The sequence below is a fragment of the Pipistrellus kuhlii genome, unplaced genomic scaffold (genome assembly GCF_014108245.1).
Source record: "Pipistrellus kuhlii isolate mPipKuh1 unplaced genomic scaffold, mPipKuh1.p scaffold_m20_p_6, whole genome shotgun sequence".
NCBI lineage: Eukaryota > Metazoa > Chordata > Mammalia > Chiroptera > Vespertilionidae > Pipistrellus > Pipistrellus kuhlii.
The window spans coordinates 58,101,398-58,171,690 of NW_023425562.1; the positions used below are offsets into that span (position 1 = coordinate 58,101,398).

Consider the following 70,293-nt stretch of genomic DNA (forward strand, 5'->3'; position numbering starts at 1 on the left):
TCTCTATCAGTCAGATAGAGAAATTTACGTCCTCCAACTAGGAACAACACTCCCTTGGAGATTTGTGACCCATCCCTTCTAGAACTTTATAAACACCCTACGGCAGGGTCTGCTACCTTTTACCCCCAAATCATTCCCTTCCCCCCTTCCCTCCCCCAAAAAATCATTTTTCTACCCTTCCCCAGACTCACAACTGGAATGCATTTCCCAGCTTCCCTTGAGTAAGGTGTGATCATGTGGCTGTTTTGTCCAATAGAATGCATGTAGAAGTAATGCCATTTTTCAGGCTAAGGCTTTCCTCTGCTGCTGCTTTGATGCAGCTAATGGTTGCTGGAGGCACAGGTTGGAATGAACCTTGATTGCTGACTGTACAGGAAAGCCATCATGAGATGAGAACACCTCTTTGTTGTGTGAATAAGTCTTGAATTTCTATTACAATTAAAGCACTGTATTCTTGGATCTCTTTGTTATAGTAACTAACACTTCTTATTTTTAAAAAATATATTTTTATTGATTTCAGAGAGGAAAGGAGAGGGAGAGAGAGATAGAAACATCAATGATGAGAGAGAATCACTGATCAGCTGCCTCCTGTACACACCACACTGAGGATCACAACCTGGGAACTGTGACCTCCTGGTTCATAGGTCAATGCTCAACCACTGAGCCATATCAGCTGGGCTGGAACTAACACTTCTTAAAGTCCTTCTTTGTTACTCTGCCCTCATAGCACAGGGCATCCTGCTCCCTGTGATGGGAGTGCAGAAGTGCTTTGTAAGTTGTGAAGTGCTCTACACGTGAGAAATATGATTGTGATCATATTTGCTAATGTTTCAACACAAGACAGGGTCTAAGTCAGCTGAATCAATATATAGCTAATAATTACTGACATTTCAGAAGGAGCCTGATGGTTTAGAAATCACTTCTTATACCCTTTATTACTTGTAATACCTACCATGATCCTGAGAGACGGGCTTTTATCTTAGGCCCATTTTAAGGATGACAAGAGGGAACATGTTGAACTTACTCAAGGACTCACAGCTGGTCAGGTGCCTGAGCGTGACCTTATCCGCTTTGTTGTTCTGGGAGGAAACAATGAAGAACTGTTTTTGTCTCTAATCCATCCTGCTCCAATTAGGCTCTCCAAAGGCCACCTTGAGAGGATAGAAAAACAGGTAGCCAAGACTGTGGATGCAGGAATTCAAGTAGTGTTTGAATTCAGGTTCATTCTGTCTACCGCAGGAATATGTTCTTAAAAACAAAGGAGAGGTATTATTTTTGAGTTTCTGCTTTGCGGTAGATGATCTACAATGATGGCTACCAAGGAGTCCTTCCATTCCTGTAGGTGCATTTATTATGGGTTGCATCATGTACCACCTTCATAAATTGGTGGAATATATTGGAGTATGTTGGAGTCCTAGCATCCATTACCTTATCTGAAGATTGGGTCTTTACAAAGGTAATCAAATGAAAATGAAGTCATTAGAGTAGACCCTAATCCGATCATGTCTGTATAAGAAGGGGAAATATGGACACAGAGGTAAGGACAAGCACACAAGGGGAACTCATGTGAAGATGAAAGCATGAAGGCAGAGATCAAATTGATGCATCTACAAGCCAGTGGACATAAAAGGTTGCCAGCAAACCACCAGAGTCAGGAGAGAGGAATGGAACAGATTGCCCCTCATGAAAGGAACAACCCTGACTGACAGTTTGACCTTGGACTTCCAGCCTCTAGAACTGTGAGATAGTAAATTTATGCAGAATAAGCCACTCAATTTGTAGGACCTTGTCGTAGAAGCCCGAGCAAACAAATACAACATTCCACACTTCCTAGCAAGATGTGGAGTCAACTTACCCTCTCTTTAAACTTGAGCTGGCTTCATGACTTTTTGTAGCTAATAGTATGTGGCAGAACTTATGAATTGGCCTAGGTCTTAAGATGCTTGGCAGCTTCCATTTTTATCCTCTGAGAAGCCAGGCTGCCATGTTGTAGGAAAGTCGAGGCTATTCTGTTGGAGAGGTCACCTGGAGAGAGAAGCCATTTACATTGTCCTAGGCCAGTGGTTGGCAAACTGGCTAGTGAGCCGCAGTTTGCCACTCTGTAGACTAATGAGTTTGCCAGCCACTGTCCTAGGCCCACCCAAGCTTCCAGCTGATGTCCCTAGTTAACATCACATGCAGCAGAAGAACTGTCTAGTTGAGCCCAGTAAACACAATATGTATATATTTATGGGGGTGGGGGGGAGAGAAAAAGGGGGGGGCAAAAGTAGGTTTACAGTTGTGAATATACAAAACACAGAGTTTATTCTTTACTAGAGGCCTGGTGCATGAAATTTGTGCATGGATAGGGTCCCTAGGCCTGACTGGTGGTCAGGGCTGATCAGAGCCTTCCAGTTGCTTGCTGGAGCCTTCCTTCATTCCACCTCCTTGTGGTCAGTGCACATCATAGTGAGTGATCAAACTTCTGGTCTCCTGGTCAAACTCCTGCAGGGACAATTTGCATATTAGGCTTTTATATATATACTAGAGGCCCAGTGCACAAAAATTTATGCACTGGGGGAGGGTTCCCTCAGCCCAGTCTGCACCCCTCAGGGGATGTCCCCAGGGATCAGGCCTAAAGCAGCAGTTGAACATTTCTCTCATAATTGGGGATTGCTGGCTAGCAACCACTCACCTGTCTGCCTGCCTGATTGCCCCTAACTGATTCTGCCTGCCAGCCTGATCACCCCCTAAACACTCCTCTGTCAGCCTGATTGATGCCTAATTGCTCCCCTGACAGCCTGATTGCCCACAACTGTCCTCCCTGCTGACTTGATTGCCCCCTACTGCCCTTTCCTTATGGCCCAGAAACCCCTAAATGCCCTCCCCTGCCAGCCTGGTCATTCCTAACTGCCCTCTCCTGCTGGCTCGGTTGCCCCTATCTGCTCTCCCCAACATGTTCACTTGCCCCTAACTGCCCTTCTCTGCCAGACAGGTCACCCCCAACTGCCCTTCCCAGCAGGCCTGGTCCCCCCACAACAGCCCTCCCCAACAGGCCTGGTCCTCCCCAACTGCCCTCTTCTGCTGGCCTGGTCCCCCCATAACTGCCCTCCCTCCCCTGCTGACCTGTTCACCCCTAATTGTCCTCCCCTGATGGCCTGATTGCCCACAACAACCCTTCCTTGCTGGCCATCTGTGTCAGCCATCTTTGACCACATGAGGGTGGCCATCTTGTTCAAGGGCATGAGGGTCAATTTGCATATCATCTCTTTATTATATAGGATAGATTTTTTTTTTTAAATCCTCATCCAAGGATATTTTTCCATTGGTTTTTAGAGAGAGAGGGAGAGAGAGGAAAAGACAGAAATATCGATGTGAGAGAAACACATTGATTGGTTGCCTCCTTCACACACCCTGAGCAGGGCCCAGGCCAGGGAGGATCCTGCAACCGAGATATGTGCCCTTGACTAGAACCGAATTCAGGACCCTTCAGTCCACAGGTCCATGCTCTATCCACTTAGCCAATTGGCTAGGGTGAGTTTATTCATGTATTATTATTTATTTTTTGTATGATTTATTTGTATTTCTCTTATTATTACTGTATTTTCCCAAAAATAAGACATCCTCTGAAAATAAGACTTATTTACAGATTTTCTTCTGAGTGAAATATAAGGCATCCTTCGAAAATAAGGCCCCCCATAGGCTCTGTCTCAGAATGCTATTGCTAAACATGAGAAATTTCGTCCACTGATTCTGAAAGAAATGGAGTCACAAGAAATTCACCAGGAAATTCAGGAATTGGATTGTTATGATGATGTTCCAGAAGATGATGACATGATTGTCATTGAATAAACGAGTAAATTCTTGATACTGTAGGATTCACAGTTTGTCTGGTTTGTGTTGACAACTACTGTACTACCGTACCGTATACAGGTAATAAATTTCCTTTATTTTCATTTAACAATAAATGTGTACCGTATACTTCTTCATGGAAAAATAAGACATCCCCTGAAAATAAGACCTAGCGCATCTTTGGGAGCAAAAATTAATATAAGACACTGTCTTATTTTCGGGGAAACAGGGTAGCTACCAGAGATCTGATGCATGAAAATTCGTGCAAGAGTAAGGCTTTCCTTCCCCTGGCTGCCAGCACTGGCTTCCCTCGGCACCTGGGACATGGGCTGCCTCACCAGCTTCCCCCTGACATCTGGGATCATGTCTTCCCTCCTCCAGCAGCCTGCAGGCACCTAGGACCTGGGCTGGCTTCCCTGTGGCCCCGACTTCATCAGGAAGGACATCCAGAATTATGTCCTGTCTAATTAGCATCTTACCCTTTTATTATTATAGATTATTTTGTATCCTTATTTATGATTTATCTTTTAGGTAATGATGATAGTAATTTAACCCACTCTTGCCCATGTGTTTATGTGTGTGTGTGTGTGTGTGTGTGTGTGTGTGTGTACAATTTTTAAAAAAAAGATTTTTAAAATTAATTTTTAGAGAGAGCAGATATGAGAGAAAAATTGATGGGCTGCCTCCTGCATGCCCTTTACCGGATCAAGACCCAAACCCGGGCATGTGCCCTGACCTGAAATTGAACCGGCAACCACTCAGTGCACGGATGATGCCCAACTAACTGAGCCACGCTGGCCAGGGCTAAATTAAAAAATATATATATATTTTATTGATTTTCCACAGAGCGGAAGGGAGAGGGATAGAGAGCTAGAAATGTCGGTGAGAGAGAAACATCGACCAGCTGCCTCCTGCACACACCCCACCGGGGATGTGCCCCCAACCAATGTACATGCCTCTGACCGGAATCGAACCCGGGACCTTTCAGTCTGCAGACTGACGCTCTATCCACTGAGCCAAACCGGTTTCAGCAAGGCTAAATTTTAGTGTGTGTCTGTGTGTGAACTTACTGTGTGCTTGCTTAGCTCACAGTTCCAAGTCCATTTACCTTCTGATTGTAAACAGTACTCTGACATCACCCTTCCTCACTCTCCATCCCTGTGGTGGAGAGTGGTTTGGATGCCAGGGTTGGGCATCTGATTGGATCACATATCACTGGATCACAATGATTTGTGCTCCAATCACGACCAACTTGGTGTAACCTTGCATATTTGGCTGGGACAGTTGAAAAAAGGGAGGTCTTGGGCTGTGAGTATGAAGCCTAGGGCTGCCGGCAGCTATCTTGCTGCTGTAAGAAACAGAGATGAGAGGTGAGGAGAGGAAGGCTAAGTTTTGATATTTTTTGTTCCTCTTGGTGCCCAAGTAAGTTATACCATTGAAGTCTTCTGTTATGTGAACGTATAAATTTCCTATTTGCTTACACCAAGTCAACTTGAGTAGATTCTCATTATTTGTAAACTGTCAAGTCTGTGTGTGTGTATGTTATTTTTTTTTAAATTGAATTAAGAGAGGAAGAGAGAGATAGAAACATCAATGATGAGAAAGAATCATTGATCAGTTATCTCCTGCACAACCCCTACTGGGGATCAAGCCCACAACCCAGGCATGTACCCTGGACTGGAATTGAACCAGGGACCCTTCAGGCCCATGCTTTATCCACTAAGCCAAGCTAGCTAGGACTATATTAATTTTCTCATTGAATATTCGTAACAGATCTTTGGATTAGGTACTATTTATTAACCCCATTTTATAGATGAGGAAACTGACACACACACAGAGGCCACATGAAGGCAGAATTCAAACCCAGGAAATCTAATCCTGAGAGCCCACTCATAAACATTCTGTTCTCCTTGGTGATGGAAAAGGATTCACAGAGCGATGTGTGACTTCTAACCTAACATTTAACTCCAAGAGCACACAGGGGTGTGTCAGGAGCAAGGGGGAAAGATTTCTAGGTGGAGGGGATAGCTTGAACAGTGACAAGACCTTTTCTGCGAAGAAGAAATCTCACCCGAAATTCACCATGTACATGCCCTGCAGCCTGTAACGGAGGACAGATTGTTCCATTATGTGATCACTGCCATCATGGGCTGGGACCAGCTAGATCCTGGCCAGAGCAGGGACTGATTCCTCAAATCTCCCCAGACTGTTTAATCCACCTCTTCCCAACAGCCCAGGTGTGCTGGTTCATGGAACAGGCCCTCACCCTAGCAAGCGTGTAAGGCATTTGCCCACTATTTGGAGTCAGTCACTAACTAGTATCCTTACCCTTCCTGCCGGGTCCTATATAATTCTTTAGGGCCTGCCATGTGGCGAGCAGGTATCCAAGTCTTCTTGTCACCCCGGCAGATCAACCTGGCACAGTGGTCGACAAACTCATTGGTCAACAGAGTCAAATATCAACAGTATAACGATTGAGATTTCTTTTGAGAGCCAAATTTTTAAAAAAATATATTTTATTGATTTTTCACTGACAGGAAGAGAGAGGGATAGAGAGTTAAAAATATCAATGAGAGAGAATCATCGGTCAGCTGCCTCCTGCACACCCCCCACTGGAGATATGCCCACAACCAAGGTACATGCCCTTGACCGGAATCGAACCTGGGACCTTTCAGTCTGCAGGCTGACGCTCTATCCACTGAGCCAATCTGGTTTCGGTGAGAGCCAAATTTTTTAAACTTAAACTTCTTCTAACACCACTTCTTCAAAATAGACTCTCTCAGACGGTGGTATTTTGTGGAAGAGCCACACTCAAGGGGCCAAAGAGCCGCATGTGGCTTGCGAGCCGCGGTTTGCTGACCACTGGCCTGGCATGTATGTTACCTTACTCTCACCTGGGAAATTTTCCCAATGCCTGTACACCCAATCAGTTCCTCCTGCAGAGGAGCATCAAAACCCTTTACTGGGTGGGGGGTGAGAGGGGGATGCTATGCTCGGCATTGGGCCTGGTGGGTTCATTGTGGGGTCTGAGTTAGGTGAGGCACACTCCTCACTCTGAAACAGAGTTCCCTGAAGGCTTGCACCCCTTGGACTGGGTCTCTATCGGCCCTGAAAATGCTTCCAGGGCTAAATAGAATGAAACTGTCAGAGCCCCTGCTCCGCCCCTCCTCCAACTGAGCAAATGAAAATCTGCAAGGAACCAGCATCTCAAACAGAAAACAAATAAATTTCCAAAGAATTCTGACTTAAAAACAAAAGTGACCCTGACATTTGTATTAGAGTTTTTTTTTTTTTTTTTTTAAATAAAATCAAGGATGAGGCAGTGGGCAAAGGATATTTTTCTTAAAGAGGCCACTTCCGCTCACAGTCCTGGGCTGCGAAAGGACAGGCTGTGGCGTTTTGAGTGCCCCATCTCCCACTGCTGTTGCGGGTCTGAGATCGATTCTCGGAGGCTGGGGGATGGGGTGGAGGGGAGAAGATGAGATTCGGGGTGGCTCTCGGGGACGAGCCCTCGGACCCCAGGGGAGTGTCTGCGGGGGTGAAGGCAGCTCCAGGAGGACAGAGGTTCCCTTTTTTTCTGAAAGGTCAACTCCCCGGGTAAACTGAGGTCCGCGTGCCGGCTCTGCGGGTCGCCTCACAGACAGCCTCGGCCCTGGGTTCGGCCCAGCCCCGGGCCGGTCCGGCTGCCTTTCTTTCGGGGCTGGGTGGGGACTTCTGGAGCTCAGCTTGGCCAGGGGACTGATCGTGGGGCCCCGACGGGGTGCGCTGAGCCCGGAATCGGAGGCTGGGGCCCCGGCCTCCCCTCCCCGCGGCCGCCAGGTCCCCGCCCCCGGCGGGCCGGGCCGGGGCGGAGCCGCGCGTCCCCGCCCAGAGGCGGAGCGGGAGCCGGGCCGGAGCGGAGCGGGCGGGGTGGGCCGGGGACGCGAGGCGGAGCGGGGCCCCACACAGGCCGCGGCGGCTGGCTCGGGCCCCTACGGTCCCGGTGGCGGCGGGAGGAGGAAGCCCGGCGGCTGGAGCGGAGGGGAGGCGGAGGAGGACGAGGCTGGCTGGAGCGCCGCTCGCCGCAGACTCACTTCCCCGGCTCCGCAGGGAAAGGTACGGAGAGCCCGCTCCCCGCGCCCGGCCCCCGGCGCCCGGCTCTCGCTCCGGGCGGGCGGGCGGGCAGGGGCTGCGGCCGCCGCGGGCGGGCGGAGGGCCGGGAGCAGCCCCGGGACGCGGTCGGTGCGGGGCTCCGGCGGGCGGGCTGGGGGCGCGGCATCCCCCGAGGCTCGCGGGGAGCGGTGGGCGCCGCGCCCCCTTCGCCCGCGTCGGGGGCGGCGGGGATCGGGGCCGGGGGACAGCGGTTTGGAGCGGGGGCTGCCGGGCCGGGCGAGCGCGCCGGGCTGGAGGGCAGGCCGGCTCTGCGGGCTGCTCGCTGCCGGGGAGCCCGGGGCGCCTGGCGGGCGCGCTTTGTGGGCGCAGACAAAGCCGGGCGCCGACGCTCCGCTCCGCCAACTGGGGCCGCCGGAGGGTGGTCGCTGGGGAGAGCAGCCAAGGCTCTGGGGCGCCGGCCGGGACGAGGGGGGAGGCCGGGCCGCCCTCCCTGCGGGCGCCCGGCTGGTCTGCTCGGGGGCAGGGGCCGCGGGGACCCAGACGGGGTGGGAGCAGCTCTCGGCTGTTCTGGAAGCGGAGTGTGCTGGAGGGCTCGCTCCGGGGGAGGGGCTGAGGGACGGCGCTGTCCTGGGGCGGGGGCTGGGCTTTGGTGGAGCCGGTGACCGGGCCCGTGGACCCCCTCCAAGCTTGCACCTGGAAGGGGAACGGCTTGATAGGATAAGCCCCGTGTCTGACACGTATGGTGAGATATGGCCACAGGTTGTTTGCAGGACCCGCTGGTGGGGGCACATCCGTGCCAGTTCACCGGAGGGCCACTTGTCCTCGCAGTGAAACAAGGCAGGCGCCCCAAGGGCCATTGCGGTGAGCACGAATGGGAGTGTGTGTATGGAGGGGTGTGTAGGCGTGCACCTGAAAGTGAGCACAGGGAAGGTCCCACATCTGTGTTCAGCTGCGTTTCCTCCCCCCTCCCCTCCCCTTCTCTCTCAGAGGCATGAAGCATCCCAATTCCTGCCACAGGCCTATGCCTCCACTTGGGGCTCCAAGGTGCTCTGTCCCTGTCCCCCCATTCTTCAATTACTTCCCCTCTCCACAGTGTTAGAAGTGGCCTCTCCCCCGCTGGGTTATTCATACGGTGTAAGAGCACGCTTTGGCACCCTCTTCCATCACACCCTACATCTCATAGTCCCCTTTTTGCCTTCATCCCTCATTCTCCCTCAGCCACAGACCCGCCTCTCACAGTAAAGTTTCTCCGGGGGAGCTTCTGTCCCACCAATGACTGAAACTGCCCTGGCACCCCCTCCCCCACACCAGTCAATGTCTCCAGTGATTTCCATATTCCCACAAGCAGGTGTTCCTTAACCTCCCTTGGTCTTGTGGATCATTCTTTCCTTCTAGAACCAATGGTCCCTCTTGGCTTCTCTTGGTTTTCTTCTCTTTCCCTGGCTAGCCCTTCCTAAGTCGTCTCTGGGGACAGCGTTTCTCAGCTTTGAATGTTGGAGGATCTCAGGGCTCTGTCCTCAGCCCCCTCCTCTTCCCCAATATCCTTCTATTGACATACACCCACCACCCCCAGCTTTCATTCTTTCTTTTTTATATATATAAATATACTTTATTGATTTTTTTTTTTTACAGAGAGAAGAAGGGAGAGGGATAGAGAGTTAGAAACATCAATGAGAGAGAAACATCCATCAGCTGCCTCCTGCACACCCCTTACTGGGGATGTGCCCACAACCAAGGTACATGCCCTTGACTGGAATTGAACCTGAGACCCTTGAGTCTACAGGCCGACACTCTATCCACTGAGCCAAACAGGTCAGGGCTAGCTCTCATTTTTTCTTGGGATTTTTAAATCAAGCATCGATTTACAAACAAAGATCTTAAATGTACATAATTTTCATTCTCATGCTTTTAAGTAGCAAGTTTTATCTCTAGCCTCTCTATCCAATCACCCATGTGATGATTTATGATATCCTGATTGTGTCACTGGTATGAAAAACTCACATGGATGAGACGGAGCCCTGACTGTACTCCCCAAACATGACCCTCCCCAGGCCGTCCCATCTCAGTAAACCCCTCTTTAAAGACAGGAAACCAGGTGGCATCCACTTCCCCCTTTGCCTCCATCCCCACACCCAATCCAGCAGCATATCCTTTTCGTCCTTTCTTCAAATTCTGTCTCACGCATGCTCTTTAAGCTCTGACGCCACTGCTACCATCCTAGGCTTCTGCCACAGGACTTTTATGTCATACGTGAATGCTGCTCTAATCTATTTTAACAGAGACGTATTTAGGAAAATATTGACTAAGATAATCTTGTTCTCTAAAACCCTCAATAGCTCCCTATTGCACTTAGAATAAAATCTCCAGGTTTTCCCTGGCCCATGAGACCCTTTTTGATCTGGCCATCTCTGACTTCCTCCAGCCTTATCTTGTTCCTGTGTGTTCTTCCTGACATCCACACCTGAATCACTTTGCCTGGAACATCCCAAGCTTTTTTTCTGTCCTGGCGCCTTTGCTTATGCTGTGTTCTCTCTGCCTATAATGTCCTTCCAGGGTTTTCTGGGCTGGCTCCTAATTTTTCAGGCCTCAAACTCAAATGTCTCCCCAGTCTTGGTAGAGGGCCACTCCCCAGCCCATAATTCACCAAAGCTCCTGTTTTACTTTCTTCATCGTGTTTATCACAGTCCATAACTGTTGGTTACAATTATCTTTCTTCTTTGCCTGGCTGGAACCTTGACTGAATGGCCCACTGCTGTATTTGGAGCATCGACACAGTGCCTGGCACACAGCTGCTGCTCAGGAAGTCTTGAGTCAGGTGGGAAGGTGGGGATTGGGCTAGGCAGAAAGAGGAGAGTATTGCAGTCAGCATAGGAGCCCCCTTTAAATCTCAAGGGACTCCTAACACTACTTTCTTTCCATAAAAGCAAATGGCTGTAATGATCTGAGGGGAAAAAGGGAAATGGAAAAGGCCCAGTGTCTCGAAGGTGGGCCTGTGAGCCAGGGGGGCGATTTGTGAGCCTGGGGGATGTGGAGTCAGTGAGGGCCACTGTGGGTTAGGGATAGATGACTTCCCTTGTTCTCTTTGGTGGGCATCCAGGCTAGGTTAACAGGGGTGTGTGTGTGTTCTCTGACTCAGGGGATGGGAAGCTGGGGATTTACTTCAGGCTGCTCTCTGGCTGTTGGGTGCCCATCCTCGGAGGACAGAGGGTTGGAAGAAGGGTGGGACGAATGGGTTGGGGGTCTCACTCTTAGACCTTTGCCTTTCCACTCACAGTCTCCTCTTTGCACAGAGGAGCCAGCTGAGAATTGAATCGTGTGGCTGGTGCTCCCAGATTGCAGGGCCAAGAGCCAGGGGACCTCACATCTAGGAGGGAGGAGAGCAGAGCCCTGGACAGGCAGACTGGTGAGGAATCAAAGTAACACTGTGAGAAGAGCGCTGGAAATAGGGGCTAGAGGACCAGATGTAGAGCTGGGCTGGCATGTCTCAGAAAGGCCTGGACCGGGGATAGCTGGGGGCAAGGAGGGTGTCCTGGGTGTTAAAATCAGGCAGAGGGCAGGAGGCTGGGCCAGGCCCCTGCTGTGCTAGTATCCTCTGGGATGCCTGGCAATTTTTAAGGACTTTGTAAATATTAACTCCTTTAATCCTTTCACTAGCTTATAAGGTAAGTCTTTTTTTAAAAAAAATTGATTTCAGAGAGAAAGGGAGTGGGAGAAAAAGATAGAAACATCAGCCGAAACTGGTTTGGCTCAGTGGATAGTGTCGGCCCACGGACTCAAGGGTCCTGGGTTCGATTCCGGTCAAAGGCATGTACCTTGGTTGCGGGCACATCCCCAGTAGGGGGTGTGCAGGAGGCAGCTGATGGATGTTTCTCTCTCATCAGTGTTTCTAACTATCTGTCCCTCTCCCTCTGTAGAAAAATCAATAAAATATATATTTTTTAAAAAAGATAGAAACATCAATGATGAGAGAGAAGCATTGATGGGCTGCCTTCTGCACGCCCGCTACTGGGGATCGAGTCCGCCACGCAGGCATTGCTCTTGACTGGAATCGAACTCGGGTTCCTTTAGTCTGCAGGCCCACGTTCTATCCAGTGAGCCAAACCAGCTAGGGCATATAAGGTAGATCTTATTGCATTTAACAGATGGGAGGACTGAGGCGCAGTCATACAACACAATAGTGACAGAATAAGGATACGAGCCCAGGCAACCTGGCTCTAGAATCCATGCTATAAACTAGGGGTGTCGAACTCAATCAGAGAAGGGGCCAAAATCTAAAATCCAGCCTAAATCGCGGGCCGAATGGTTTACTGAACAGTCATAAACTGTCATTGTGATGGAAACGCAGCGGAGTGCAGTGATGACAGCGCGGTGCGGGCCACATTGCAAGGCCTGGCGGGACGAATTTGGCCCGCGGGCCTTGTGTTTGACACATGTGCTATAAACCATCCCACTCTAGCAACTTTTCTCAGGCCTCTCAGCTAGGCACCAGCTGAAGGCTTCTTAATAAGCAAATTGTTTTTCCAGACTTCCAGACGTGCAGGATGACATGCAGGCTGCATATCTTAGAGACTGGGGAGGGTGGAAAGGAATCATAACTTCTAAGGGAGAAGAGATCCTTGCTCAGCGAGTTTCTCTGCTTCATGTCCTACCTTTCCTTCCAGGAGAGGCTCAGGCCCAGGCTGAGTGGTTGGCCATCGTACCCACTGTGATATTAGGGTGCTGGGGAGATCAGCTTCTGGCACTAAAACAGCTCCCTGCTTGAGGTGCCACCGTTAGAATGCCACCCCTCTGGGTTCAGCATTGACCTCTTCCTCTGCCTCTGGAGAGCCCATCTGGAGTGTTGTGAGGTAGAGCTTCAGACTTGGCTTTGGAAAGCTGCATGGGGGTCAGAGTAGGGCTGAGTCAAACATGGGAGCTGAGCTGGGGGAACAGAGAAATACGAATGGAAGAGAGCTTAATCCACTTCATGGTTGGGCCTGCCCTTACCTCTTTTTATCTACCTGTAAAATGGGATTAGAGAGTTTTATTCCTCTGCTCCCCAGAGGTTGTGGAAGCCAGGAACTCCTTAAGGTTACACGTTTGAATGCCTTCTTGGGGGCCCAGTGTGAAGGGGGACTTCCCATAGGACCAGCCTTGAGGAACTGGGTCAGGAAGGAGGGAGTCAGGAGGAGGGTGTGGCAGCCCTGTCCTGCAAGGCTTTCCTGTTTGGTCATGAAAAGATGCCTTACCCCTGGCTGGTGTGGCTCAGTGGATAGAGCATTGGCCTGTAGACTGAAGGGTCTTGGGTTCTATTCTGGTCAAGGGCATGTGCCCAGGTTGCAGGCTCAATTCCCAGTAGGGAGCATGCAGGAGGCAGCCGATCAATGATTCTCTCTCACTGATGTTTCTATCTCTCTCTTTTTCTTGCCTTCTCTCTCTGAAGTCAATAAAATTATATATTTAAAAAAAAATGATGCCTCTGGACTGGTGGCTTGGCCTCCCAGGGGCCTGCCTGGCTGGTCGGCTGAGCAGAGGTTTGCTGACCACACAGGGATGGCGTCCCTTTGCTTCAGTTTTTGAGCCCCAGAGTTTAAGGGATCTGCTCATCTATCTTGGCAGATTCTGCCAGCCTACCAGGAAAAGAGGGAGGGAAAGTTGGTGGCATTCTCTTCTGTATTTTGGGAAATTGAGGCACAGGGCAAGCACACTGCTGCTGGGAGCTCCTCAGGCCCATGGTTTTGGGAAGCATCCCTTCTCAGGCAGGGAGTATGCAGGAGGCTCATGCACACTGCCCGAGTCCTTGTCTGCCTGGGTTGAGGTGAAAGCTGAGACAGAGCCAGAGGCTGGCGGACTGGAGCTGAGGGTGGACTTCTTGACAACTGGACATGGGGCCTTGTTACCTTCAGGCGTCATTTGACATCTGTGCCCCAGCCCAGTGTTCACAGCCACTGGGCACACAGGTCAGGATCCTCACTCTCCAGGAAATGAGCGTGAGCCATGCCAGGTGTGATGTAAGGAGGTGCAGCTCAGACCAGCTTCCTCGAGGAGGTGGTGCTTATACAGGGTGCTGGCGTCCTGGGTGACTTGGGCCAACAGAGGAGGAGTTGGCATTCCCAAGGTGGAGGGGGAGCCCAAGCCCGGAGTGGTGGGTGGAAGGCAGGTTGGGGAAGGCCTTGTCTGCCAAGCTGCTGAGTCTGGACTTGATTCATGAGGCCCCTGGGGGCCACTGAAGGTGATAGGTGCAGTGGCTTGATTAGAATAACGCTCGATAAAAGTGCATCTCAAACTTCAACATGCAGATTCTAACTCAGTAGGTCTAGGGCAGGGCCTGAGACTCTGCATTTCTACCAAGCTCCTGGGTGGTGTGAAGTGGCCCATGAGGGGAGGGGGGTTTCCATGGGCCATCTTTGTGCAGTAGGGTTGAGATTATGGACTCGGGCCAGGCAGGTGCAGGGATGAGTGTAGGTAAAAGTGAGACCTAGGACAGGTAAAGGGACCATCCAGGCTCCTGTGGATTGTGTTGGGGGTGTGTGTGGGGACTGCCTCTGTGGGGGTTGAAGGTGATAGGGTAGAGCAGTGGTCAGCAAACTCATTGGTCAATAGAGCGGCATACCGCGGCTCGCGAGCAGCAGTTTGCCGACCACTGGTGTAGAGCGTTCAGGATGCAGGGTGCTGGGAAGTGGGGCTGGGTGAGAGGGAGTGTCTGGGGGCTTGAGTCTCAGGCCAGGAACCAGGACTGGTCTCCAGGGTGTCTGGCAGTGATGAGTTCCCAAGAGTACAATAAGGTGTCTTAGGTGACTGCCCCAGGGCAGGGTGACATGCAGGAGTCACGTAGGCATCTTATCTTTGCCCACAGCTGAGCCCAGCCCTGTGGGTAGCCAATCTGGGGTGAGCATTCTTCCTCCATCCAGGCTGGGCCCAAGGAGATTGGGGAAATAGCTGGCTTCAGCCCCAGACACAGAATCTTCTCCGAGAAACCCCCAGTCTCCCCAGCTTTCCAGCCATTCCCTCCAGCAGGGGCAGCGTCTCTTCTCCTGGCCCGCATTCTTGCAGCCAACACCAATGGTCACATGAGCTGCTGCTGTTGGGGTCTTCTCCCTCCGGGCCCCCTCCCCGGTGCACCTGGACGTGGGGAGGCCTAGATGCTTCTTTCTGCTCCGACCCTGGTGGGGCCGCTAAAGGCAAGTGTCTGCTCCTCCCTGAGGCCTCTGTTTTCTGTAAATTGAGGGATTCCACCCTCTTCCTGGGGAGCAGGGGAGAGGGTCACAGGATTTGTTGGGTGGGGGTACGGCTTCTTCCTAGAATGGCAGCTGAATACATTTTAATTTTGGTTTAATACTAAAATTTGAAGGCTAATGATGGAGTAATTTGCATGAAAGAATTGCCCAGTGTGCTTTGGGGGGGTCTCCCAAGGCCCTTTGCTCACTGGGCTTGGCATGGCCCGGGGTTCGGTGTTTTAGGGCACTGGTCAGGTGAGGTCTCTTTAGACCCTGGCAGGGGGGTAGTTAGTCACCTCACCCAAAGGAAGGTGGGGCGGTTCTGCTGCCCTGGGCAATGCCAAGAGGGGCCGTCAAGCTGAATTCCTCAAATATTTCACACACTTCCTAAAAGGACTGCAGGCTCTCCTGAGGGGGTGGGAGGGGGCTGCATTTTTCAAAGACTGCTTTGGGAAACTTCAAACAAAGGTAGAAACTGGCAAATTCACTCCACCACACAGGGGGAAGATTCACAGAGCTCTTTAAGAGAATTAAAGGCTCTGACAAGTCCTGCAGAGAAGAAGCCATCTGGTGTTTCCCAAAATGATTTGACCACGGAAATATATGTATTTAAACTTTCTAATACCTGCCAACCTGAAAACACCCCGTGGGAGGGGCTGATGTGGAAATGTGCTGCTCCATGAACGACTACACACAGGCAGGGTCCAAGTCCCGAAGTGCCGGGGAGGGAGGGAAGGGTGGATGGATAACTTCCTAGGGGAGGTGGGCTTGGTGAGACGGGCACCATTTGGACAGTCAGTGGAAGAAAAGGGCACTGCAGAGGGAGGGATGGCGTGGAGGGACATGGGGCCAGCTCTGGGTTCTCATGGCAACTGTTCTGCTTCCCTGGGAGGGTGAGGAAGAGCCCTGGGAGGACCTGTCTGGTGCCTACGACCCAACAGTTGCCGGGCCTGGGTCTTTGGGATCCTGGGACTGCCTCCCACCCCACTGCTCCTGCCATCTCTTCGCCCTGTAAGTTCTCTCCCAGCTGTTCATCTCAGAGAGCGGGCTGTGTCCTCTGGGCAAGAAGCTAAACCTCTTGGTGCCTCCGTTTCCTCATTGGTTCTGTGGGACTAACATTATTTCCCTTGTAGGGTTTTGTGATCATTGAATGCATATCTGTTCTTACTGTGGCCTAGGAAAGGGGACAGTGGTCAGGGACGTGAGAAGCACAAAGGCCGGCAGAGCACGGCGAGGCTTGGGGTCCTGATTAGACCAGAGGAGGGGTCTTCTGTAGAGGAGGGGAAGGTGGGGGCGAGGGTAGCCAGGGCTGACTTCCTGGAGGAGTGGCTGGCAAGGTAAGGAGATTTGGGCAGAATGAGGAGAGTTCACAGGCCACGCTGGGCCCCAAGGAACTAGTCTGGGTGTGGTAGTCAGAGGACCTGGTGGGAATGGTGGGTGGGTATAGGGGACAGGGCAGCTGAGGTCAGGGAGGAGATGTCAGGGACATGCCTTCATTCATTCCAGTGTTTTTCAACCTTTTTTGGGCAAAGGCACACTTGTTTCATGAAAAAAATCACGAGGCACACCACCATTAGAAAATGTTAAAAAATTTAACTCTGTGCCTATATTGACTATATATAAAGTAATTCTCTTGAATAGGAATCAAATAAACACAAAGAAAGTATTTTATAATTACTTTATTATGAAATATTAAGTAAACAAAATAGTGAAAAATTATAAAATTCTTGTCTTGTCTGCACCTACGGCACACCAGGCAACATGTGCCGCGGAACAGCGGTTGAAAAACGCTGCGTTAGACCATGGGAACCATTGAAGGTTTGTGTTTGTTTATTTTTTTAGTCCTCACCTGAGGGAGTGCGCGGGTGCGTGTGTGAAAATTATATATATGTAATTGATTTTAGAGAGAGAGGAATGGGTGGGTGGAGAGAGAGAAAATTGATGTGAGAGAGAAACAGCAACCGGTTGCTTCCCATATGCTCCCGTATGAACCCTGACTGGGGAATCAAACCTGCAACCTAGATGTGTGCCCTCACCGGGAATCGAACCAGAAACCTTTGTGTTGTACAAAATGACGACGCTCCAGTCAGCTGAGCCACCTGGCCAGGGCCTGCCATCGAAGGCTTTTGAGCAGGACAGGGGTTTGATCAGAGTAGAGTTTCAGTGAGAGACACGATAGAGGTGTGATGGGTTGAAGGTACAGACAGCCCCCCCCCCCCCCCCCCCCCCCAACATTGGACCTCCTCACGGAGCAGCTATGCCCCTTTACATCTCAGCATGGGGAGGGGTCGGCTTGCTTATATGACCCTTCTCCTCAGATTCTCAGAGCTCTGAGTCATTTTCCCCAAAAGGTTGGGAATCTCATCCTGCTGCCTTCCTGGAAGGGGTGTTGCAAGGACAGGAAAGGGGGAGGGGGAGTCCCGGGGCTCTTCCCCTCCTCCCCTGTGGCTGGTGGGGACCGTCCTGCCTTGCTCCTTGCTACACCTCATTTCCTCTGAAGTGTGAGGACTGTTTGTGCAGCAGCTCAGGGGGTGGGGGGCGGGTGGGGTGTGGCATGTCAAACAGTGACCCAGGAGAAGTTGCTTTCATGGTACAGAGTCGGGCAGACCGAGGGCCCTGCCAGAGGAGGCTCAGTGAGCCTGCCCGCCCAGCCCCGCCACACTCTGCTGTCCTGCTTTGCCCTTCTCTTCCTTCTCAAACAAGCAGAGTCCGGGGCTTTTCTGGCTCTCTCTGAACGTGCTGGGCGGGTGGAGGAGGAGGAAAGCCTCTGGGGGCAGCCAAAGCAGGGTGGCTTGGCAGGGGGAGTGCAGCCCCGCTTTTATCCCAGCCCAGATTCCTGTGCCCTCTAGCTACTTCTTGGAGGAGGGTGTAAAGGAAGGTGTGAGTGTGCCCGGGAGGAGAGGCCTTCGGAAATGAGTTGTAATTTATTAGAAACAGAACAAAGAACCTAGCCATTCCCTGCCAGCTGTGCGCAGGGCCCTGCAGACCCAGCGCGGGGGGCCTGTCCTCCCCGCACGCCGCCACACCGGCAGTGCCGGCAAACGGCATGTCTGGGCCTCTGATCCAGGTTCCTGGACATCCGATCCAGTGTCCATTCTTCCTCTCAGGCCCCTCAGAGCCTGTCCACAAACCTTTAACCATGCCTTCTCACCACACCAGACTCCCCTCCTCACCCCAAGCTAGGCTCCCCCAGCTCCCGACTTCCTGACCCCAGGGTGAGGCTGCTGGATGCTTTCGGGACTGCCTTAAACTAGACCTTGAGTCAGCTGGATTTTGAGATGACTCAGGCAGAGACACTCAGGACCATCCATGAGCAAACATTGTTGAGAAAGCTTTTTGAATGAGGCCTTTACATACAGATCCCGTTTTACTCTCTTTTATTGGGAAAACTAATTTAAAAAAATCATACACAATTAATGGGAAACTTTTGGTTTAATATGAAAAAGTAACGCAAGACAATGAAATCGACTCACTCTTTGGTTTTTAGAAAGGACTAAAACCTGAGCCTTAGTGTCTTACTAAGTGAAGTTTGGAGTTCCTTGTTTTAGATGGCAGGTGTGGGACTTCTCTGGGCCTCAGTTTCCTCTTCTGTAGAACGGGGATATTGATTGAGATTTCACCTATACATCCCATGCGAAATGCTTAGCGCTGCGCTCTGTTCCTCAGATGTGCTTAGTGAAAAATAGCGATAACGGTGACGATCTATAATAAAAAAAAAGTGTAATATGCAGATTGACTGAACGGCTGAATAGCAGAACAACCGTCTATACGGCCTTCCAGACGAAGCAGGGGCTTCGAGGGCTGAGCCCCTTGGAGAATTTCATGCATCGGGCCTCTAGTAGAATTACTAGTATAAGAACAGGTATTTCTGGTTTTTAAAAATGTTTTTTTATTGATTTTTTAGAGAGAGAGAGAGGGAGAGGGAGAGGGAGAAAGAACAGTGGAGGTTTTTTTTTTTTTTTTTTTTTTTTTTTTTTTTTTTAGAGCGAGAGAAAGGGAGAGGGAGAAACATGGAACAGTTACTTCCCACGAAACCCCTCTCCCCAAGGATTAAGCCCTCTACCTGAGCATGTGTCCTGACCGGGAATCCAACTGGTGACCTTTTGGTGCTTGGGATGATGTTCAACCAACTGAGCCACACAGGCCAGGGCAAGCATTTCTTGATTTCAAAAGCTGGTGAGTTATTAAGTCTCTCTTTGAATTCAAGAAAAGGACTTGAAGAATATGTTTAGTATCCAAGCTCAGTGTCTTAACTCCATAGGTGTTTTATGGACTGAATTCTGAGTTAACGGCCAACGTGAGCATTTTGAAATGAACACCATTGTCTTTTCAGACCTGGTTCCAGCTCTTGCTGGGGTCCTGCTTCATTGTTGAACTTAATGGAGAGCCATTTATTGATGATCCTGGGTTAGGACTTGTTGGAAGAGCAAGTTACACCGCCCTGTAGTTACCACGCAAGGAAAATCTCGGGCCGTTGAGAGGAGGGGACTATCTAAAACAGAGGTGGGGGCCACTCGGCCAGTGGGCCGTATAAGGCCCGTAAATCATTTGGCCCCGCCACATCATTAGGGGCGAGTTAATTAAAAGTTTCACCCACGATAGCAGGCTAATTTTTATTTATTATTTTAAAAAAATATATATTTCTTTATTGATTTCAGAGAGGAAGGAAGAGAGAGAGATAGAAACACCAATGGTGAGTGAGAATCATTGATTGGCTGCCTCCTGCATGCTCCCCACTGGGGATTGAACCCGCAACCCAGGCATGTGCCCTTGGCCGGAATCCAACTTGGGACCCTTTAGTCTGCAGGTCTACGCTCTATCCACTGAGCCAAACCGGCTAGGCGAGGCTAATTTTTAAGTTGATAATTTTGTATGGCCTGCAAATGATGTTTAAATATCCAAATGGCTCTTGGCAGAAAAAAAGTCCCCCACCCCTGGTCTAGAGGGTAGCAGGAGTTAGTTGCTCTTAGAATTTTGTGTGTGTGTGTAGGCACAGCAATTAGACCAGCATCCCTGTCCCTGTTTTTGGAGGACAGAACCAAGGGCCAAAGGCTTGTGGGCTAGTGTAGTGCCTGGCAAACCTTGAGCCAGCCCTTGTGGGACAGGGAGACTCAGGTGCCCGGTGACCACTCCACCATCACCCTGGGCGGGAGGCAATGACCTCCCCAGGGCAGCCCTGCTTTCTGGCTGTGCAGCCAGGGTGAGCTGTGAGGCTTGGGGATGCCTCCTGCCAGGCATCCCCGAGGGCCTGGCACAGTGTGTGCAGGGTCAGTCTGTGGGGAGGGGTGAGTCAGGAGAAGTGCCAGGCGGAGGGCTGTCCTCAGACCTGCTGCCTCCGGAGGCCACGGGGGACCTGAGAACTGAGCGAGCGTTGGGCAGAAAGAGATGAGCTCAGTGTTGTCAAGCCCTGCTCTGCCCTCACTTTATCTGCGTGACCCCCGTTCCATCTGTGAACCTCTCTGAGCCTCTTCCCTCATCTGCAACGTGGGCACCCGGGTGTTTGGAAGTATTAAGTGATGCCATGAATGGAGAGTGCCCAGCTCAGGGCCTCATAGTGAGGATTCAGTAAACAGGGGTTTGCTGTGTGGTTCATCCGGTGGCTGGATTTTTGGGGAATGTTTTCCTTTTGTGCTCTTGCATGCCACCCCCACTCTGCGATCTGTGCTGAGTGGGGGCCATAGGAGAGGGAGCTTTGTGGGAAAGGAGTTCACAGTGAAGGGGGACCCCCTCCCTCCTGCAAGCCCTGACACTTAGCTCTGCCCTGTGGGCTGCTGTGTCTCTTCGGGGGCAGAGGGAGGACCCGGTGGCTCTGGAGAGAGGATAGGCTTGCAGGAGACCCCCTTCTCCCCGGGGCTGGAGTTGAAGCACAGTCAGGCTTTGTGCAGAGTCACGAGGGGCCGGCAGGGGGGTACTGTGCCCGGGCTTGGGCTTGTCTCACAAGCCTCAGTTCTTGTCAGTGGTTTTGAAAGAGTCAGTGGAAAGTGCTGACGAGGCAGTCCTCCTTCACCCCAGAACCGTGGGGCTGCGGCTTCTGGCAGAGAGAGGGTAGAAACCTGGCAGGGAAGCCACCTCTTCTGCCAGCTCATACCTCCCAGGCTTCAAGTGCCCCAGGTGCAGAATGGGTGTGTCTCTCTGTGTGGAGACACTGACCCTGGTGAGGAGCTGGGCAGGACAGTGCCCGCCGTGCTGCCTGATGAAGTGTGATTGGCAGAGGGACCCGAGGCTGTGTGTTTTGGGGTGTGCTGGGCCCTGCCTGGGGCAGTGTTCCCAGTGCTGGTGCAGCCTTGGGAAGAGAACTGGGTTCCGGAATGAGACCACGTGGGCTCCCCTCCCACCTGCAGGTCCTGCGCTAAGTTGTTTGGCCTCAGTTTCTGGTCTGTCTTACCCCACAGGCTTGTTGACAAGGGGAGAGGGATGACCAGATGACATAGAACTTGTCACGGTTTGTTCCTGCAGTGTCATGACTGGTTGTCCAAGTCATCCTCGCCATCATCCCCACATCCTGTCATGTAGCAAGTTCCCAGAAGGCCACCGTAGCACTTCTCCCTCTGATCCCCTACGGTCACTTCCTCTGCTCCCGGAGCCGCAGCCCACAGCTCTGGGGTCACCTCTTCAGAGAGGCTTCCCTGGCCTCCCCACACAGAGCAGCTGCGTCTCCCCGCACCCTACTTTGCTTTTCTTGGGGCACCTGTCACCTCTGATTGGTTAGATCCTCGAAGGGGAAGCTGTTGTTGTGGGCGGGTGCCTGGCACAGAGTAGGGCTTGCTAAGCTTTTTGTTGTTCTTGTTTTTATTTTGGTAAAATATACATGATATAAAATTTACCATTTTAACCATTTTTAAGTAGTTCCTCCTTGCCCACAGGGGATATGTTCCAAGACCCCCAGTGTTTGCCTGAAACTGTCATTACACTACATAGACATTATGATTTTTAGTATACATACACACCTATGATAAAGATTATACAGTAGACACAGGAAGATTAACAACAATAACTCACAGTGAAATAGATTATAATATTATACTATGATAAAAGTTATGTGAATGGGGTCTTTCTCCCTGCCAAACATCTTATTGTTCTGTATGTACAGTGTGGACTCACTGGGCAAAGGGGTGTATCACATCCCAGGCAGGATGGACTGGAGCGGTGTGAGATTTATCATGCTACTCGGAAGGGTACACAACTTCAAACTTACAAATAGTTCATTTCTGGAATGTTTCATTCAATATTTTTGGATTGCTGTTGAACGTGGGTCACTGAAACCTGGAAGAGTAAAACTGGGGGTAAGGGGGACCCCCCCAGGATGTCCTGTGCCCAGCCCAGATTTCTCGCTGCAGCATGCATTGGCTCTGCCGCGCCTGTACTGTTGCTGAGTGACCATCCTGCCCCCCCCCCCCCCCCTTCTCTGGATGGTCGGGGCTCAGGTGATGCCTGATGAAGTGGAGGGGTCCGTCTCCACATTCCATTCCCTGTGCAATCCGGGGAGCTGGGGCCATTCTGCCCTTTCTCTGTGTGCCCCCATGGGGTGTGCTTACATGTGTGGGGAAGCTCAGGGCAAGCCCTCCATGCCTGCACTGTGGCTTGGGTAGTGGCTGCTGCAGCTTCGGAGGAAGGCCAGGCGGGTGGCCATGTAGGGCTTGCAGGGTGATTCATGGAGGGAAGGAAGAGCAGTATTGAGAGTTGACCTTAAAAGCAGCACCTCTGAGTCTTTGCACATACAGTTCCCCTTGCCTGGAGCCCATTTCTACTTTCTTTCCTAGAAATCTTCTCTGACCCCTCTCCCTGCCCCGTTAGGCACCCTTTCTCATCGTCTCCCACATTGTTCATTACAGTTCTTATCCAATCCTATCACTGCATGTGATACCTGTGAGTTACCTGGCTGTGTACCTGTCTGTCTAACCCACTGCTGTGTCCTTCCCAGGACTGGGAGCCTAGGACCCTTTAGAGAGCAGAGCAGGGGTGATGTAATTCCCCCCCCCCCCCTTTTTTTTTTCAGATGAAGAAACAAAGTCTTCCCCAAGATCGCTCAGAGCTAGATCCCATCCTGCACCCTGGTCCTCTCGAAGGGAGCGGTCCCTGAGGGCAGAGGTTGGCCCTGTGCACCCTGAGATGCATTATGGACTAGGAATGCACAGGGCTTAGGCAGCTGGGCAACTGTGGGGAGGGGGTAGAGGGAGACCCTCCATTTAAGCTGAGGGTAGAGAAGTGGAGCTTGGACACTGGCTTGCTCTTCTCTCTGTCTCCTCCTGTCCTGCATTGGCAGACACCATATCTCTGGGTGGGCCTGGAATCTGCATTTGGAGCCTGCTATACATTAGCTTCATGTAGGACCTTTAAAAAAATATCCATGCCAGGACCACAGCCTCCAACAGTCTGATTTAGATGATCCAGTGTGTGTGTGTGGGAGGGGGGGGGGTTGGTGGGAGGCTGGGTATCAGTCAGTCTTTTATAAAAATCTCCAGGTGAATCTAATATACTGGCTGGGAAGGAATTCCTGTTTCCTGGGCCTTGTAAATGGTAGAGGCTGGCCAGGCTCTCTGCTCACTCCACCCCAGACTTGAATTTCAGAAAAGAGGGAGCTGGGGCCCTGAGTGAAATGGGGAATTTGCCTAGGGTCCCCACCCTGGGGGCGTTCCCCAGGGAGAGAGATTTGATGACTCTATTAGTTACTTAGTGCTGTGTAACAAACAACCCCAAAGCCTAGTAGCTTAAAACAGCAGTAAACATTTGTTATCCAAACATTTAGTATCCTCACAGCTTCTGTGGGTCAGAAACTTGGGAGTGACTTTATTGTGTGTTTCTGACTCAAGGACTCTCAGGAGGTTGCAGGCAAGATGGTGGCTGGGCTGGCAGTCATCTGGAGGTTTGACTGGGGCTGGAGGGTTTGCTTCTGCGTGGTTCACTCACATGGCAGCATCGTTTGGCTGTTGGTAGGAGGTCTCAGTTCCTTGCCTCATGGGCCTCTCCATAGGGTTGCTTTAGTGGCCTCATGATATGATGGCTGGCGTCCCCTTGAGGAAGCAGTCCAGGAGAGCAAGGAGAAGCTACAATGTGTTTTTTAAATTTTATTTTATTTTATTGAGTTCTTACAGAGAGGAAGAGAGAGGGATAGAAAGCTAGAAACATCAGTCAGTTGCCTCTTACACACACCCTCCTGGGGATGTGCCCGCAAACCAAGGTACATGCCCTTGACCGGAATCAAACCTCGGACTTTTCAGTCCGCAGACCGACGCTCTATCCACTGAGCCAAACCGGTTTCGGCCACAATGTGTTTTTCAATATTTATTTGTTTGTTTGTTTATTTATTTATTTATTTATTTATTTATTTAATTTGTTGAGCTCAGGGTGACATTGGTTAATAAAATTATATGGGTTTCAGGTGTACAATCTATAATACATCACCTGTATATATTGTATTATGTGTTCATCACCCCAAGTCTCCTTCCATCACCATTTATCTCCTCTATACCTTCTACCTTCCTCCTCCCCCCTCAACCCCTTTCCCTCTGGTAATCCTATACTGTTGTCTGTGTCTGAGCTGTCTTTTTTTTTTTTACTCCACCTTTTCTACCTAGCCCCTCATCCCCCTTCTCCTCTGACAGCTGTCAGTCTGTTTTCTATTTGAGTCTGTTTCTAATTTGTTTGCTTATTTTATTCATTAGATTCCACACGAGTGAAATCATATGGTACTTGCACAAGGTGTTTTATGACCAAGTTTCAGAAGTTACACTCATCATTTCTACAGCATCTTATTGGTTATGTATTGATAGGTCAGTTTGGGAGGAGACTATGTTAGGGCACAAGTACTGGGAAGCAAGGATCATTGAGGGCCATCTTGGAGGCTGGTGACCACACAGATGGTCCTGTCACTATACTTGCAGCCTCATAGACCTTGTCCAAGAGGGCCAATCATCCCGAGTAAGTGAGGGGGGTGGCCTTCTCTCCTAAGCCTCTATTTCTCCCCTGTCATCAGATCACAGCAGTGTCACTGCGGAGTGAGGCGGTTTCTCTGAGGCCTGGAGGTCATGAATCATCATACAGTCTAATGGCTGGACTACCCCTGCTCTTAGCACATTTGGTGTCTTGGCCCAGCCCTCCCAGTGTCACCCCACTAGTGTGCACACTCTGGCCTGGAGGAATATAAATATACTATTGCTGTTACATGCCTGGTTGTGGGCTAAGCACTGCATTGTCATACTCAACCCTGTAGGCAGGTATTCTTTATACCCATTCTACTGATGAGGAAACTGAAGCTCAGGTCATTCGTCTAATAAGTTGTAGAGATTCAAACCACCAGTATTAAAAAACAAGTTATTGGGCCTGGCAGGTGTGGCTCAGTGATTGAGCATTGACCTATGAACCAGGAGATCACTATTTGATTTCCAGTCGTGGCACATGCCTGGGTTGCCAGCTTGATCTCCAGTGGGGGGCATGCAGGAGGCAGCCAATCAATGATTCTCTCTCATCATTGATGTTTCTATCTCTCTCTCCCTCTCCCATCCTCTCTGAAAAAAAAAAAAAAAATGTATTAAAGAACAAGTGATCTGATCCCAGACCTGTATGAAAACCATGGTGCTATAAGGTGTCCCCTAAGAAGGGGACTATTTATCAAGTTACATCATCAAGTGAAACACAGTAAAGTATGTTTTTATGATTGTGTTTGTATATATCTGAGATTCCTCCAGGGCCATGGTGACTTGAGGGCTTCAAAATAGAGTTGGTATCCTTTTTTTTTTTTTAAACTTTGCTGGTGGGGGAGGGGGTTGGGGGTGCAGTTAGGGGCTATCAGGCAGGCCAGTAGGTGAGCAGTTAGGAGCCAGCAGTCCTGGGTTGTGAGAGGAATATCTGACTGCCAGTTTAGGTCCTGGGATTGGGCCTAAACCAGCAGTCGGGCGTCCCCTGAAGGGTCCTGGATTGGAGAGGGTAAGACTGGACTGTGGGGAAATGCATGAATTTCATGCACTGGCCTCTAGTAAGTATATACGTTTTTTGGTTTCTCTCTCCCCATCCCCTCTGAGATATGTTGTTCATGCCTCCATGCTTTGGGACTTATTTTGTTGGTCAATTTATTTTGTGCATTAGATTCCACAAAATCCTGTGATCTTTGTCTTTTTCTGACTGGCTTATTTCACTTAGCACAATGATCTCCACATTCATCTATGCTCTCTCAAAGGGTAAGAGATCCTTCTTTTTTTTTTTTTTTTTTTTTTTTTTTAATAGTCCCAGAGTATTTTATTGTGTAGATGTACCACAATTTTTTTTTATCCACTCATCTACCGATGGGTACTTGGGGTGTTTCCAGATCTTAGCTATTGTATGATAAATTGTGCTACTATGAACATAGGGGTGCATATATTCTTTCTGATTGTTTCTTAGGATATATTCCTAGAAGTGGGATCACTGAGTCAAATGGAAGTTCCATATTTAATTTTTTGAGGAAACTCCATACTGTTTTCCTCAGTGACTACACCAGTCTGCATTCCCACTAGCAGTACATCAGAGTTCCTTTTTCTCCACATCCTCATCAGCCCTTGCTGTTTGTTGATTTATTGATAGTAGCTATTCTGACAGATGTGAGGTGATACCTCATTATCGTTTTTATTTGCATCTCTCTAATGATTAATGATCTTGAGCATTTTTTCATAAGTCTATTGGCCATCTGTATGTTCTTTTTGAAGAAATGTCTATTCAGTTCCTTGGCCCAGTTTTTAATTGGGCTTTTCTCTTCCTTTTGTTGAGTTGTATGAGTTCTTTATGTATTTTGGAAATTAACCCCTTATCAGATATATCACTGACAATTATGTTCTTCCATAAGTGGGTTCCCTTTTCATTTTGATGTTGGTTTCTTTTGTTGTGCAGAAGCCTTTTAGTTTGATATAGTTCCAATAACTGGTATTTCTTTTTTCCCTTGTTTCTCTTGCCCAAAGAGATGTATTGGTGAAGATTCTTCTACATGAGCTGTCTGAGATTTTGTTGCCTATGCTTTTTTTTTTTTTTTTTTTTTTTTTTTTTTCTTTTTTTTTTTTTTATTTTTTTTTTTTTTTTTGTTTTTTTTTTTTTTTTTTGATTTTTATAGTTTCTTTCATTATATTTAAGTCTTTTATCCATTTTGAGTTTATTCTTGTGTATGGTGTGAGTTGGTGGTCTAGTTTCATTTTCTTGTCCAATTTTCCCAGCAACATTTGTTGAAGAGACTGCCTTTGTTCCATTGCATACTCTTGCCTCCTTTATCAAATATGAATAGACTAATGGTGTGGCTTGATTTCTGGGGTCTCTGTTCTGTTCCATTGATCTATATGCCTGTTATTGTGCCAGTAACCAGGCTGTTTTTATTACAGTGGCTTTGTAGTATAGTTTGATACTGTGATCCCTCCAACTTTGTTCTTCTTTCTCAAGATCGCTGGGGCTATTTGGGTGGTGCTGTGGATTTGAGCTGGTTTTCTCTCCAGGATCAGCCTTCTAGGAGAACTTCCTCCCAGGAAGTCCTCTTGTGCCCACAGCCTAGTGTGCTTCCCCAGGGGCAGTCTGGCACCAATATAGTTAACCAGGATAGTGACCAACTTTGTGGTTCCTTACAATTCTGTGGGTGCTGACTTCCTGGTTGGGGGAGGGGGGTCCCAAGTTGGGGTGTCAGGTACTGCTTAGAAGGAGGGAACCTAGGCTATGGGTATTTCATCCTCAAGTTTGCTTAAGGGAGCCACAGTGAAACCTGTGCCTTTAGGACTTTTCTCAGAGACACAGGAAGCTGGCTAATAGAGTCTGGGGTCAGGGCCAGCCTTGTTAAGGGTAGGAGTGATTATTCCCACTTTACAGATGGGGAAACCAAGGCTTCAGCCAATGGACTCTCCAAAGGCCACACTGGTTAGGGGCAGAAGTTACTGACTGGACAATTTTGTCTCTTCCCGGCGTGTCCAGAGGTGGTGTAGTCATCATATAAAACTCTGGCCTGTCTCTGGGCTGAGGGGAAATGGGATTTACCTGCTTCTGTGAGGTCTGGAATCCTAGTGGAAGAATGTGGTCCCTGCTGGCAGACAGGTGACTGCCTGCCCTGCCAGACATCTACCGGTAGATACACACAAAGATGGGAAACAAGGGCATGAAGTGTGAGGAGCTGGGGTTGGAGATGGAAGCTGAGCTCACATTTCCAGGGTGTCTGGCCCAGATTTTGAAAGTTCATAGGAGATGTTTAGAAGCCACCAAGACCAGCACTTGATCTGCTCTATTGTCAGAGCGTGATCCATTCACATGCTTTTGCGGAAGGCAGGATCTCCAGGGTGGAGTTTGGGATAAAGCTGTTTGGGGTTGGAATGGGAGCAGGAATTCAGTCTTAGGCTCTGTCCTGGCCCATCCCCACCTTTGTTTCTCTTTCTAGCCATCAAGACTGCCAGCTGAACGTTATGCCCGTCAGAGAACTTACCTGTTCACTGGCTTTTTTTCCATGTTTGCTTCCCCTTCTCTGTCCCCAAGTAGGCTTCTAGCCAGAGGCTGGTGGTCTTCAGGATCTGTCTCTACAAGGCAGCGATAAGCTGAGGTCTTGGAACAATCCACCTGGGTCTCTCGGGCCTTGCAGAGCATCATGGGAAATAGTGACTGGCCAGAGTGCTCACCTCTTCAAGAATAACAATAGTGCTTATAAGGGCCATGCTGGCCCCCCCCCCCCCCAACCCCCCAAATATATAGCTGAAGGCTGCCTCTCTCCATGTAGTACAGGCTTCCCACTTCAGAAAAGGCTTACAAAGACTTTCGAAGTTGTTCTTTTAGGGACTTTACACATCTGGCTGTGGGGAAGAGATGCGGCCCACAAAGACGCTGTGCTTGAGAGAAGTGTGAGTGCCAGGAAGGAAGATGGGCCCTCCCCAGAGCCTCTTCCTCATCGTGGTCTTGAGAGGGCATAGCTGGTGGGAGGGCTCTATGGAATGAGGCACCCACGCCTTGTTCCTTTTATGATCCCATCTCTGATACCGACCCCCAGAACTGGGTAGGTTGAGACAATGTTGAGGGTAGTCTGATTGATGTCAGGATCAAGAGTTGGGGCCAAGGCGGAGGCAGGGGTCTGCGTTCAGGTGAAGGCTGGGGTTCCTTCACTGAAATGGAGCTCTGGGTCCTAGGAGAGTGGCTCCCACCTCTGTACTAGTCTCTTTGGGAGCTTTTTCCTTTCGTCCTCTCTCTGAGTCCCACCAGGTAGCCGAACCTGTCCCCGTTTTATAGATGGAAAAACTTGAAGACTAAAGGAGGCAGGTAAACATCCGATGGGACTTAGACATGTGTGTCCAGGAGGTGGGGTACAGATGCTGTGTCTTTGGGGTGAGTTCAGATGGGCTGGCCAGGCATTTCCCAGAGAAGGTGTCACCTGGCAAGGGAGACACTGAGCTGGGGCCTGGTTCCCTGGGCACCCAGGTCTGTGTTCTCTTCCTCTCCTTGTCTCCTGTGCTCATAGGCTGTCCTTGTCCTGTGTCTGCCCCTCCCACCCCCCATCAGTCGCTGGCCTAGCCTGGCTCAGCTATCCTGCCTCTTTCACTTCCTGGCTGACTGGGCAGGGTGAGGAGGACTGGGGAGGGTCTGGCTAGGAGGAGCTCAGGCCCAGCCCCTTCCTGGGGTTGAGGGGTAGGAGGAGCCTTGCAGGCAGACACAGAGCCCCTTTGTCTGGGCCTCTGTGCAAAGCAGCTGGTCTGGGATTTCTGGGTGTTTTTACATCTGAAGAATAATTGCATTGTCTGGGGGCCCCTCGAGAATCCAAATCCCTCCCAGACCTGCCAGGCCGTCCAAAAAGATTCCCTTAAAAGCCCCCCTCCCCTCCTGTTGGAAGCTGAGGCAGAGGGTTCCCTCGAGGGAAACTGAGGTAGGGCTGCTGCCCTCGAGCACTGAGCACTGGGAGTGTCCGTTGAGAGGAGAGACTTGGACTTCCCCAAGGTTGGTCGGGAGGGTGCAGGTGGCCCCCAGAGCCCTGGGAGGGCAGGGCCCCCAGGAGCTATGGGGCTCAGAGAGGGAAGGAGCCTGCTGGTTGGAGGGGTGGGCCTGTTTGGAGTGCTTCGGGTGGTGGAAGTTGGACCGTGAGGGGTGAGGAACCAGGTGGGCTAACTGCGTTGGCCATGCTCTTCTCCTCGGGGAAATGGGTTTTGCACTTGGGTGACCTTGAGGAAAGGATAGGAGGCAGACACATTTGCGAGTAGCCCGTGTTCAGAAGGGAGCCCAGGAAGGGTAGACATTTTTTTTTTTGTATTTTTGAGGGGCGACCTTGGAAAGGTGTGGGGCACTTGGGAAGATGGCCCTCTGTGGCATCGTCTTTGTTGTCGACGCCACTGATGGGGAGGGAAGTGGATTCCAACGCTAAGGAGAAGGGGCACCTTGTGCTGAGCTGGACCTCGGAACCTCCCTGTAGCTCACCCCCGGGACTGCGGCCCTGCTCAGTGGTTGTGGCCCTGCTCAGCGATCGTGGGGCTCAGCCTCCCTCCAGAATAGCAGGCGACAGACAGCATGTCCCGGGGTGAGATGCCCAGGCTTTGGGAACAGGCAGGGGGCGGGTAGTGGTGGTTGCAGAGCAGAACCAGTGTAAGAAGCTCACATTTCCAGGGTGTCTGTTGCTTTAGGAAACATCAGTGGAGCAGGCCTTGCGCGCGGTTCAAGCGATAGACAATCGTGCAGCTACACAGCTGCACAGCCACAGCGCTCCGCACAAGGGTGCGCCCAGAAGGGAACTGAGAGCCAGGTTCTCTGATGTGTGCAGGAGGGACGTCTCCCACAGGCCTTCAGCTGGGCTGCCCTGGGGATGTTCAACTTCAGTGAAGTTGGGGTATGTGTGTATGTTTGAGGGGGTGGGGTGCACACTGAAGCCACAAAGATCAGCTAGGTCCAGAGGGGTCAAGAGCTAAGGCCTTCCTTATGCCTGGTTCAGGTGGAGGCAGGCCCCCCCCCCGGGGAAGGTGAGTGTAGAGGCAAAGTTATGTGGACTGTGGGGTTGACATGGTTTGACCCGATGGATAAGGGCGGGTCTTCCATGAAGGATGCCTTCAGTTTTGAGCCTGGGAGTGCTTTAACTCCAGAAGCTTTAACTGCCACGGGGAAAGTGTAAGGCGATGTGTGGTAACCCCAGTTCCGAGAGGGGCTGGGCAGGGCCATGTGTGGGAGGCCAGGACTAAGACATGCCTCTGGTATTTGGTGATTGGGAGGCAGTTCCTGGAGGGTAAATCTCAGGGTGACATGAAACCGGTGAGGCTACTGAGAGAAGGTGGGTGGGGAAGTTGACACATGCTTGGCTGCGAGTGCCCATTCCCGTTGGGTGGCCTCTTAGTGTTCCTTCATCCTTGTTTTGTTCCCTGTGTCCTCTCTCCTCCCCCTGCAGCCCTCTTCTCCCCAGTTCGGCTCCTTGGGCAGGTCAGTCAGGGCAGTATGGGCTCCGGGCAGCAGGGGGAGGTGGCGGCTTGCAGGCTGGAATGGGATGGAGGATGGGGGTGGGCAGCAGGGCATCTTGACTGGCGGTGAGACACTCATGCAGTGTCTGGCCTGATTCCTTGAAGCTGCCAGTCTTGGCCTGTTTGTGGACTTGGGGACGCAGGCTCCCACCCCCATTTTGGCATGTAAGCAGGAACAAGAAGGCAAGTGCTATTGTCCTGAGCCCCTGCCCATCCCCTCCTCCTCCTCCTCCTCCTCCTCCTCCTCCTCCTCCTCCCCCCTCCCCCTCCTCCCGCTCCTGTCCTCCTCCTCCCTCTCCCCCTCCTCTTCCCTGCCTGGCTGAGCCAGCACTTTTTTTCTTCTCTCCTTTATCTGCTTGGAAAGTACAGGGTGTTCTGTTTCTCCTGTGCATGCAGATCAAGGAGCGGATGTTATTTATTTATTTAATTCCCCAAATCTAGAGAAGGGCAGGTGGGCATTAAGTGATTCTTCCTCAATAAGGCATTTTCTCTTAAAATTAAAAAAAAAAATTCAAAAGGGAAAGATGACACAAACCAATGGAAAATAAATTGTTTTCCCCACTCCCAACCAGATCACAGAGCACCTGAAAGTCCAGTTCAGCATTTAGCGGGGGCCCAGCACGGAGTAGGTGTCCCTGGACATAATTTTCTCTCTCCCTTTCAGTCTGGACCCCGAGGTGTGTTGGCCACAAAGGCCGATTCGGGGGACACGGGGCACTGACTCCTTATCTGTCTGCCGTCAGTGGGCTGTGTGAGTCGCCTCTCTGGCTTCTTGGGGTGCTCAGGGTTGACTTGGGGGCCCATCTGGGATTAGCTGTGAAGGTCAGGGGTGCAGGTGACCTCTGTGGCCCACTTACCTGCTTCTACTGTGGCACCCCAGGTGTGACGTCTGAGTTCAAGGCCTCTGACACTTGGGAACTCAGGATTCTTTCTGTGTTCATCTTGAAGGCAAGCTGCTGGGACTGTACTTCCCACAATCCATCCCTGAACCTGGTCACAACGACAGTCTGCTCATAATTTCGCTATGGAACTTCACAAGTGATTTTCAACCATGAGGCTCTTGAGGATCTTGTGACATCCACACAGCGCCTTATATGACTGTCACGACAGTGTGGTGGGGGTTCTGTGATGAGACCAGCTTCACCCCAGCCACACCCTGAACTCCACAGGAGCTTTTTGAGAAGGGGTTCCACCAGTAAGATTTGAGAACCACTGTGTTGATCCCATCCCTTTATTGAATAAAAGCATTTTGTTGTTGTTGTTTTTTTTTTGGGGGGTGGCCTAGAGCTGGGGATGGGGGTGGAGGCCAAGAGCAAGCATGTAGGCAGAGCACCCCCAGCCCTGGGGAGCGGGCGTGGGAGCAGGGAGGGCAGCAGAGCCACATCGCATGGTGTCATTGGGTGCCCGGCAGTGGTGACGTACGTCAGTGGCAGCTGGCAGCTAGGAGCCGGTATGTTTACAGACCTGCTGCAGAGCAGGTTCCTTGTCTGCATGGAATCTCTGACCCTTTCTCCCTGCTGGCTGCCCTGGCAGGAGCCATGCCTCACCTCTATCTACATTTACTTCCCTGTTAGGACCTGGAGGGGGGAAGGAAAGGGGAGGAAAGGAGTCCAGGCAGCCCTGACCCCCCATGTGGCTAGATAGAGCACCAGGAGGGGGTGAGGGAGGGGGTGTGGAGGGACAGAAGCAGGAGGAGGGAGGAGGAATGGGAAAACCCGATACAGTCTGAGCTGGGGAGTCCCCTCCCAGGAGCTCTGGGCCATGGCACCACCTTCCGGCCCCCTGAGGAATCATTTCTGCACTGAGCTGGCTGAGCCTGGGAGTTTAGGTGGCATTTGGAGGCAGTCCATGCCCAGGTGTGGTGTGGGCAGGTCGAGTGGGTGGGGGAGGGTGAGGAGCAGTTTCTTAGCCCGAGTAGATTGAGAAAAAGATGACTTTGCTACTCCTTGAGATGTGTGGAGAAGGAAGTCTGTGTGCTGGTATTATTATTTTTTTATAGGGAGCCAGGAATGGATATCTGAATGGTTACCGAGGTGTGCACACACACGTACATTGAATGGCACAAACCTTAAATACCCAACGCTGTGGATTCTTGTATATAATTGTAACCACCATCCACACCAAGGTACACGTTCTTCCACCCCAGAGAGTTCCCTCCTGGCCCTGCTCCCATCCCATCTGGCCTCTGCCATCACAGATTGATTTGACCTCTTTGTGAACTTTGCATGACTGGAGTCATCCAGAATGAACTCTTGGATCTCTGGCGTCTTTCGCTCCATGCAGAGTTGTTGAGATTATCGCTGAGCACTATTTCCTTGTGTGGCTATGCTGTACGCAGCATGATAGAACGGATTTATTCGTTCTCCTGTGGCGGGACCTTTGGGTTGCTCCTGCCTTTCACGAATAAAGCTGCTATGCACACTCTTTAGCATATCTCTTTGGTGGGATATGCCGATCAGGTGCAGGTGGCAGCTTTTTAGATGCCCCCCCCCCCACCCCCCCGTCTGCTGCCCCGCAACCACCTTCCGCCTGTATTTGCACCCTGTTGTTACGTCCCGGACACCATTGGAGTCTGCAACTCCTGCCGCTGAAACCTGCCCCTGGAATCTAAGGTGCTCGGGCCAGGGAAGCACCCCACGGACACCTTCAGACCTTTGTGGTCACTCTGGGAAGAGGGAGGTAGCCGCTCCCAGCCCTCGGGCCAGATTCAGGGACCCCTTCGCCTCCTGGCCGTCAGCTCCCGCGCCTGGCGTCTCCGAGCAAGCTGGCTCAGTGTAACTGTCAATTTGATGTCTGGCCTCTGGTGCCACGGGTCCTCACGGTTCACTGTTTCCTGGGCTCCTTGCTGCTTTGTGGTGACGGAGGGGCTGGATGGCTGGGGGAAAACACCCAGAGGTCTACCCGGAATAGCAGAGGCTCATCCAGGACCGGCCTCGTGGCATTTTTTGGGGGGGAGGCGGGACTAGGTCCTGCCCACCAAATTGCCACCTCCCTGAGGCTGTGAAAAGAGCAACAGAAATCCAGAGAAGAGGAGAAGGGGCAAGAAAGAGAGAGTGCGAGGGAAGAACTAGGAAGGGAGGGAGAGTAGAGGGAGAGAATCTGGGGTTGGTGTGAGCATCCGGAAGTCCATGCGAGCATCCTGGGGTCAGTGTGAGCATCCTCAGTTTGGTGGGGGCTGGACCACAGCAGCTGTGCTGGCCCAGTTGGTCCAGTGCCAGGCAGTTTCTCTTGACTTTGACCTTCTTGGTCATTCTCTCCTCGATGGGCTCTTGTTTCTCAGCTTTGGACAGAGGTCGTGCCTGATAGGTTTTGGATGGGATTGGTGGCTTTCAGGGGCTCCAGGTGGGCCCCCAGCTGTCCTGCTTGCTGGTGAGGGCCCACAATGCACCCCTTCCTTCTTCTTTCCCTCTCCGTGTCTCTTCTTCCCTGTCCACATCCTTTGGAGATGGCTTTTATTTCCAGGTCCTTGAGGAGGACAGGGAGGGCTCGAGGTCTCCCCTTGAGAGCAGAGCCCGTGAATGCCCCTTGGGGCAGGTGGGGAGTGAAGGGATAGTAGGTGACTGTGACATTCCTGTTCCCTGCAGGTTCCTAGGAGGCGAGTGCGGACGGTATGCAAAGTTGTGAATCCAGTGGCGACAGTGCGGATGACCCTCTCAGTCGTGGCCTACGGAGAAGGGGACAGCCTCGCGTGGTAGTGATCGGTGCCGGTTTGGCTGGCCTGGCTGCAACCAAAGCCCTTCTGGAGCAGGGCTTCACGGATGTCACTGTGCTTGAGGCTTCTAGCCGCATTGGGGGCCGTGTGGAGAGTGTGAAACTCGGTGAGTGCCACCTTGGCCCTGCTACCTCCCAAAGTCACTTCTTTTCCCCCAGTGCCTTGGCCTTGCCTGAAATCTCATTCATTTAGCAGCTTCTCCGGGGGGAGTTATTTCACCATGCATGCTGTCCGGATGTTTTCCAAAAGCTCCCTTTGTCCTCCCCGTAGCCCTCTGAGGTAGGCAGGACAGGGTTCTGGCCTCCGTTTTTGGAACAGGACCTAGGATTCAGTGTTTAGGAGGGAGGGATGCCCAGAACCCAGCGCTCTTAGCAGTGGATGGACCAGTTTCTGTTTCACAAAAAAGGAGAATTCTGTGAGCTTCTATTTATTAACTTTTGAGTGTGAATTAGTGTATCAGGACCGAGAGTTAGCTGGGACAACAGAAACTCAGGGCAGTGGAGGTGCAAGGGGATTTTGGACTTCCTTGTGGGTTATGGCAGGTCTCTGGGAAAAGGGTCTGTCCAGGATGCAGAGTGATGAAAACTCTGGAGAAAGCAGCCGGTAAGAGACTTACGCCATGGATTCTAAAAGATGGGGACTTGCCTGAAATGCCATTGGAGGCCAGGGCTTCCCAGCCAGGGGTCTGGCCATGGAGAGACTGAGCAGGTAGGGACCATGCACCCTGGGCTGTATTGACCATAGGATTTTGTGTCTGTGACTGTTCCCTCTTGGGCAGCAAGGCCAAGAAGATTCTGTGTGTCCACTTCTGATGGATGGGCGAGAGAAATAGGTGGTCAGGCATGGAATAAGCAGAGATTGAAGACACCTGGGTACTTTCTTCTTTCGGAGACTCTGACCACCTTAGGAGGCTTTCCCTATAGCATTTACTGGATAGCACACATGAGGTTGCATCCGTTGTCCCCTGGCACACACAGGAGAGGATGTTAGCAGTAAGGATGAAAGTGCATCCAAGGCACTTGTAAATGTGGGGATAGCCAGCAGGGAAGGGTGGGACTTTTTGCTTAACACCTGATTGGCTGGCCTAGAGTCTTAGAGAAGGGGCTGCCACATTTGTGGTTCTTGAGTCCTGATAAGACATTCAGTGTCTGAGATGGAAGCAGAAGAAGGGAGGGCAGACAGCCCAATCTCAGTGGTAGCTGACAGCTGGGAGCAGTGAAATGATGGTACAGCGAGTGAGGAGGAAGAGGTAGGCTTCAGGAGCCTGTGGGCAGGAAGCCTTCCCTGTGAGAGGGAGGTTGGGTGGGTCTCAGGTGTCGGGGGAAGTTGGATAGCAGTGAGAAGGACGAAGTGACACTTGTGGAATGATATATGTGAGGAACACCAAGGCAGACCTGCCAGGAGAGGGGAGCGCGTGTCCAGGCAAGGGCATATGTGCATGTGTTGTGTGTGCTGACTCCCAGGGCGGAAAGCCCAGGCTGCAGTTGGGCTAGCTGCGGTGTGAGACGGTAGCTGTGAATCTCAGTGATAAGAGCGGGGGGTCAAGGACGAGAGGCCCCGGGGACACTGTGTGTAGACCTGGAGATAGTAACTGGAACTCTTTGGATGCAGCGGTGTAGCGAGGATGACACAGGCGGAGAAGCACGTGGGAGAGGATGGGAAATATCCTCAGACTGGGACCTGCTTTGGGCTGCCCCACCTGCTGGCAGAGCCTGGTGGATAGGGCTGTGGCACTGACCTTTCAGCTGACCTCGAGCTACTCCCCTTGTTCCTGTTTTTGCTGAGTGTCTGGAGCCAGGAAGGGTACCATATTCCTGGGCATCACCTCCCAGTGGCTGTGTGACCCGGAGCTCCCTGCTTTGCCCTGAGGAGGGTCCCCAGGTTTAGCGGGATATCCAGGATGCTGGCTCCATTCTGTCCCTATTGGGAGCTAATACCAGGCAAGATTCTTAGGGAGCCTCAAGCCTGAGGCTCTAAAGGTTGATTAGTGAAAAATGCCCTCAGTGCCCACCAGGAACCCATAGAAGCAGGACACTGAGTTTTCAGCTTTTGGTGTCCTCTGGTCTACCCACTTCTAATTAGTCCAGCGTGGTGACTCTGGGGCACATCACTGAGTCATTCAGTAGCAGTTATCTCAGCTATAAAGTGGAATCCATTTTGTGCCACATACAGTTTCACTGGGATATTTTCACTGAAAACTTGGGTTGGTTGCCAGAGGGGGACCCTAATCCCCAACTTGCCTTTTGTGGGGGGGGGGGGGGGGAAGTGATTCTCCTGGAAGAAGGAGGGTGAGGCAGTGTTCTGGCCCTCCCTGAAGAAATCCCTGCCGCTCTGAGGTCTTCCTGTTGTCACCGCCAGGACACGCGACCTTTGAGCTGGGAGCCACCTGGATCCATGGCTCCCAGGGGAACCCCATCTATCATCTAGCAGAAGCCAATGGCCTTCTGGAGGAGACAACGGATGGGGAGCGCAGCGTGGGCCGCATCAGCCTCTACTCCAAGAATGGCGTGGCCTGCTACCTTACCAACCGTGGCCGCAGGGTCCCCAAGGACGTGGTTGAGGAATTCAGCGATTTATACAACGAGGTGAGGTGTTAACAGGCCAGCTAGGCACAGAGTGGGGGGCAGGGAATCCCCTGGCAGTGTGCAGGAAGTCTTTTAAGATCCTGGCCATGTCCTTGCACACTCTCTGGGCCCTGCACTTGGAATATCAGGACAATTTGTGGATAGAATGAAGATGATGAGTGGAGAACTACTAGTTAAGAGATTATTGGTACACCTGATTAAATATTTCTCCAGAAAGGCCTTAAACATCTTTTATTAGATTGTTACTAGGTACTTAGGCAGTGATTGTTGTTATTGCTTTTGGATACTCTTGTAAATGGTAATTTAATTTTATTTTCTAGTTGTTCCTGGCATTTAGAACTATAACTGATTTTACATATTGATTTCAACTGCCTTGGTAAATTATTATTTTCATTCTAATGCTATATCTGTTAATATGCTATATTAATTTGTATTCTAATAATGTTTTGGAATTTTATGTATATAATTCTATACAAAAGTAGATGAGAATTTTATTTTTTCCTTTCTAAGCCTCAGACCCGCATTGCCTAATAGAACTTTCTACAATAATGGAGATGTTTTATACCTGTACTATCCAGTATTGTAGTCACTAGCCACATGTGGCTCTTGGGCTTTTGCAATGTAGTAGTAAAATTGAGTAAGTAAATATTTAACTATTTAGTGGCTACTGTATTGAACAGCACAGACTAAGACTATTTATTTTTCTTGCCATATTGCACTGGCCAGTGTCTCCAGTCTAGTGTTGGATAGAAGTGACACACATCGTTGTCTTATCAGGTTTTTAAAAATATGTCAATATTTTTAGTATCTTTCAGTGGTGCTGTGAACTGCACTGGACAAGCAAGTAACAAGTAGGCCTTGTTTTCTGATACCTTGTGTTTATAGTATAATAACCCTTCACTCTAGGTCCATAAATTGGCCAACAAACACCTATTGTACATTTTCTACGGGCATGGGGAAGGAGATGTGACCTTTGTTTTGGGGTAGTTCCTGCTCAGGGAGGCTGGCTCAGTGTGTGTGCACCCACAAGGTATGTTGTGTGCAATCCCATGGTATTATGTGTTTTCACTCATGTGCAAAGAGACTGAATTATTAACGAGTAGATAAGAACTAGTATTCTTCAAAATGGAACTTCCTGGTCTACCGGGAATCAGTCATGCTCTGATTGTGAGTATTTCAAGCATGGATGCCTTTTGAGAATGACCTTCAGGGTCCGTGACTGACTTGTTCTTTTAAACCCTTAAAAAAATAGATCACCATCCATTTCTGCTGTGGGCTTGATTTTTGAAAATGAAGAGTGTAAGTTGTAGAAAGTAAGGTGGATAAGGTGGGTTATTAGTCTGGGTGGTGCTGCTTTCTGTGAGAAGGAAAGGGTGCTAACCATGAGGTCTGGAGATAGGTTTCCCGGTGTGGTTGTTATCCAGTGCTGGAGGCTGTTCTAGAATAGTGCGCTCTAAGCACGTGAAGCCCTGCCTGAGGGTGGGTTCCTAGCAGACAGGCAGCCTCCCTCCAAAGGTGATGACTTTGAAGGGCTTCTCATTTGAGTGCATTATATTTGTTAACAAATAAGTGAGTTGCAGTAGCAGAGAGCTCACTCTCTGGAGCGAGACTCCCTTGGTTCAAATACCAGTTCAACCGTTTATTAGCTGTATAATCTCAGGCAAGTTAGTGAGCCTCTCTGAGCCTTACTTTCCTCATCTGTAAAATGGACATAGTTATACCTACTTTATAGTGTCATGAGGACTAAATGAGATCCCGATGAAAAGTGCTTAATAAGAATTGGGGTGAGTATTAGCTATTATATGCTTGTCTCATTTCCCTTGGATGACATTTGACCCAGGTCAGGAGACTGTACCCATATGAAAAACCCATATTCAGTTAAGGCCGTCCTCGCTGGAGAAAAGTCATGTAGAGAGACTGAATTTGTTACTCAGCTGGCATTTTGGCCTCTAGTCAACGTAAGGTAAGGCCTGGGTGGGTACCATGTTGGTTATCACCCACAGGACAAACCCAGGGAGGAGGAGGCAAGTTGAGAGCCTGACCCCTTGGCAGTAGTACTGGGTGAGGAATTTGCTGAGAATTCTAGTTAAGGCCAAACACCCAGCATCTTGTGACTGAAGGGAGGAAAAATAAACAATTCAACTCATTTACTTCTTTATATTTTATACTTCAGAGGCATTTAATTCGTGTTTATGTCTCATGTGGAGATACATGGTTGGGAGTGGGCAATGCCACCTTCCTTCCTCCCCCCTGCTGCCCGGAAGTCTAAGCCAGGGCTGCGTTAAAGGGCAGACTCATCCCCATGGATGTGTGTTTGGCCACACTCAGATTCCCTTTAGGAAGGGAAGCACGCCATTAACAGGCATCAGCCCCAGGTGTTTGCCCGGGGAGCCTGCATTTCCAGTGTTCCGGGAGGGAGAGTGGGCATGTGGTTATGCTCACAACCTGTCAGTGATGCCAGGGCCTTGGATAAAGTCCAGAGTCCTGGACAAGCCCCTTAGGCCCTCATGCTGAGCTCCTGCCTGCCTTTCCACAGTGCTCTCTTTCCGTGCTGTTCACTCCGGCAGCACGGAACCACTTTTAGCACCATGCATCTTAAGTTCTCTCCCCCTTCTTCCTCTCTTTCTCTTTGAATATGCTGTTTCTTTGGTCCCGAAGTGCCTTTCCTTTCCCTCCCACTGCCAGCCTGACTCGATCCTGACTGTCCACGGTTGTCTGGGTTGATCTCACAGATCCTGGGCTCTTTCCTGTCACAGCACATTTTATGATGTCTCTCCAGCTTTAGGGCAGGGGTTTAGGACTGTCTGTCTAGTTCACGTTTACAACCTGTGTCTGGCAAAGAGCCCAGTGAATGTTTGCTGGTGAATGTTGGGGCTGAAGCCTTGCCTTTTGGGGGATCCCATGCCTGCTCCAGGACTGGCTTCCTTTCCTCAGAGAGACCTGCCCCGTGTTTGATGGGGGTGATACACCACCAAGGCAGGAAGGCAGAAGACCAGGGTTGTTCATTTCTTTCTTTCTTTTTTTTTTTTTTTAAACATTTTTATTGATTTTGTACAGAGAGGAAGGGAGAGAGAGAGTTAGAAACATCGATGAGAGAGAGAGTCATCGATCAGCTGCCTCTTGCACACCCCCTACTGGGGATATGCCCACAACCAAGGTACATGCCCTTGACCGGAATCGAACCCGGGACCTTTCAGTCCCCAAGCCGACGCTCTATCCATTGAGCCAAACCGGTTTCGGCAGGGGGGTTGTTCATTTCTTTCTGTTGATGAGATGTGGGTTGACGTTCTTGACAAAATATGCCCGTGCAATGCATTTCCATTCCTTGGCACCCTGGGGCCTCCCTGCCCTCCACATGCCCCGCCCCAGCATGGTATCTTCCTTACCTGAGTCTGAGGCCCACAGTAAAGAGAGCACCTTGAGTGGCTCTGAGCAGAGCCAGGCACACTTCAGAGCCCCTTCTGCTCCCTCTCCCTCAAAATACTGGCCAGGCCACTGCCCCAGAGTGCCTGCCCTCTTGGGAGAGAGCGAAGCAGACAAGCTTGGGCAGGGGTGACAGAGAAGCGGTTTGTGCATTTGGTTCTTGGAAAAGAGAAAAGTGTGCAGGTCTAGGTTCTAAAGTGGGTTGTTGGCGTGGCCACGTAGAACCCATGAGGGGTGGGTCCTTTCCCGCACACTGTACAGGCACCAGACATTTCACTGTACTAAGCAGGGGCCCAGCAACAGAGCCTCCGGGGCCCACTCAGCGCCCTCACAAGCCCAGGCGGCCTTAGAGGGCGGCGTCTGGAGGAGGCTGGCTGCCCACGGGAGCTTGCCATCCCTGCACCAGGAGCCTGTTGAGTCTCAGTGCAGTATGAGCACCCCCTTGAGGCATCAAGGGAAGAGGGGTCGTGGGCGTGGCCTATCTGGGGGCATCTGGGCAAGTGTTGGGCCTTTGGGTATGAGATGGAGGGGAGACGAAGGGGTGTGTCTTCAGCCGGGTCGGGTCTCTCCGGCAGGTCTATAACTTGACCCAGGAGTTCTTCCGGAATGGTAAACCAGTCAATGCTGAGAGTCAGAACAGCGTGGGGGTGTTCACCCGGGAGGAGGTGCGCAACCGCATCAGGAATGACCCTGAGGACACGGAGGCCACCAAGCGCCTGAAGCTCGCCATGATCCAGCAGTACCTGAAGGTACCTTTGCCTGGCGGCGGGAGCTCAGGTGCCAAGAGCGAGGAAGACCATTCTGGGGGGAATCTGGGCCCGAGGAGGGCACGCCACCCGGAGCTCCAGCCCTGACCTCCCCTTGCCCAGCCCTGGGAGTCACCTGGCTCCTCTCTGGCTCTTCCCGCAGGTGGAGAGCTGCGAGAGCAGCTCGCACAGCATGGACGAGGTGTCCCTGAGCGCCTTCGGGGAGTGGACGGAGATCCCGGGCGCACACCACATCATCCCCTCGGGCTTCATGCGGGTTGTGGAGCTGCTGGCGGAGGGCATCCCGGCCCACGTCATCCAGCTGGGCAAGGCCGTCCGCTGCGTGCACTGGGACCAGGCCTTGGGCCGCCCCCGGGGCCCCGAGATCGAGCCCCGCGGAGAGGGTGACCACAACCAGGACGCGGGCGAGGGCGGCCCGGGCGGCGGGGAGCCGCAGGGGCGCGGGCCGGACGAGGACGCGCGCTGGCCGGTGCTGGTGGAGTGCGAGGACTGCGAGGTGATCCCGGCGGACCACGTCATCGTGACCGTGTCGCTGGGCGTGCTCAAGAAGCAGCACGCCAGCCTCTTCCGCCCGGCGCTGCCCGCCGAGAAGGTGGCCGCCATCCACCGCCTGGGCATCGGCACCACCGACAAGATCTTCCTGGAGTTCGAGGAGCCCTTCTGGGGCCCCGAGTGCAACAGCCTCCAGTTCGTGTGGGAGGACGAGGCGGAGAGCCGCACCCTCACCTACCCGCCCGAGCTCTGGTACCGCAAGATCTGCGGCTTCGACGTGCTCTACCCGCCCGAGCGCTACGGCCACGTGCTGAGCGGCTGGATCTGCGGGGAGGAGGCCCTCGTCATGGAGAAGTTCGACGACGAGGCGGTGGCCGAGATCTGCACCGAGATGCTGCGGCAGTTCACAGGTGCCGCCCGGGTCCCGCTGCCCCGCTGCCTACCCTCCAGCCCCCACCTGTCCCCCCCGCCTCTCCTCACCCACCCATCCTGCCCCCAGCCACCCATCCTGCCCCAGCCACCCACTTGCCCCTCCAGCCACCCGCCTCCACCCCCAGCCACCCGCCCGTCCCCAGCCACCCGCCCATCCCAAGCCACCCGCCCATCCCAAGCCACTCGCCTCTCCCAAGCCATCTGCCTGTCCCCAGCCATTTGACTGTCCCCAGCCACCCGCCTGTCCCAAGCCATCTGCCTGTCCCAAGCCACCCGCCTGTCCCAGCCATCTACTTTCCCCTCCAGCCACCCGCCATCCCCTGCCAGACCCTCTGCATCCCATGAACCCTGTGGCCGCTCTCCTCTCCACAGATTGTGAAACTGAGGTGGCACGGCCACTGGGAGAGCTGCCACGGCTGCCACGTCTCAGCCTTGGGCTCCTAAATTGTGGGCTCTCTCCCCCTGGCTGGAACCTGAGACACTCAAAACCATAGGCTCTGTGTTTCTTCTAAGGGCTGATGGTAAAAACTGGGATGTCACCGCAAAACCTCAGATTGCCTGCATCCCATCCGTTGCCTTGCTAAGAGGTGGATTTGTGTTTTGCTGTCGGATTCTTTTAGAAGAACATCTTTCAGCCACTGTCCTGGGAAAGCCCCACAAGAACCCCTGCAGCTGGAAGGAAACATGATTTATCTAGAATGTTTCTTGGGTAGGAAAATTAAGGCCTGGGGAGATGAGGTGTTTGCCGGGGTCACAAGGAGGTGAGGGGTGCACAGCTTGAACTCAGCCTCCCTCCTCCATCCCCCAGGCCTCTCCACAGCAGCCCGGCCCGCCTGGCCCCCGAGGGTGGGCGGGAGTGGCCTACTCAGGGTGTCTGTGCGGCCGTTTCTTATCCTCCTTCCTCTCTGCTCTTCTGACTCTCCAACAGGGAACCCCAACATTCCCAAGCCTCGGCGAATCCTGCGCTCTGCCTGGGGCAGCAACCCTTACTTCCGAGGCTCCTATTCGTACACGCAGGTGGGCTCAACTGGCACCGACGTGGAGAAGCTGGCCAAGCCCCTGCCCTACACGGAGAGCTCCAAGACGGCGGTGAGTGCGCGGGGCGGGCCAGGAGGGTCTGGGAGGGCTGGTGGTGTATCCTGCTTATGTGTTTGTCCAGGTGGAGGAGGGGGAAGTGTGTTCACGAAGGGGTGCCAGGTGAGCCAGGGGTGGAACCCCTCGTATAATGGAAGAGAAAACAAGAAATTGTGCACTTAACATCTGGAAGAAAAGATGGAATCAGACGCTTTCTTGAGATTATAAAAATAGCCATTTAAATGCTGCGCTGTCCAATATGGTAGGCATTAGTCACTCCACTTGATTAAAATTTAAATTAGTAAATTAAAATTTTAGGTCCCCAGTTGCATTATCTACATTTCAGGTTCGGTAGCCACTTGTGGCTGGTGGCTACCATGTTAGATTATGCAGCTACAGACTATTTCTATCATCACGGGAAGCTATGAGGGAGGGCACTGATTCAATGAAAGTAGGTTTCCCAGCATGTTTTCCCTCCACCTGCCGAGATGTTTTAGGATATAAAATCGAGAACGCTTCTTCCCCAAATGATATCAACTATATAATAAATAATACATAGAGAAAGATAACAAGTAGGAGAGAAAGAATTATATCTATTTCTGTTCCCATAAAGTATTTCTGAGTCCCTCTCTGCACACACAATAAATGCTAAAACCCCAACAGAATGACATGTAAAACAATTTTTTTTTTGGTGGAATTGGTGCTTCCACTGGCCTCTCTCCATCCGCCAATGTGGAGCCAACCAACCAGCAAGGTGCGTTGTGCCCGCCCTGGCTGTGCTCCCGGGAGGAAGGACAAGGCCCTCACTGCTGCGGCAGCCACCCTCCTAAGAAGCAAAGCAAAACAAAAATAGCTGTGGCTTAACCAAGACAGAAGTTTACTTCCGTCACACAAAAGGAAACCCGAAGTAGGTGTCAGGACCTCAAACCATTAGCAACCTGCCTCCTCCTCAAGGCCTCCTCGTGGTCCGTGGTCCGAGAGGCTGCTTCCCCCCTCTGCATTTCAGATTGCAAGGTGGGGGCCTGGCGGGGAGACTCGTGGGGCTGAATCAGTGTCTCTAAGCAACAGGACACTGAAGCTGATTGGCCAGAACGTAGCCACGTGACTATACCAGCTGCAAGAGAGGCTGGGATACATCATTTTTATTCTGGATGGCAGCGGACCCTGTTAAAAATCAGGGCTTTGTTACTGAAGAGAAAGGAGAATGGCTGTGGGAGTAGGCGGCTTGCCCTCTGCCATAATGAGTCCGCCCCCCCCCCCCCCCCGCCCCCTTTCAGTTCCAGCCACTCTGTGTGCTCCTTGTTGGTGGGCTGAAGCTGCGCTGCTCCAAGTGGGTGGCCTGAGGACCCGCAGCCCCAGCATCACGTGGGAATGTGTTAGAAATTCAGACTCAGTCCCCTCCAGACCTGCTGAGTTGAAAACTTGACTGCGCCAGAATCCCCAGTTGGTGCTTTTGCACATTCAGTTTGAAAAGCCCTGGGAAAGTCCAAATTCAAGCTTAAGATGTGAGCACTTGTGTTTTGCCTGGAGCCCAGCTTTCTCGAGGTTGAGGCCTGGCTATACCAAAATTGTCCCTGTCCCCTGCACAAGGTCTGCTTTGGTGCATTTTTTGTCCCCCTTTCCTCCTTCCTGCCGCCCTTCGCCTGTTTATTTGCCTAGCGTTTTCCAAGAAGCAGTCCGAAGGTCCTGTCGTTGGGAAGCTTTGTGTGTCCCCCCAGCCATGAGCCTCTTTTCTAGGCTCTCAGCGCCTCACTCAGACACCCATCACGTCACATATGACACCGTTAATAATTGGGTTTCGTGTCTGGCTTCCCCACCAGCAAGGAAGCTCCTCAGAGCAGCAGCCTGGTCACCTTTTATCTTCCAAGTGCCCAGAACAGTCCCTGGATCCTTACAGGGGCTCCATAAAGGTTTGTTAAATTACCACCTAACTTTATCGAGTGCTTATGTTCTTCCAGGTTCTCAGTGCTTTAGATACATTATTTCACTTAATCCTTCCAACCACCCTCAGAAGCAGTGGTATGAACCCATTTTACAGATGAGAACACCAAGACGTAGGGAGGTTAAACTGCTTTCCCTGAGTTCACTGGTAAAGAGGCAGAGTGAACCTCTGAGACTGCAGAGCCAGAATTTCTAAAAGCCCCAGGGCAGACAGAACTGAGGCCTGGTGTTTGGGGCAGAAGCAGGGGAAGGTGGCCAGGTGGGGTGGGCAACTCCTCATCCTGTGGAAGCAGCAATACCTGCATCCTCATACCTCTGATTTACAGTATGGATGGGGATTTTTGGAGCAGATAGGTAGACCTTTGGCCTCTCTTGCTCCTCCACCCTCATCTCCCTGCCTCCCTCCCAGCCCATGCAGGTGCTGTTCTCAGGTGAGGCCACCCACCGCAAGTACTACTCCACCACCCATGGTGCTCTGCTCTCTGGACAGCGTGAAGCTGCTCGTCTCATCGAGATGTACAGAGACCTCTTCCAGCAGGGGACCTGAGGCCCCTTGTTCCTGCTGAGTGTGTTCCTTAAAGAACCACTAACTCGTGACTGCCAGTCCTGCCTCTTGATGCCATGTGCCCCTAATTTCCTAATCCTCTGTAGAATGATTTGTATCTTTTGTAGAGCTAGACACCCTGACTGGCTTCAGGCCTGGTCCTGTAGCTTTTCCTTCTCTCCATGCCGGGTGCTGACCAGGGTGGGGCCTGTTGATTTACCTCTGTTCTCTGACCTCCCCTCCTACCTTATTATTGTAAGTGCCTTCAATACTTTGCATTTTGGGATAATAAAAGAGGCTTGTCCTTCCTGTGCTCCTCAGCTCCTCCTGTTTTTTTCCTCTCAGATGTGTGTGTGTGTGTGTGGTGTGTAAGTGTGTGTGTGAGTGTGTGAATGTGTGTGCATGTGGTGTATGTGAGAGAGAGAGTGTGTGTGTGTGTGTGAGAGAGAGAGTGTGTGTTTGTGTGTGTGTGTGTGTGAGTGTGTGTGGTGTATGTGAGAGTGTGTGTGTGTGTTGGTGTGTGGTTTGTGTGTGGTGTGTGAGTGTGTGTGTGTGAGTGGTTTATTACACTTCTTTTGAGTGAGAGGATGGTGGGGGAGCGGTGGTGTGGCCTGGCTGTGCCTGCCTTGACGGGAAGGGATGTCCCCTCACTCCTTTGTGGTGGTTTGCCTTCGTCCTGGAGAGACCCCTTGGGGATTAGGGCCCCTCACTGCCCAGCCCCAGCTCCTCCGGGATAGGCCTGGAACTGCCTCTGGCCCTTTGCTGGGCTTCTCAGAGCTTAATTGGATGACATGGCCACATGGATGAAGGTGTGTTCCGTAGGAGAGGACACCTGTCGTGGCTCCATGCCAAGCTCAGCTATGTGAATTATTAATCAGTATCACCTGGCTCTAGGGCCCTGGGTCAGGTCCTCAGGCGGCCTCTGTTGACTTCTGAGAAGGTGTTAGTCTGGCCATTTTGGGGCAAGAGGCTGTCTCTAAGTGTTTCCCACCTATTGTGTTCAAAGGGCCTACTCCTTACTGGGGGTAGTCTTTCCTGCTCTTTTTGCAGATATAGACAAACATACCCCTTACATACTTGCTCTCCCTCTCTCCCCCCCACACACAGATACACTATTTCACACCCTTCCACCTACACGCAGCTGCCTCTACACACATATGCATTGAACCTAAAAGAACATTTAGTCATATTTTTACTCCATATTTCTATTGATAAAGTTTGAATGCTATAGAATGGAGGGGTTGGGTGGTGGGGGAAGTTGGGAAAAGCCAAGTGGGTCCATGGTTTAACTCTGTATGAGCTTAGATTGGGTCTTATTCTTGGACGTTTAGGGCACTGCCCTTGACATGACTCTACATCCTCTCCCCCATCCCCGCAGGCTATGATGGCACAGTACAATGTGCAGACAGACACACCTTTGCCCATGCCCACCTGCACCCACCTACATGCACACTCACCTGCACGCACATGTCTAACAGGCATCTTGCTCTGCCAGGCAAGGTGTCAGTTGTAAATGCTGGACATCTCAGGCTGGGGAGGGCGACACATCCCCATGGGGAAGCAAAACCTCCCAGAGTTAGTAATGCCACTCAGGGAGGTGTCACTCAGGCAGGTGGTGATGCTGAAACTTGAACCGCAGTCTGTCTGGTTCCGTAGTGCAGGTTCATTCTATAGCACAATGAAAAGAACAGGCTTGTGCCATCCAAAAGGAAATGGAACAAAACAAACAACAAAAATGCCAGCCCCCTTCCTACGTCATTGCTGCAGAGAGTGTAAATGGGTACAGCCACATAGAGACGGTGTGGCAGATTCTACTAAAGCTGACGCATGCCCACCAGCCTTTCCACTCCTGAGAAATGATGAGTGCATGCGTCTACCCAAAACATGCACTAAATGTTCATAGCAAAGCAGTTTGTAATAGCTAAAAACTGGAAACAGCTCAGATGCCCACCAATAGCAGCATGGATAAACTGCAGTACATCCGTCCAGTGGCATGCTAACATACCGATAGTATAAAATGAGTTGCTATCTATGACATGTATTGATCTCAAAAATATGTTGTGTGAAAGAAGCCAGACACAAGGCTGCAGACATACCTTGTTTTGTTGCACCTCACTTCATTGTGCTTTGTAGATGGTAAGTTTTTACCCATTGAAGACAAGCCCTCCACCAGCAAAAAGATTATGATTTGCTTTATTGTGACACTCACTTTATTGTGGTGCTCTGGGACCAAACCACCATATCTCTTAGTAGGTATGCTTGTATATACCATATATATATATACAATATATATTTTTAAATATATATTTTATTGATTTTTCACAGAGAGGAAGGAAGGTGATAGAGAGTTAGAAACATCTATGAGAGAAGCATCAATCAGCTGTCTCCTGCACACCCTCCACTGGGGATGTGCCTGAATCCAAGGTACATGCCCTTGACTGGATCAAACCTGGGATCCCTAAGCCCACAGGCCAACTCTTTATCCACTGAGCCAAACTGGTTAGGACCATATATTTTCTTTTATATTAAGTTTAAGAATGTACAAAACTAATCCATGATGTTAGATTTAGGGCCATATATTTTTTTTATATTAAGTTTAAGAATGTACAAAACGAATCCATGATGTTAGAAATGGGGGGATGGGTAATGCCTGGAAGAGAGTGTGGGGGTGCTTCAGTGTTTCCCAAACTTTTGACATATGTGTACCCCGTCTATAATTTTCATAACACTGAGTACCCCTCGTACTCATGAGAACATAGAATTAGGCGCAGCTAAGCACGGTGCAGTGCATATCCCCACCCAACTCCGGTGCTACGCGTACCCCCACCAAACTCCTCCCGTACCCCTGGGGGTACGCGTGCCACACTGCGGGAAACTCTGAAAATATAGTAATAACCGTTAGAGAAATGTTCCATATCTTGATCTAGATGGTGGTTGCATTTATACCTTGGTATAAATGCATTGGCTTATATACCGAGGATTTATGTACTTTTCTGTGTGCATGATATAACTCAATTTAAAAAGTTTAAAAAAGAATCTGAGGATACTCTTCTCTGGCTCCTCCCGTCCCAAAACATAGTGTTGTGTTAGCCCAGAACAGTGATTGGCAAACTGTGGCTCTCAAGCCAAATGTGGCTCTTTGGCCCCTTGAGTGTGGCTCTTCCACAAAATACCTCGTGCGGGCGCGAACGTACAGTGTGATGATTGAAACTTCGTGGCCCATGCGCAGAAGCCGGTTTTTTGGCTCTCAAAAGAAATTTCAATCGTTGTACTGTTATTTGGCTCTGTTGACTAATGAGTTTGCCAACCACTGGCCCAGAGAATTTCTTCCTTGCAACAGAGATGATCCATTGTGAGAGCAGATAAGGGAGGAAGGACCTGCTGATGCCCTCCTGTCTGCTGGTAGGAACTGGCCTTGCATTTACATAGGATGCCACTGTTTACCAGACCCCTTGCCTGCGTCCTCTCTGGGCATCTGGGGCCTCATGAGGGAGGTGGGGTTGTTTGCCAGCAGAGGACATCCAGGTTCCCAGAAGGACTTGTGTGGGGTTGTGTCAACTCAAGGGGAAGGAAGTGACCCTGGGAGGAAAGTGGGGGTTCCTCGGGGACACAGGTGGGTATCAGTGTGGGAGGAATGGCCCTGGAGAGTTTGCCAAAGAGGCCTCCCTGGAAAATACTTGTGTAATGTGGGTAGCACTTATGGGTTGCAATTTTTAAAAAATATATATTTTATTGATTTTTTACAGAGGAAGGGAGAAGGATAGAGAGTTAGAAACACCGATGAGAGACATTGATTCGTTGCCTCCTGCACCTGGGACACTTCAATCCGCAGGCCGATGCTCTATCCGCTGAGCCAAACCAGTTTTGGTGGGTTGCAACTTTAAAATCAGATTCAGCCCAGCCAGCATGGCTCAGTTGTTGAGCATCGACCTCTGAACCAGGAAGTCATGGTTTGATTCCTGGTCAGGGTACGTGCTCGGGTTTAGGGCTCAATCCCCCAGTGTGGAGGTAGCCAATCAATGATTCTTTCTCATCATTGATGTTTCTCTCTCTCTCTTTCTCTCCCTTCCTCTCTGAAATCAATAAAAAAATAAAAAAAAAAAATAAGCCAATTCAAAGCAGATAAAGAAAAGCAAGTCTTTGAAAAGGGAGGGGAGATTAGATGCATCAGGAGCAACACAGCATGAGTTCCTCGCTGGGACTGTTTCTGAAATCGCTTAGGCCTTGATTGAAACACAGAGGACTCGATCAGGGGTGGAAAATGTGTCACACTCAGGCCAACACCAAGGCCAGCACCTGCTCTCCAATTCCTATCACCTGCGGAAGGTCAGTTGAAAGGAAAGTTCTTTCCTGGCACTGGATTCTATGTAGAATTGTTTGCATTGTTTCTTGTGCTATCAGCATCAGTAAATCCACAGGCAAGGCGTTCAGTTGTGGTTTTGTGGAAGCCTCAGAAATGTTCCCTCCAGGGGCCCGGGGCACTTGGCAGATACAATCTTTGCTGCTACCGGAAAGGTGAGCAGTATGTTAGCTCCCACTTCATGAGAACCATCTGGACTGTCTGCCCTGCCCACAAACGTAGGTAGAAATGAAGTGTCTCTGGTTTGAGTCACCCCGCATGCATGGGCGCCTGTCGGGATGAGCCCCAGGGTGACCCTAAGGCGCAGAGTGAGATGGGCTGCTTGTGCAGTTCTCCAGAGCTGCCTGTCTAATGAACGGTCTGCCGAACAGAATGGTGGTGTTTATGAGAGGCAGTGCTTTTTCATAATGACTGGCTGGGCTGCTTGTGGAGGCTGCTTGTGATTTGTGTAGGAAAATCAAACGGAAGGATTTTGACCCTACCAAGGTGGCATCGAGGACATCTAAGCTCATGTTAGGTATTTCATATAACAGAGTAAGGGTTGGTAATGGCTAGTGTGGCTTAGTTGGTTGAGGGTCATTCCATGCACTGAGAGGCTCCCAGGCAGCACACATGCTTGTGTTGTGGGCTCCATAGGGGGTGTGCAAGGAGGCAGCCAATCTATGTTTCTCTCTCATTGATGTTTCTGCCTCTCCCTCCCTCTCCCTTTCTCTCTCTTTCTAAAAATAAATAAAAACATTTTAAAAAAGGAAAGGGTTGGTCACAGCCCTGCTTTATCCTATCTAATAGAGTGGATATGCTAATTGACCATCACACCCTCACAAAGAGGGTGGTACCCACAGCCAATAAGGAGGGGATATGCTAATTGACCACCACGCCCTCAAAAGATGGTGGCACCCATAACCACATGATGGTGGTGTTCAGTCTCCTCAGCCCTGCCAGGCATGACTGGGCCCGCCCCCAGGCAGGCCTAGCTGCTCCTCTCACCTGTCTTCATAGTCCCCCTGTTCCCTCAGCCCCCAGTTGCCCAGGACAGGCAAGCCTCAGATGGCGGTTGCCCCCTTTATCTGGAATGCTTGTCCCCAGGTATTGGCAAGTCTTTTTTCCTCACTGTGTCCAGCTGTCACTCCTCTGGGAAGACTTCTTTAAGCACAACATTTTCACAGCACTTCCTGTACAGTTTCATCCCCTGATCCATTTCTTAGCCCTTCTCTTTCCCTCTATCATTTTGCTGTTGATTAGATTTCTTTTTCACCAGGCTGGCCGAGGCTCAGGCTGCCGACAGTGGCAGCAGCAGGGGTCTGATGGAGGCATTGCCAGGTTGCCTTCTGCCCCTGAGGGCTCCCGGACTGTGAGAGGGGGCAGGCTGGGCTGAGGGATGCCCCCCCTAGTGCATGAATTCTCATGCACCAGACCTCTAGTATTTTATAACTGGAGGTGATGGATACAAAAGCTGTTCTTGCCTCCCATTTCTAGTGGTGATTGTTGAACACCGATTTTGCAAGTATGTTCAAGATTTGGATCTCTGTTAGGGGATCATGCCAGGCATATTTTATTTCAGTATGAGCTCAGTATGTGAGCGGTTTTGATCTGTTGGATTGGGTGTTCCCACTCCATTTCTCTGCAGAGCCCATTACTGCTTTTTGTCTTGGGTCTGTTATCTTCCTCCTCTCATCTGGGGCATATGGGGCCGCACAGTCATCTGTCCATGCCTAGTTCAAGGCTATGATCAAGACCAGATATTTCACAGCTTTTCCTTCCCATTTCTGAGCCACTTGAGTGCCCTTCCCAGCAACACCAGCTATTGGTTCCCCTTTTGCTTAATTAGCTTGGGTTAGGCTTTTGTAACCAGTGTTAAATTAATTCAATTAGTTCTGGTTAATTAAAATTGGTTCCAGGAGTGGGGTTTTCAATTACCTATCATTTCACTAGATCTCTTTCCGATATCCTCAACTCTCTTGCCATTTGTTCTGTGAGAGCCTGGTTGTGGGTCCACTGTCTGCCTTCTCCACAGTTGTGTCTCAGTCGCCAGCAGGTACAGCTGGAGAAAAGCATGAAGCCACACCTGCTGGCCCCAAACACAGCAACGCAATGCAACCAACACAACACTGCCTACAGGAGCTTTCACAGACTTCACATGTCCAAAGCAGACCTCTTGATCTGCTCCTTCCCAAATCTACTGTACTTGATTTGAGTAAGGCAAATACCTTAGTCGTTGACTTTTTTTCCTTTCCATTCCACACCTGATCATTAGATTTGTCATCAGCAAATGTTGGCTTTACCTACAACACATCCTGAATCCGATCACTTGAAACTTTCTGCCCTGCCCCTCTCATCTCTGCCATCGATGCCTGCTGTAGCCTTCTGTGTGGTGTTCCTTCTTCCACACTTGCCCTTAGCCTGCTCTCCACACAGCAGCCAGTGTGAGCCTTTTATAATAGGAATCCAGTGCTTTTCTGGTTTCCAATGGCTCCTACTGCCGGATGGTCTTTATCCAGCATCTAGAAGGGGTTCAGGAATCTGGAGAAGGCGCTGTGTGTAAATTAAGTAAAAATCCAGAGAGGAAACATAATTTTGGAAGGCATTATGGGGAGCCAGAGAATACTTAGCTAAAGGAACTAAATTCTTCCTGGTCTCAGGACCCCTTGCTTTTTATTAACCCAAACTGTCCTAAGGCAAGGTAGATACACACCTCAAAGGCCAGGGTTTGGTATATAGAATCCATTGTCAGATTGGAGGAACTACCTCCAGTTGTTCAGGTGTTTGGTGGAGGCAATAGCATGTAGATTGAAATGCCCTCAGCTGTCTGGCAGCAAGCAATCATTTATGCATGTTTTTCAGGTTTGGGGAAATGCCCTCAGCCACTCCAGATGATTCAGCCCTGCTGGCATGCTGGAATTGGCTTCCGGCATCCTACCACATGAAGCACAGAAGGTGGTTTCCAACACCCACTCTATGGGATCTGTCCCCTGGCTCTCATTTCCTGCCTCCCCCCTGCTCCCCCTTGGCCCTGGTTGTCCCCTTTATCTGGAATGCTTGTCCCCAGGTATTGGCAAGTCTTTTTTCCTCACTGTGTTCAGATATCTACTCAGCTATCACTTCTCTGGGAAGACTTCTTTAAGCACCCCATTTTCACAGCACTTCCGGTACACTGTTTCATCCCCTTATCCATTTCTTAGCCCTTCTCTTTCCCTCCGTCATTTTGTATTGTTTATTTATTTGTCTGTTTCCCTCGGTCTCCTTCCCCCGCCCCCCCTCACACACCAAAATGTAAGTTACAGGTGTAATAGTAGGTTATCAAATATTTGCAGAATGAATGAACAAGTGAAGAAAGAAGTCAACCTGAATGGTGCCAACTTCTGGACCCACTCACGGTGTTGGCTGGCAACCTGCCTGGGTTTTCCATACCAACCTCTGACTCTCCTGCCTCTTCACTGTCAGCAGGCAACACGGTCTCCCGTGTCATAGGTAAAGTAGAAGCCAACTAGAGGCAACTTGCTCATCAAATCTACAGAGCCAGCCTTTTCCCCAGCCCTTTTAGACTTCCCTCATCCCCCCTCTCCCCGTAACCAATGTCTCAAACTCAGAAACTTGCCTTTCCGTTCCTCTCCCCCTTTTTAGGACATCCTTCCATCCACATTTCAACATGTTCATGTGTTTCCCATCATCCCCCTCCTCTTGCTACCATCTTCCCTTGCCTCTCCTTCATAGTCAAAATCCACACTGGCATTTGCTACACATGCTCTCTGCATCCTCACTTCCCTCATTCTCATGTTGGTGGGGAGTCTCAGGTTGCTGAGGGAGACAGGAAGGGATGGGCTGGCTCCCCTTCTCACCATGGCTGGGAGAGGTAGGGAAGAGCTGCATCGGTTGAACTATGTGCTCTGGCGCCATCTGCTGGCCATATTGGACTACAGCCCTTTTGGTGCAGGGATAACTTTTTTTGGATTTTATGTGAGCTTTTCTGAATTAAAAAATATGTCACAGAAAGAACTTTTAATTAATATTAAATAAAATAATTAAATAATATTATAACTTATTCTAGAGTATTATTTTCTATTCTTAACAGAAAAAACAGGCCTTGATCCTCAAGATGAGACATCTATTAATAGTTCGTTCATTCATTCATTTATTTATTCATTTGTTCACTCACCAGACTTTTAGTGATTTCCTTATGTATGCAATACTCTGTGCTAAAAAAAATTTAATTATGCTTTAATGAATAAGTTTACTCAATAAATAACAAATGTGAACTTATTTTGTTCCCCAAGTGAAGCTGGATTGTATGATTTTAATTTTTACATTTGTTGATGTTTGTTTTATGGCTGAGGATGTGGTTGATTTTGGCATCTGATCTATGGCACTTGCAAAGGGTATTCTGCTATTGTAGGGTGGAGTGTGCTATGGCTGTTGATTAGATCCTGTTGGTTAACGGTGTAGTTGTCCTCTTCTATGTCCAGGCTGATTGTCTCTCTAGTTGTATCAACTGCTGAAAGAATAGTGTTGAATTGTCCAACTATACTTGTGTATTTGTTTATTAGTTTTATCAATTCTATCAGTTTTTTTGTATCAATAAACATTTTTTTAGAATAACTTTAGACTTACAGAAAATGTAAGTATATATATATTTCCTATTATTAACATACATTAATCTAGTACATTTGTTATAACTAATGAGCCAATAGTAGAACATTATTGTTTATTCAGATTTCCTTAGTTTTTACTTAATGTTGCTGTTCTGTTCCCGAATTCCATCCAGGATTACACGTTGCATTTAGTTATCATGTTTCCTTTGGGTTGTTCTCTCTTGGTTGTGACATTTTCTCAGGCTCTCCTTGTTTTTTATCTCAAGTAATAAAGATGGTATTATATGTTTAAAAATAATTCTTAAACTTTAGTGGACTTGTGGTAGGGATCCAGGTTTATTCTTATTCCTCATTGTTGACTGGTCATCCCAATGCTATTTGTTGGATAGACTACCCTTTCCCCAAGGATTTAAAATGGCATCTAGTGATAATTGCTGGGGAATAGGAAGAATTTAGTTTTTGAATATTGATTTAGACTCAGCTAAATTATAAATTCTTTTATTAGTGTTTTTTTTAAATCACTTTTCTTGAGTTTCCTAGTTAGTCAAGTTTGATAGTCAAGTTTCTTTACTGTCAATATGCCTGTTATTGTTATTGCGTAAAGTATAACTACTGGTGCAATGTTGAGTAAAAGAGTGATATGGAGATTGTAGCCTTATTCCTGATTTAATGGAAATGTGGATAATGTTTCTAATAAGTATACTGTTTGCTCTGCTTCTGGATACTTTTTTTTTTTTTTTACCAGGTTAAAGAAATTCCTTTCTATATTAGCTTATGAATGTTTTATTATGAATGGCTATTGAATATTATCAAATGTCTTATACATATATTGAGATGATCATAGTGTTTTTCTCCTATTACTTGTTAATGTGCTATTTACAATGATAAAATTTCTAATGTCTTTCTTGTATTTTGGGGACAGTCTATGCCTTGTTGTATCAGTCAGTTTAGGCTAAGTTCGACTCTGGTAACAAACACCCCTCGAACCTTAGTGAATTACAACAGAAGTTCATTTCTTGTTCATCATGAGCCCAAAGGGATTGATTTTACGTCTCTTAATTCTAGGATCCACTGCAATGGAGCATCTTACTGGTATGGTTGATAGAAAAGAGAGATAATGGAACATCTTAATGTCTCTGATCAGAAGTAGCATGTGTTACTTCTATCTACATTTCATTGGTCAAACGAAGTCAGTGCCTGAGTTTGATGTGTGTGAATAGGCATATAATCCTTTTCCAGAAAAGTATCCAGCAAGTTTGGGGCAGCAAATGTTTTGTCAATAATACAGTCTGTTACACTGGCCTTGCTGGATTTCATGTGCTTATATTTATTTATTATTTATTTTTAAAAATATATTTTATTGATTTTTTTTTGTTTTTTTTTTTACAGAGAGGAAGGGAGAGGGAGAGAGAGTTAGAAACATTGATTATCTGCCTCCTGCAAACCTCCTACTGGGATGTGCCTGCAACCAAGGTACATGCCCTTGACCGGAATCAAACCTGGGGCCCTTTAGTCCACAGGCTGATGCTCTATCCACTGAGCCAAACCAGTCAGGGCTCATGTGCTTATATTTATTTAGGCTTTTGGATCTATGTTCACAAGTGGCCTAATATTTTTTTTTTCTTGGCCTTTCTAGGGCTTTCACCCCTCCCTCTTGGGCTTTTAAAACAATTTGGGTAGTTTTACATCTTTTTACTATGTACATTGAGAAAGTATGTATAAAATGTTAATTATCCATTTCCTGGAGACTTAAAGAACTTACTGTGCATTTTTTTTTTTTTCTGAAGTAGATCTTTGACTATTGTTTTAATTTCTTTCATGGTTAATGTTCTGTTATGATTTCCTACTTTGGGGGTGAGATGCAATTTTGGCAATTGAAATTTTACTAGAAAGTTGGCCTTTTAATGTTTAAACATTTAGTGGTCTAAAGTTGTTCAAGTATGTATTCTCTCTTGTGACTAGTTATATCCCTCTTTGTTTCAGATTTGTTGTTTTCATTGTATTTTCATTGACTTGGCTTTGTTGGAGGGTCCTTTTTTCAACGAAGAGTTCATGCATGTTTGGGAATATCTGTCTTTTGCCTCTTTGTGTATAAATGACACCCTACTTAGCTTAGGAAACTACAGTTTCTTCTTAGAGCTCCCTCTATTTAAAAAAACCCCAAAATATTCACAACAGGATCTCATTTGATTCCTGCAAAAAAAGTGTGAGCTGGGTCCCAATGATAGGGGAGGAAACCTAGGGCTGGGTAGGGTGAGGTCTTTGTTCCATGTCACCGGAGTAGGTAGTCCAGTCTAGACCAGTGCTAGCTCAGGGCAAGAGCTAGACTGGTGTTGCTACATATGGTAGGTGATGGCAGAAGTGACCTCAGTTCTTCCCTCTTTCTGTGACTGAATACTTTGCCATGGGACCTTGCATCTCCTCCCACTAAAGAGGCTGTTATTTCCCCTCTCCCCCAATTCATATGTTGAAGTCCTAACCATGCTTCTTGAGCTAGACTAGAAGATTATTTGGCAAATATTCAGTCACTTTCCTATCCCTCTGGAACAGAGTATATTTTCCTGCTCCATTGACTTTGGGCTTGGCCATCTCACTTGTTTTGGCCAAAGAGTGTAAACAGCCATGATGCAATATGAGCAAAAGCTTTAAACATGTTTGCATAGTTGGGTTTGGCATCTCATGTACTCATCATTGGTCACGAGAATAATATGCCCTGATAGCTGATGTTTCAAAGAGAATATAGAGAAAAGGGGAATATATTTGACTGAGCCTCTAAAAGCCTGAAACCAAACCTAGGACTTGCAGACAGAAACATAAGTAAATTTTGGGGTGGCTTGTTTTTTTGCAGCATTCTCATAGCAATAGCTGACGGATACACCTCTACTTCAGGAACTCATCCAGCCCAAAAGGGATATTTCTAAGCACTAGATCAATGGGCCTAGATCAATAAGCACAGACAAGGAAGACACCCAGAATACAAAGGTGGCTCAGTTACAGCAATGGAGGCCTTGTAAGGATGGGCCAGGGGATTCAGGTCCCTGGAAGATGCTCTTCATGGATTGACTCTGGCTTCAGGAGCTGGAGGAGACAGAAGCCAGTGGGCATCCTTTTAGTTCTGCTCTACCAGACGGAGGGAAATCTTCTCCCCACTGCCAAGTTTTCAGCAAATGAGGAAAAACTTTATCTAGAAATTCAGAGATGCTGGCTATTTCTTTTCTGTCAAATAGAGCACCCGAGAAATGATACTGTTCTACTCTGCTCTCAGGGTCCCTTCTGACCTCAGACCTACAAGACGGGACAGTCCCGGGAGCAGGTAGAAAGTTCCTGCAGGGAATTGTGTCCTCAGCTACTCAGAAAGCAATTGTTGGGCAGTGGGATGTGGCTGGAGATTAGATGACTGGGTAGGCCCTTCTTGGAGTTAAGGGCGGGGCGGGAGGTGGGAGATATGCAGTGGAAAGGGTAGAGCCTTTAATGTAGAGGCAAAATTCTGGCTGGGCCCCTGAATCTGTCCTTCAATACAGCTCCCTCAGCACTGGAGTCCCCCCTCTTTGCAAATGGTTGACTGGTATCCTTACTTTTCCAACCTGTTTTGAATTTCTATCCTCTTCTTAGTTCTTTGTTGGTGTTTTAAGGGGAGGGGTCTTATAAATGGCTTGGTAGGATACCAACTTAAGATAGGAAGTAAAAACAAATATTTCCTATAGCAACAGTGTGTATGACCTTCAGTATTGCAGTCAGGAGGAAATTTGTGTATGGACAATCAGAGTCAACCCTATAAGTTTTGCCAAAGTAAGTAGTAGGTAGTGAAGACAGTGTTGGGGCTGGAAATGTGGATTTGGGATATGGATGCTCCTACCCATGGCATTGGAGGAAAGAAAAAAATATATAGAAAGGAAAAAGTAGAACTTTAGGAAATGCTTAAATTTAGTGGGAGGTGAAAGAGGGGCAGGAAAAAAAACAAAACAACTTTCCTGAGGTGGTAAGTCAGGCATATGCAGAGCAGGAATGATAGGCAAAACTTGGAAAATAGTATTATGGGGTAGGACCTTACCCTCAAGGTGGCCTTTCCTCCCCTGGCATGTGACTTCATGCTGTTTAGATCCAGTGTCCTTTTATATCGCTAGTCATGTGGCTTAGATCCCCTTAGAGGAGGAATAAGGGGGCCAGAGAATAGGCTCCTGTGCAAGCCCTTGCACGACCAGTCCCTTAAGGCACATGTGTCAAACACAAGGCCCGCGGGCCAAATCCGTCCCTCCAGGCCTTGCAATGTGGCCCGCACGGCGCTGTCATCACTGCATTCCACTGCGTTTCCATCACAATGACAGTTTATGACTGTTCAGTAAACCATTCGGCCCGCGATTTAGGCTGGATTTTAGATTTTGGCCCCTTCTCTGATTGAGTTCGACACCCCTACCTTAAGGAGTAAGCCCTCAGGACAATGAGGTTCTGACCCCCATAAAAAATCTTAGGACCAAAGCCTCAGGTCTGTTGACCACAGAGTCAGAGTTTTAGTCAAACTAGAGATGACATTTAGACCTCAGTTGTGTTTCAGCTTCAGGCTCAGAAAAGAAGCAAAAGCAGATGAAGCAATGCCATGGCTGACATCAGGACCAGATGCAAGGATTAATGACCTCCTACCTTAGTGCTGACCAATCGATCAGTAGAGACCATGACTCTGAAAGGATGCAACTGGAAGGCTGATGAATATTCTATTGAGATCGACCTTAAGGCAAGGGATCCAATGTTTCCTTCCCTTCCCTTCCCTTCCCTTCCCTTCCCTTCCCTTCCCTTCCCTTCCCTTCCCTTCCCTTCCCTTCCCTTCCCTTCCCTTCCCTTCCCTTCCCTTCCCTTCCCCTCTCTCATAGCCCCAGCCTTCCCCCCTTCTCTCAGGAGTGTTATCTTTGCATTCTTCTTCTAAGCATTAAGGGCCCCTCTTTTGCCTCTGTAACTTGTTTCCTTCTACCTCTGTGACTTTCTAAATAAACTTTCGCTTGTATTTGAGTTTTTGTCTCTGAGTTCTTTCTTAGCTGAATGCAAGGACTGGGGTCTAACATCTAACTCCACCAGTAACAGGACTTCCACAAATATCAGTGTCAAGGTTCCTGGAACTGCTTCCAATGCATCTCTCATTCTGGCTCCTGGCTCTGGAGGCTCAGACTTTTGTGCCCCCAGTTTCTGGATTTCTTCTCGATTCCAAATTCTTCTGCAGTTTCCACTTCTTTTTCACCCAGACCAGAGCAACTTAAGAATACACTAGTAGGCTGGGCCCTATTCAATACTCCCTTTGTTTCCCTTTTTCTGCCATGAGGTGGGTTGGAAAGGGAAGAAATGTCAGCCCAGCCTAGCAGGAGAGTGTGTGCAGCACCCGCTTCTCCAAAGTCCCACTTCCAGTACCACCTGGGCCCACCAGGCGCCCTTGAGAGCTATTCTGAGCAGAGAGCCTGAGGGACTGGCTTAGCCTTTACGAGCATCTGGTTTTGTGCTTTGCTGAAGCCACGGAAAGGGAAGAAAAAAAAAATTTTTTTTTCCAAGTAGATGGTGAACATGTAACCTCTTGGGGTGCAACAGGATGGGAATAGAAACAGGGTCAGGGGGCACTGAGGAGTCGGAGTTATGACAGGCCACTGAAGGGAGGGCCACCAAGGTCCCAACCTTTCCTCAGTGCCTGTCACCACCTGGAGCAGTGGTGGTGGAGGGGGCCTCTTGGGGAGGTGGGGCTCCAGGTGGGAGGGTTGGGTGGCCTGGAGGGCACATGGAGCAGGTGGTCCTGCAAAGGTTCAGGGTGTAGCTGGCTCTCCGGCTGGGAGCGGGCTAGGCTTTAGCTCCTGAGTATTGATGGGACCAGATGGGGTGAAGGTCTTATGAAAACGGTGATGTAGAGCCAGATACCAGGTGGACAATGGTGCAGTGTCCCAGGGAGGCATCAGTGAACCCATAAATCCAATATATATATATATATAAAAGCCTAATATGCAAATTGTCCCTGTGGGTGTTTGACTGAGAGATTGATCACTCACTATGACATGCGATGACCACCAGGGGGCGGTGCGGAATGAAGGAAGGCCCCAGCCAGCAGCCAGCAGCCAGCAGCCAGCAGCCAGGGAAGGGAGGCCCCAGCTGGCAGCTGGAAGGCCCTGATCGGCCTTCTAGTATTTCATGCACAGGGCTTCTAGTATTTAATAAAAACTCTTATGCAGTCCTGAACAGCCCTGGGAACAGACAGCTCTCACCCTGATGGACACAGATATGGATTCTATCAGTGGACTCTAAGCCAGGGTGATCTTGATATGAGCTAACAGGAAGACTGAGGAATGCTCAGGGATTAGTTCCAGGCAAGGCCTCTGGGAAGGAGGTCTTGGGAAGATGATAAGGTGTGGAGATGAGCTTGAAGCCTCAGCACCAGTGGCCTTGTCATGCCTGCGCAGAGCAGATGAGATGCTTTGCAGAAGGTGAGAGGGCTTGCATCTGGGGTGTCTGGGGGTCATCTGGGGGAGAATAAGCACACACCTCTGGATCCAGAGAGAGACCCTGGGGAGACATTTATGGACACAATTGAGGTGATTTTGAATGGATGAGATTGTGTGGAGAGTTGAGAAAAGGAAGAAGAAAACCCTGGGGGACATTTGAGGACAGAGCGGGGCGCCTGCGCAGGAGAGTGAGTGTGGTCAGGGGACCAGAAGAGATCCCAGGGGCGTGGCTCAGCAGCGGAGGAACATTTCAGGAAGCAGGAGTGGCCACTAGTGTGAACTGCAGCCCAGACAGATGATGGGAGGAGGTTAGGGAAATGAAAGGTCCCAGGTGACTTGCAAAAGTGATCCCGTGGAATGCTGGGGACAGAGGTCCTGGAGAGTGTGGGAAGCAAGGCAAGATGGGCGGCAAGAGCCCAGCTCGAGAGGGAGGGTGGACTGGAGCTCGAGGTTTCGGGTGGGAACAGGAGTGAGGTTTTCTAAGTGGGGGAGGGGGGAGGTCATTGGACAAATGCCAGTGTCTTCGTAGACTTGCTTTTCCCCGTCACATCTCACAGGACCGTGCCCTTCTCACTAACAAACTCTCTCATTTCTCGAGGCTTGTGCAAAGGAACCCTTATTCCCCTTTTGATGGGTACCGATTCTTCTCTATTTCCCCAATCACCCTGGCATTTCAAGGTGATTAAAAAAAGAGACAGCCGAAACTGGTTTGGCTCAGTGGATAGAGCGTCAGCCTGCAGACTGAAAGGTCCCGGGTTCAATTCTGGGCAAGGGCATGTACCTTGGTTGTGGGCACATCCCCAGTGGGAGGGTATGCAGGAGGCAGCTGATCGATGTTTCTCTCTTATCAATGTTTCTAGCTCTCTGTCCCTCTCCCTTCCTCTCTGTAAGAAATCAATAAAAAAAATATATCTATATATCTATATCTATATCTATCTATCTATCTATATATATATATATATATATATTTATTTATTTATTTATTTTTTTTTTTTTAAAGAGAGAGACAATGGCCTTTTTATATGCACTTCAGGGACAGTCTTTAAGGAGTTGTGTGGGCCAGCCTGGGGGCGGGGGGGGGGGGGGGAGGAGGGAGGGAGAGTTGGGGCACCTGAGGTCTCAGGAAATGGTGCAGTGAATGCACTTCTTCCAAATGCTCCAGAATCACTGGAATCCTCCAGAAGGGCTGTTGCTACTCCCTCCATTCCTCTTGACCACTTTACAACATCTGGCATGTCCCGAGAGCGAGGTGAGCGGCTCAGTGCTTTGTTGGTGATCAGAACTGGGTTCCTGGATGCCCCTGTTGGAGCACAGCCTCTCTGGGGCCTCTGGGGCCCTCCCCCATCCCCCGAAGGCTGGGTACCTAGTGTGGGGGGCACAGGAGGAGGCAGCTGGTGCAGAGCGCTGCTGTGCTTGAACATTGGACATGTTTGCTGATTGATCATCGTGCTGACAGAAAGTACTGGCCAAGCTGCCCACACTGCCTGCCTCCATGTCCACTGTTATGGGGACACGAGGGCCCCCTCCCCCACTAAAAATCCTGCTGATGGACTCCCTTCCCACCTCGCTCCCTTGTCCCCACTATTGACCTCCGGTGGCTTACCTGCCCTAACATGTGGGAACGAATGTTCACTCTGCTCAGGGACCCTCCCCTGCTACCAAGGACCCCCGCCCAGGAGCCCAGTGTTCAATCCCCTGATACTGGACCCCTGATTTGACCAACAGTCTCCACTCCTGTGAGACCATAAGGGCTGTCCCCCAGTCCCCCCAGCTTTAGGGGGCCAAGGTGCTGCAAAATGTGGCCCTCTTGGGATGTCAAGCATGGTTCCTGGGTAGGTGTTCTCTCTCTCACCACACCACGCACACCTGTCTACTCGGGCTTGTATATATATTTTTTGTAGCGTTCCACCCATTTAACTGACGACTGCATCACAGGTACATCTGGGGAGACTGACAAAGTGAACATTTGTGTTTATGGTTACTGTTTGTTTCCCAAGACTGGTCACATGACTTTAAATCCTCCTCCTCCTCCAAAGTCCTTTGGTCATGCTACAAGCCCCAACGGGACAGGCAGTTAAAGAGCCAGTTAAGATGAAACTAGAAAGGTGCACAAATACCCAATCTGTCCTGTTGTGGGCCTTTAAAACTTGAAGAATTTTAGGAAAAAAACAAGTTCTTTATACGTTATAAGCTAAAGAGGGACAGTTTGCACAGTTTGGACAAAATAGAAGTACTCTTGCCAATAAATATGTCTCAAAACGACAAATAAAGCTCTCCCCGTTTGACAGCTCCGGATCCCAGCGGGAGGTGATGGGCACAGGCACAGGGGGCTATGTACAGAGTGTAAACAGTAAGGCCCTGGGGGAGGGGGGTACTGGGCGGCAGGGGCTGGTGATGCGGTGTGCAAGGAGGAATACCGGCAGGGTCCACGGGTAAATACAACAGGCTCGTAGAAACAGTCATCCCATCTGCCACCAAAGCTTGTAGGTGGCTGTAACGGTGACGGATCTCAAGGTTCCTCCAGTTGGCAGTAAGGAGAAACTTGTTCACCGAGAAGCCCTGGTCCCAGGGACGTTTTCCTAGGGAGGCAGTGGGGCAGCCATGCAGGGCCTCCCTGCCCCGTTCCCCCCAAGAGGAGGGGCAGGCCTGTTTGGCCAGACTTGGGGCTGTCTACCCAGGGTTCAAGGCATGGATGGGGCAGTGCTTCTCAAATAGGGATTGGGAACAAATGGCACCCCTCCTTCCCGAAGACCGCACCCCCTTCCTCCCAAAGGAGGAGCATGGGCATTTGTGTCTGGTGGGGCCCCATAGCCTTCCACCCCTCCAGGGCAGCGCTCTGCCTCCCTTCCTCCTGGAGGCTAGAGAGTAGCTGTCCTGATCAGTTTCGAATCCCCGATCCACAGGGGCCTCTGGAACCAAGCTAGCTTCTCCTCCCGTCCTCGCCCCCACCCCACCTTACCCACCTCCCCTAGCACCCCCGCCCCCACCCAGGCCTGGCTCTGGGGGTCCTTAGATATCAGTCTCCCTGTCAGTCTCCCGGAGGTCGCTGCAGTCCGCCAGTTCGTAGGCGCCCTCCACGACGTTGGGGGGAACACCGAGGGACACCGCCTCCACCTCGGGGCGCAGGGCGGCCTCGGTGCGCGGCGCGCTCCCGGCGCGGAGCCGGAGCGACAGGCTGGAGACCTTGGCGCGCAGCTGGGTGCTGGGCCTCCGGAGCGGCCCGGGCAGCCTCCACTCGCGGAAAGCGCGCGGCTTCGCCTCGGCTGCACCTGGGGAGCCAGGGGCGGCGAGCTCGGCGAGGGCCAGCGGGGCCCCGGGGAGCGCAGCCCCCGGGCCGGGGGCGCAGTCGGAGCGCGGGCCGCCCGCGGAGACCCGCCAGTGGTGGCCGTAGACCCGCCAGAGGGGGCGGCGGCGCCGGCGGCGCCGGCACTGGCAGCGCAGCAGGCGGAGGAAGGCGCGCTTGAACTCGCGGCTGGAGCAGGGGTAGATGAGCGGGTTCACGCAGCTGTTGAAGTAGCCGAGCCAGAAGATGACCTTGAAGACGCTCTCCGAGGGCTTCAGCTCCGGGAACAGGGAACCTGCAGGGAGCAGAAACCCGCGAAGGTTAGATGCTCAGGAGGAGGGAGGTCCAGGCAAGCCCCTGGACGATACGGGGCGACCCTCCCTGATCTCCAGGGGCCCTTACTGAGTCTCTCAAACTACTTCTCCCCAGGGGGTCCCTCATATAACTCCAGGGGGTCCATGAACTTATTTGGGGAAAGAGTCATCCTTGGTTGTACTCACAATCATGAGACCTGCTGCATTTCCCCCTTCTCCCCAAAGAAATAAGAGCAGAGTCCCCTACTGGGCCAGGGCACCATGTATGGGGGCACTTGAATGGGGGCACTTGCATATCACCTACTCCCACCATTTAGAGAAGTGCTGGTGCTACGAAATACCATGGAGGAAGGGGAAGGGCACACAGCACTGTGCGGAGGGCATTGGCCATTCAAACCTTGGCCAAGTAGCCCTGAGCCAGTTGTTTGCTAAGTCTCACTTTCCCTTTCTGTGAAATACAGTCAATAATATTTCTGTGGCTAGGCCGGCATGGCTCAGTGGTTGAGCGTTGACCTATGAACCAGGAGGTCATGGTTCGATTCCTGGTCAGGGCACATGCCCGGGTTGTGGGCACAATCCCCAGTGGGGGGCATGCAGGAGACAGCCGATCAATGATTCTCTCTCATCATTGATGTTTCTATCTCTCTCTCCCTATTCTTTCCTCTCTGAAGTCAATAAAATATATATATATATATATATATATATATATATATATTTATATATATAATATTTGTCTGGCAGGGATTTTATGAAGATTCATAAATTTCAGGGTCTAGCACTTAACAGATTCTTAATAAATACGTCTGTTACTCACGCCCCCATCCCCTTTCCTTATTTCTGTGGCTTTTGAGAGAGGAGACGTCAGACCTGGAAGGAACCCACTTCCAGCTCTGGAGAGTGGCCAGAAACAGAAGCCTCGACCTGGTGGATGTGGGGGAGGCTGGGATATCGGTCAGGGTGTGTTGAGGAGACACTATCCGCTGGGAGAGGAGTTGGATCGTTGTCTTTGGAATACGGGGTCCACCAGGGTTGCCCTCAACCTCCAGGCAACAGCCCTCCAAACACCATCCCTCAGAGGCTGAAAGTAATAAGACGGAGTGCTGAAAATAACGCTCTGACTCAGGCCACAATTTTTTATATTTAGCCCAGGATGACAAATCGGTGGACTATGCTTTCAGCAACGAGTCTGAAGCTGGCCAAAGGGCATTGTTATCAGTGTAGTTTTGATTCGGATTAGAAGGCGACATGGCATACTGTATAGCCTGCGCCTTGTTGTAGACATTAAGATGCTAATTTATTCTCAGCCAGCCTGTACAGAAGCCTGCTGCCAGCTGGGGATTCCTTACACAAAAGGAGCTGGGATTCAAAGGGCCTTGCAGCCCCCATCTTTCCTGCTGTGTGTGTCCCGCCAGGAGCAGGCCCGGAGACAAGTTGTTAATTTGGGAGGCAAGTGAGTCTCAGGTAGTGGAGTGGGAAATAAGAAAAAAGACAGGAAAGCCAATAAAAGCTTGGGAGCTTTGGGAGACAGTGGAGAATAGGAACCTCAGAGTTACCACCCCCTTCCCGCCCCCCCTTCTGGGGAAAGGGAAGTGAGGTATACCTACTCCCATAGTTATCCCATACTTCCTGCCCACTGTGTGGGTGGGAAAGGAGGATTCTGGTAGGCAGAGGAAGCCCCCAGACAGAGACGAAGGCAGGTGCTGGGATGGAAGTTAGCCCACTAGTGCACTGAAGGTCTAGGGCCGTGGTCGGCAAACTGTGGCTCTCGACTCACATGCGGCTCTTTGGCCCCTTGAGTGTGGCCCTTGCACAAAATACCATGGCCTGGGTAAGTCTATTTTGAAGAAGTGGCATTAGAAGAAGTTTAAGTTTAAAAAATTTGACTCTCTTTCTCTTTCTCTTCTGAAAGAACCCCCTTCAGCAATTCATATAATTCTGGTTTGGTGGTGATGAACTCCTTTAGCTTTTTTTTATTAGTAAAGCTCTTTATCTGGCCTTTGATTCTGAGTGATAGCTTTATTGGGTAGATTATTTTTGGCTGTAGGTTCTTGCTATTCATCACCTTGAATATTTCCCATTCATAAAGATAAAAATTATGAACAACAAATAAGCAACTATCAACAAGTGAACCTAAAAACCAAGGGAATTAAAAAAAATCTGATGAACAATATTAACTGGTGAATATAATAGAATCAGAGGTATGGAAGGGGAGTGAACTGATGATTCTCGAGGAAAAGGGAAGTGGGGGGTGTGGGAAGAGACTGAACATAAACTGTGCACCTACGATGAGGACAATGGGGGGTGGGGAAAGGGCAGAAGGTGGGTGGGAACTTGGTGGAGGGGAGCAATGGAGGGAGGAATAAAATGAGGAACATTTTTAATAATAGGAACAATAAAGATTAAAAAAAATTTGGCTCTCAAAAGAAACTTCAATCGTTGTACTGTTGATATTTGGCTCTGTTGACTAATGAGTTTGCCGACCACTGGTCTAGGGAGATGGGTGAGGCACCAACAGCATCTGCCACAACTTTGTTTATTTGCTCTCTGCCCACTGTGTGCAGACATCTTGCCTGGAAAATAGACATCGGTGCCTTGGGCTCCAGCTTCCACAAGCAGTATCTCCCAAGAGACATTTCCTGTTCCCTTCGTAGTTGGCAGTTCTGAATCTCACACTCACCTCTGCCCAGAGGCATTGTCAGCAATGTCCCTGCCCTGCTGCCCTGCTGCGGACACATAAGTGACAAGTGCTTCTCAGCCACTCCCAGCTTTCTCCTCCCCGAGCTGCTCCTGAGTTATGGCTACTCAGGTTGACCAGCTGACTCCCCCGTCTTGCCTGCTCACTCCTCCCCAGCTGCCCAGCACACACCTTTGCCAGCACCTGTAGCTCAGATCCAGGAAAGCCCCAATGGACAGCTGGGGACTCTGAGACAAGGCCACTCTCTCAGTGCCTGCCAGCCCCCTTTTCTGGCTCTCTCGCCCACTCCCCACTTTCCCCACAGCCTTTCTTGCAAGCCAGAAGCCCAGCTGTGCTAACTCATCTTGGCAGCCGTTATTGGAGCCAGAGGCTCGCATGGCACGCCCTCCCTCACCTTCCTGCCTCTCCATCCAGGAGCCCAGCAAGGCCCCCTCACTCCCTTTTCTCTCGTGGTTTCTGCTTCTCTCTGCAGTCTTGCTTTTGTCTTTATGTGCATTAGATAAGTGGCCACACTGACTTCTCACTGCCCTCTGGCCACAGCGGGCTCCTCAGTCTTGCCTTTGGGCTTTTGCACATGGTCATTCTGGATGCCCTTCCTCTTTCTGATACCTGGTAGTGCCAGCTCCAATGGCACCTCCTCCTGGAAGTCTTCCCCTGCACCCCCTCCCAAGCCAGCAGCGTTTAGCTGTACTCCCTCCTCCTCTCCACTCCACCCACCCCTGTATGTCTACTCACTTCTAAGTGCCAAGAACACCGAAGTAACTAGCAGTTTCCTGTTATCTTAACTTTAAATGGTAAGCTCCCCACACCATGCTTGGCATATCATAGATACTCAATACATTCTGACCCCTCTCTATTGCACCCTACATCCCATCATTGCCAACGCCTATCAGTTCCAGAATCCCCTCACTGTGCACCATCCCGTTATCACCCTGGTCCCAACACCATCAGTTCCAACTACCACGCGCAGTGCCCTTTCGAGTGGGCTCCTGCCTGTTCTCCACAGCAGCTGAGGGATTCTTTTAAAACATGTCTGAGCATTTATTTCTTCACTTAGAACCCATTTCCACTGCTCACTGCAGCTTCTCTCCTCCCCATCCCCCCTCTCATCTGTACTTTGAGCTGCTAGCCCCTTGGTTTCTCCCATTAGCTGTTTGCTTCCGTCTTGGCTTGGCTGAGACTCCAATTCCCTTGCAATGCTCCCACATCCATGGCTTTCTGGATTTAGGTTGCACTTCTCCAGCCAGATCCTAACTCTGGAGTGATTCACCCTCAACACACTGAAGGCCCCCACCTCAGTTTAATGTCCTTTGTTTCCAGCATCCTCAGCTAGCTCTCCCCTATTCATGCACTAGCTCCTTTGAGCCTTGACTCTTCCCTACAAGCCTTGTGGCCGCCCCTTCACCTTCTCCAGAGCACTGACCTCACTTCCTGTTTCATGGAGCAAACAGAAGCTAAGGAAGTTGGGGAAGCCCTCAAACCTCCCTCCTCACTCTCCCTGCTTGGTAAGAAAGGAGTCACTCAAGGCTCATCACCTACTTGTGCTGTGCTGGTCTTGATCCACCAGTCACCTGTGAGCTTGTCTCTGTCACAGCTGCACTCTCATTCTCTCCACCCTTTCCATTCACACCTGTCTCCTCTTCCCTACCTACTTTTCTCTCCATCACTTTGCCCCATAGCCCCAACCCACACAGGTCTCCATCCTGAAGACACATCTCTTGTACATCCTGGACACTTGCCATCTCACCTGGCTTCCAGGTGCCACTATCTTAGTGACTCCATGTCAATTTCCTTTGCTGCTTCTTCCTTCTGTGCCCACAGCTAAGTGTAAGGGTTCCCTTAGAAGAGTCTTGTAAAGGCAGTGAGGTCTCTCTGACTCTCCATTTAAAATTACAATGTCCTCCCAGCAGCCCTGTGCTCTCCATCTTTTCAACCGGCTCCATTGTTTTTCACAGCACTCATCACCTTGTCTTGTACTATTTGAGTTACTCTTCCCTGTGTCCATCAGCTTTGTCCCCACAGTTCACAGTTCGAGAGGAAGGGAGAGGGAGAGAGAGAGAAACATCAATGATGAAAGAGAATCATTACTC

The 70,293-nt window shown here is 50.2% G+C and overlaps 2 protein-coding genes across 7 annotated transcripts in view; one reads left to right on the forward strand and one right to left on the reverse strand.

The window, feature by feature from the left end:
• The first annotated feature begins 7,726 nt into the window (after window positions 1-7,726).
• Window positions 7,727-46,818, forward strand: SMOX (spermine oxidase). 6 transcript variants are annotated; one of them, XM_036418483.1, is made up of 8 exons: window positions 7,727-7,926; window positions 35,113-35,346; window positions 37,599-37,825; window positions 41,824-41,997; window positions 42,158-42,917; window positions 43,868-44,028; window positions 45,834-45,923; window positions 46,364-46,818. In XM_036418483.1, exons 2-8 carry the CDS (start codon window positions 35,139-35,141, stop codon window positions 46,499-46,501), a joined length of 1,758 nt encoding a protein of 585 aa, XP_036274376.1. In that variant the 5' UTR covers window positions 7,727-7,926; window positions 35,113-35,138; the 3' UTR covers window positions 46,502-46,818. The 6 variants fall into 6 exon arrangements, with proteins under 6 accessions (XP_036274376.1, XP_036274379.1, XP_036274380.1 ...); XM_036418486.1 differs by having other exon boundaries at window positions 45,838-45,923; window positions 46,364-46,501; XM_045574268.1 differs by lacking the exon at window positions 7,727-7,926 and adding an exon at window positions 14,937-15,083.
• A 17,035-nt stretch (window positions 46,819-63,853) lies between these two features.
• Window positions 63,854-70,293, reverse strand: part of ADRA1D (adrenoceptor alpha 1D) — a 19,751-nt gene continuing 13,311 nt past the window's right edge. The window contains exon 2 of the mRNA XM_036419216.2: window positions 63,854-65,489. Within this exon, the coding sequence (XP_036275109.1) occupies window positions 64,921-65,489 (569 nt within the window). The 3' untranslated portion in view covers window positions 63,854-64,920. The remainder of the gene's footprint in view (window positions 65,490-70,293) is intronic.

Bases quoted from the DNA above. Each gene is read 5' to 3' on its own strand.
- SMOX (XM_036418483.1), top strand. From the start codon at position 35,139: ATGCAAAGTTGTGAATCCAGTGGCGACAGTGCGGATGACCCTCTCAGT. The intron at 37,826-41,823 runs GTGAGGTGTTAA...TCTCTCCGGCAG, and splicing joins TCAGCGATTTATACAACGAG to GTCTATAACTTGACCCAGGA. The intron at 42,918-43,867 runs GTGCCGCCCGGG...ACTCTCCAACAG, and splicing joins GATGCTGCGGCAGTTCACAG to GGAACCCCAACATTCCCAAG.